General features: G+C 51.9%; 2 protein-coding genes across 2 annotated transcripts; both read left to right on the top strand.

Moving 5' to 3' along the window:
* The first annotated feature begins 2572 nt into the window (after positions 1 to 2572).
* On the top strand, positions 2573 to 33241 carry LOC120388838 (deleted in malignant brain tumors 1 protein-like). The gene is made up of 13 exons (XM_039510931.1): positions 2573 to 2814; positions 8058 to 8084; positions 10610 to 10939; positions 11730 to 12059; positions 13219 to 13542; positions 14318 to 14647; positions 15355 to 15684; positions 18280 to 18609; positions 23437 to 23766; positions 24571 to 24900; positions 31434 to 31763; positions 32380 to 32709; positions 33228 to 33241. The coding sequence occupies exons 1-13, from the start codon at positions 2694 to 2696 to the stop codon at positions 33239 to 33241; spliced, it is 3456 nt and encodes a 1151-aa protein (XP_039366865.1). The 5' UTR covers positions 2573 to 2693.
* Positions 33242 to 35143: 1902 nt separating this feature from the next.
* Positions 35144 to 49043, top strand: LOC120388837 (antigen WC1.1-like). The gene is made up of 5 exons (XM_039510930.1): positions 35144 to 35169; positions 40250 to 40254; positions 46291 to 46620; positions 47831 to 47944; positions 48913 to 49043. Exons 1-5 carry the CDS (start codon positions 35144 to 35146, stop codon positions 49041 to 49043), a joined length of 606 nt encoding a protein of 201 aa, XP_039366864.1.
* The last annotated feature ends 1772 nt before the right edge of the window (positions 49044 to 50815 follow it).

The raw sequence follows: 50815 nt of genomic DNA, 5'->3' as shown, positions 1-50815 counted from the left end.
GGATTTGATAGCTGCTTTCAACTACCTGAAAGGGGGTTCCAAAGACTAGATCTAGACTGTTCTCAGTGGTAGCAGATGACAGAACAAAGAGTAATGGTCTCTAGTTGCAGTGGGGGAGGTTTAGGTTGGATATTAGGAAAAACTTTTTCACTATGAGAGTGATGAAGCACTGGACTGGGTTACCTTGGGAGGTGGTGGAATCTCCTTCTTTAGAGGTTTTTAAGGTCAGGCTTGACAAAGCCCTGGCTGGGATGATTTAGTTGGTAACTGTTCCTGGTTTGAGCAGGGGGTTGGACTAGATGACCTCCTGAGATCCCCGCCAACCTGATATTCTATGATTCTATGAAATACGATGACCACCCTCTTTCCAAATGCTTTTTTTGCTCTGTGCATACTTCTAACACTTCCCGTAACACCTGTCAGTGGAAAATGCAGCTTCTCCAAGATGAAGTTAATAAAAACACATCTATGCTCCACAATGACACAGGAGAGGCTGGTCAGCCTTGCAACCATCTCACTGGAGCATGAGCTGGCCCAGACTGTGGATCTTCAGGAAGCAACTAAAATCTTTGCAACCGAAAAGGCATAGAAAGCACCACTTTGATTATTCAAACAGCTAAAAATGCCAGTGTTTACTATGCAGACAAGACAAGTCACATTTGCTGTTCAGGTGTTTGAAAGTTAAGTGTTACTTAACATTTTTGAACAAGGCACTTTAAGTTGTTAGTTCTCCTTTATTGGGGTAGGTAGCAGAGCAGTACCATGAGAAGAGTAGAACAGGAAGAAGGCAGAATTGAGACCTTTCAAAGTTTTAGCCCAAGCGAGGGGGAATGGCTCCCAGCCTGAGGTGCCAAAATTTTGTGGGCCAGCCCTGGTCCCACCCAACTCTGTGGGTCCCTTTGTCCCATCCCCCAGAACTGCCCCGTCACTATAGTAACCAGTCCCAGCTGTTCAGTCCTACCACAAAGGAGCTCCCTCCCCCAGCATTCTCCCCTGGCCCTGACCCCTCAGCTCTGGTGGACACTTTTGCAGATAGGAGTTCAGCACTGGGGCGGAGAGGGGGGCACTTTTCACCATCTCCAGGGGGCGCCCCTCGGCTCTATCCAAACATAGGGCAGATTCTCACAGGGGCCCAACCCGGCCCTTGTGCACCCAGCGCTGTGCCAGTGACCCTGCTACGCACTGAGCCCTGGTGTCCATCGAGCTGCTCATGGGCCTGTCCCTGTGCTGTGACAGTTCGTGCAGACTCAGGGGATGAGGGTGAGGGGTTCGCACGGCTCCCCCCAGCCTCAGGCCACCTGACCATTTACCAGCATCCTGGCTCACCACCATTGTGCTGCCCATCCCCCAGCCTGCTCCCATCCCTGGACTCCCTCGGTAGCTCTGTGTCATCTGCACCGGTCTCCCCCTCCCCTGCTCACCGTGCTCCCAGCGGGGGAATAAATGTGTGAAACACCCACCCCAAAGCAGGCCCAGCCCCGTATCTCCCTGCTGCCAGGAGGAGAGTCACCACTGGGGGCTCCTCTTTGGCCTTGTCCACACCAGGCCAGTAGCCTCGGTTGGAGGCTGGGCAGCTAAGACGTTAACTAGCCTGGCTGTAAACCCTCGTGCAGGCCAAGTGCAGACTTTTAAACGTGTGTGAGCTTGGGACAGGAGACCAATGAATTACGAAGCATGTTTACCAACGAAAAATGCTAGTCAGACTGTGATCACTTAGATGCCAAACACTTCCCTGTTCTGCTGAGATCACCAAGGATGGGCATAGACCAAACATCCACCCCGAGCCTTCAGGAGCTAGCCAGAGACTGAGCCGCGTAATCCTCGATCTGCAAGGAGGCAGCATCCTTTCGGGATTTGCGGAGATGATAACATGGGAACGTGGCTTGGGCATAATCTCAGGTGCGAATGGACCTGCTCTAGGTACACGGGGGTGTCCCCACAGGGTGAGGCCAGTGCAGTGATGCCCTTTCCCTGGGCAGACAAAAGCTGTGTCTACACCACAACTGCTGCAGTGTCACAGATCAGTGCTGCAGCTACGCCGCTGTGGTGTCGTGATGCAGATTCTACAGCAATGGAAGGGGCTTCGCCATTGCCGTAGTTAATCCATCCCTCCAAGCTGGGTGAACCTAAGCTTTCTGTGTCGACCAGACCAAGCCTCAGCCTCGTTCAACTGGAGTAAGGATGTCCACATGGCCCTCAGCTCACTTTAACTGCATGGGCTCATGCTCGCATGCTCAGTCCAACAAGTGCACCTGCCCCGTGTCCACCAGGCCTCCGTGGATCAGTTCTGCTGACTCCCTGTGAACCAGCTCCAGGAACAACTCCTCTGCCCCATGTGCCCCAGAACCAGCTATGCCAAGAGGGGTTTGTTTGCTCAGCGTGTTCCAGGAACACATATTTCACAATCCAATGATTTCAATAAAGCCACAGCGCAGGGCACAAGAGTCACTTCTCCTCTGTGGGCTCAGTCGCACACACCCACTGCGTCACTTCAGGGGGGGCACGGAGGGAGGGGTCTCTGCAGTGAGAGGCCTGTCACACATCCTGTCCCCTTGGGTCCCTGCCTCCTTGGTGCCTGCCCCATCTCTCCAGCCTCTCAGCCTGTGACCATCACACGGAGTTCAGCCTGCCACTCTCACAAGGACGATCGCCTGCCCTAACGCCTGGCCACACTGCCCCACAAGGACTGTGCTATGAACATGGGGTTTCCCGGGTGCCTCCTGCTCCCAGCTGGACACCCCCTTGGCAGGAGCTCGGCTGCCTGCACGGGAGCTAGGAACGCAAGGATCCCCATCCTCCTGGCCTGGTTTTGGGGTGAGTGGCCTTTTCCCTTTTCTCTGGCTTTGAATAGCCCTGGGGGCATCCTGTGATTCTCCAGTCCCACCCATCAGACACGGCATAGCTGTGTCCTGGGAGCCAGGACTCCTGGAGTCTAGTCTGTCTTGGGAAGTGGAATGGGGTCTAGTGGATAGAGCAGAGGGGCTGGGAGCCAGGACATGTGGGGTATATTCCTGCCTTGGGAAGGAGAATGGGGTCTAGTGGATAGAGTGGGGGGGGAGGGGGATGATACCAGGATCTATCTAGCCGGATGTATGATTTTACAATACAATTCGTTTAACTTTTGTTAAGTGTTAAAAGAGTAAAAAGAAACTGGCATGTCTCTGACTCCTGGAGGTATTTCCCAGCCACCCTGGGCTGGTCTCTTTAGGAACACGGGACACAGAGTGCGTCATATAATCCTAGTCACATACTTATCCAGCGCCATCTTCACATGAGTTAGCGGGTTCTCCCCTCACCCATTAGGAGGCTGTTCCCGAACCTTCTTCTCTCAGCCTAACATGACTCCTGGACAGTTTATTCCCACTTGTTCTTGTGCCAACAATTTCCTTTCACTTTATTTGGAATTAATCCTGCTTTGAATAGGGGTTGGACTAGATGATCTCCTGAGATATCTTCCAACCCTAATCTCCTATGATTCCATGAGTAGCTCTTCTCACTCCCTGGGGGTCCCATGATGGATTCATACAGAGCAACCAGATCCCTGCTCAGCCTCTGCTGTGCCAGCTAAACTGGCCAATCCCCTCTTGTCTGACCAGCCTCCATGCCCCGACCGTCCTAGCAGCCCTTCTCTGCACCTGGTCCCATCTGAATCCATCTGTCTTGCATGCAGGTGACCAGAACTGCACACAGGATTCCAAATAATCGCCCCAAATGACCTAACTCCTGTCCTGCTCTCACTGTGTTTGTTCAGAGTTTGACGCTTCATTTCTTAAACATTATTTATTATGCAAACACAAGAATTCATGTTACGGCAGCACTGTAGGCCGAGCTCAGGGCCCTGTGGTGCTGAGGTAATGACGGCCTCTGAATTTCCATAAATCTGCAGCTAGTCTCTGCAAGGTCTCTCTGGTAGAAATATTTGTACACTGTACAGTTCAGCAATGTCTCTTAAGTTGATTTGTATTGGATTTCCTTTCAAAAGCCTAAGAACATAAGAACATAAGAACAGCCATACTAGATCAGAGCAATGGTCCATCTAGCCCGGTATCTTGTCTTCCAACAGTGTCCAATGCCAGGTGCCCCTGAGGGAATGAACAGAACAGGTAGTCATCGAATGATCCATCCCCTGTCACCCATTCACAGCTTCTGGCAAAAAGAGGCTATGGATACCATCTCTGCCCATCCTGGCTAATAGTCTTTGGTGGACCTATCCTCCATGAACTTATCTAGTTCTCTTTTGATCCCTGTTATGGTTTGGTCCTTCACAACATCCTCTGGCAAAGACTTCTGCAGGTTGATTTTGTGTTATAGCATCAACTGTTCCAGTGAGTTCTTCCACCTTTCTCACTAGGCCCATCGTGGTTGACAAGCTGCTGCTGAGAAGGTTGATGGCCTGTGGTTCTTTGATCCCATGCACTCTGAATGCAAAGCTTTTGTCTTAGTAAGTTGTTTCTGTGGTGAACTGGCCCATGCATTTAAGAGTACCTCCAGGGCTAGGCACAGCCCTCAGGTGACTTCAGCTATGGGAGGATGTGACAGGGTGCACTCACCCTGAACTGGATGGGGAAGGGTTAATTCCTCACCGTGGGCGGAAGAGGCCACGCCCCCATGTCCCTACCTGGCATGTGCCAAGTGTAGCGCTTCTATAAAAGGGAGCAGCACAGCTCAGTCAGGGCAGACCGCTGGAGAGGAAGGACTCACTCCTCTCAAAGTCCCAGACTGCAGGACCCAGAGGTACCGAGATGCTTAGGTACTTGAGGACACCACTCGAAGGTAGGAGCCACTGGGAGCAGCACAGCCTAGGGAGACCAGAGACCCAGAGGATGTCTACAACAAGACTGCAGGAGTCACAGTAGGAAGTAGCCCAGGAAAGGACTAGCCATTGTTCCTACAGCAGTCAGCGCGTATCAAGTGGATCCCAAATGATGAAGTGGCGAGTCTATTCGCCACTACCATTGTCCTGGGCTGGGACCCAGTGGAGCAGGGAGAGCGAAGGTCCCCCTACAATGGCCGCCACTCACTTCTGGGAGGCAGACAAATCCCCACTCCAACCAATAAGCCTTCCTGCCCTGAGGATTAGGACAAGCCATTGGCTCTGGCCTCAAGGCCTTACTGCCCCATGGACCAGGGCAAACCTTATTGTCTCAGGCCACTAGACCTTTCTGTCCTGCAGCTCAGGGCAATCCTATGGGCTCAGGTCACTGGGCCTCACTATCCTACGGACAAGGGCAACCTTATTGACTTTATCCACTGGGCCACATTGTCTTGAGACAACAGACAGCTTGAAGACTGGGGTGCACTCACCCGCTCTAGATGGGAACACCCCACCCTGTCACAGAGAGGTTGAAGAGGATTCTAAGTCCCTTCTGAGATGCCTGAAACGTTAGCTCCTGAGTCGGTTTTACAGTCAAGTGTCTTGCCATGAACATTCAGTTTCACTCTCCAGACAGGCTCCATGTCAACACAAGCGATGGATCCCAGAAACAACGGCTCTGGATTGTCTGTAATCTGAAGTGGCTCCCTAACTGCTCTGGTGCTGCAAAGAGCTGCAAAATGTCCATATTTCATGCAAATATTACCCATGTGCCTCTGGCTAGACATGTATCAACTCTTGGGATAGGACCTTTTCCGCACCTGACGTATGTAGTCTGTCCCTCTTAGCCTGGGTATTCTCTCTCCCTGCCTCAGACCTTTTACGGTAATGACCTTTAATACTGAAGTATCTGTTTATAGCTTCTAAGAGCTACACCAGAGTTTACAGCAAGGTAAGGCAGCTGTGCCAAGCTCTCTAATGTAACCACTTGAGCTGACGGGAGAGCTCTCCACTTGGCTTAACTACTCCAGCCCCATAAGCGGCAGTAGCTACATCGGTGGGAAAGCTTCTTCTGCCCACATAGTGCTGTCCACACTGATGCTTAGGTCAGTGTAACTTACATCGCTCGGGGGGCGGGGGGTTTCACACCCCTAAGCGCCATAAGTTATACCACAGCAAGTGCTAGTGTAGACATAGCCTAAGCTAAGCCATAGCTAGTTTCCGGTTTATCAATTTGCTCCTGGCTTTTGTTCTGTTGTTTGACTAATTCAGACTGGTTTGTTATTTGAACAGCTGGAGCTAGAGTTAAATGTCTTTTCAGATGTAGCTGCTGTGAAATTTTTTTATCTGTTAGCCCGCACAGGCTGGTTATTGGGTTATTTCAACCTTTACATTCCTGAAATCACAGTTTTCACCCAATATATGTGGAGCTTTTATAAAACATTTGAAACTTTCCCCTGGTTTTTGAGTTCTCTGGTTGAAAGAAGCTTCTGCATAAGCCGCATTTCTCTGAAGTATGCATCAAACATAGCCAGATCCCTTTCATAGTCACCTTTGTGACTGTCTTCAGTAAAGTCAAAGGATTTAAAGATATGCTCTGCCTCCTTCCCATAGCCTACATAAAAGACGATACCTGCATGTCTCCAGTTTCCTTGTGCAGCTTGGCAGCAATGTGAAATCTTGTTTCCAGTCTGTCCATGGTGAAGTTTGTGAAAGCTGAAGTTCTCTGGGGCACTGAAGAGTGGCCTGGTGATGAGATCCTGCATACTGTGTAGCTTTTTTCCTTCTGTTTATGTTCTTAATTTACTCCACACGCCATGTTCTGTTCTTCTGTACCAGACATGGACTGGTCACAGAGCTTGCTTTTACACACCACGATCCTTTAATGCTCTGCCAGGCGTGGCTGATATCAGCTTAAAACAGGGGCAGGCAAACATTTTGGCCTGAAGGCCACATCGGGTGGCGGAAATTGTATGGCGGGCCGGTAAGCGGAGGCTGTGCCTCCTCAAACAGCCAGACATGGCCCAGCCCCTGCCCCTATCTGCCCCCCCACTTCTCGCACCCTGACGGCCCCCCTGTAACCTCTGCCCCATCCACACACACACCTGCTCCCTCTCGCCTGACTGCCCCCGGAACTCCCACCCCTGACTGCCCCCCGCTGTCACATCCAACCCCTCCTCACATTCCTGACTGCCCCCGGCACCCCTGCCCCATCCAACCACCCCTTCTCCCTGTCCCCTGACTGCCCCTGGAACCCCTGCCCCTGACTGCCCCCGCCACCTCATCCAACCCCACCGCTCCTTCCTGACTGCCCTCCGGGACTCCTGTCCACAAGCAACCCCGCTGTTCCCTGCTCTCTGACCGCACCGACCCCTATCCACACCCCTACCTTCTGCCCACCAACCTGAGCTCCCCTGCCCTCTATCCAACCCCCCCCCCGCTCCCTGCCCCCTTACCGTGCTGCCCGGAGCACTGGAGGCTGCTCACGCCACCGCGCAGCACAAAGCACCGGGTCAGGCTGGGCTCTGCAGCTGCGCTGCCCCAGGAGCTCGCAGCCCCGCCACCCAGAGCATTGTGCTGCCGGCGGGGTGAGCTGAGGCTGCGGGGAAGGGGGAACAGCAGGGGAGGGGCCGGGGCAGGAGCTCAGGGGCCGGCAGGAGGGTCCCATGGGCCGGATGTGGCCTGCAGGCCATAGTTTTCCCACCTCTGGCTTAACATAAGGTATTTTACACACATCACCACCTAGTGGCTGAGCAGCATAATGCACTTTTGCATCCCATGACAGGGCTTGTGGGGCTGTCACACTCCAGGGTGTGGGGAGACTAGCCCCAGCCAGGCCTGAGGGGAGCAGGGTGTGTGGGCCCTTCAGCGATGCAGGCAGTGTGAAAGCAGGTGGCTCGGTTTGGAAGGGCTGGTGCAGTGTCACTGGTTCTCACGTCACTCACCACGTCTTGTATTTTGCCGGCTACTTAGGGCTCATATGCACTGGAAACATTACAGTGTAGATGCTACCAATGCCGATGGGAGAGGTTCTCCCATTGGTGTAGGCAATCCAGCTCCCTGAGAGTCAATAACTAGGATCACTGAAATATGACCTGCAGCTGAGACCTTTTCTCCTAGTGCATCAACAGATGGCAGGGGAGAGCTCACTCTGGCCACTGCTTACGTCAGCCAGTGTTTGGAGATCCCTGAAGTGTCCAGTCATAGAGATAGAGACTTACCTCATGTCTTTGCTTTCTTTCAGCTTCCATGACAGGACTCCCCATGGCAGGTAAATATGAACATACGCAGAGGGTGCGGGCTGCATGTTGCAGGGTGCAGCTCTGTGTGCAGCTATCTCATAAATATGGGGTGGGAAAGAGCAGAGTTAAGTTTATTTAAACTAGTGGTTCAAATGTGGAGTTGGAGATCTGGGTTCAAATCCTGCCTCTGCCAGACTCACCCTGTGGACTCAGCCTCACTATGTGCCTCAGTTTTCCCCATCAGTGAATTGTTAGCAAGGCAGACTGTCACCACAGGAGGGTGCTCAGTTCAGCATGGGGCTGGCACTGTCTGTGTGTGGAATATAGAGGAGCCGAGTCAGCCCCAGTCAGGGCCAGTGGAGGCTTTGGGGGAGCAGAACTACAGCTCCTCGAGGCTGCTGCTGTTGGCTCTGGTCAGGCAGGGTCATTGGGGCACAAACGGGGAGGGAGCCCAGGCAGGGACATAGGGCAGTTCAATCTCCTCACCATTACGCCCTTTGCCCCTCGGCTGGGAGCAGCTCAGACTGAGGGCTGGCCTGGCTTGTGCACACTTGTCCTGTCATGGAGGGGAATTAACCCCAGCAGCTCATTTTACATTTTGGGCATCAGAGAGCTGCAGTGGCTGCGACTTCCACTCACTACCAGCTTGGACCCAGGGCCCCAGATGTGAAAGCCCAAGTGCCTGTTCCCCCAACGCCAGCCGCTGCCCCAGCCTGAGCTGGAGCCAAATGGGAACTTGTGCCCTCCAGGGGAAAAGCTCCAGGTCTCCTTCCCCCAGTGCACTGCATCAGCTCATCCCCCTCGCACAGACTGCACTGGCCAGTGTCCCCTCGGAGAAAAGAGCCTGTTTCCCATTCTCCATCCCACGAGTCAGCCATTCCCCTCTGCCTGGGGCTGGATCACAGCTGCTGACCTCTCGAGAGGAACCCCGCAGTGTCCCATTCCCATCCCCGCTGAGCCAGCCAATCTGCCACACTGAAACTGAAAGGGAGCCACAGTAAATGGTAGGAGAAAAATCCCATGTTCCTTTCCTCTAGCCCATCCCTGAGTGTTTATCGCCTTCGGGTGTTTGCAGACTCAGGCATCCCCGAACTAACTCAGCTCCAACTGGTGAATGGCCCGAGTCGCTGCGCTGGGAGGGTCGAGGTGCTTCACAGCAAGCAGTGGAGAAACGTGTGTGATGATGGCTGGGACTTAACTGATGCTGGAGTCGTGTGCAGGCAGCTGGGCTGTAGGACGGCGTTATTAGCCTCGGGGAGGGCTCATTTTGGAGAGGTTCTGACACCATCTGGATGGATGAGGTTAACTGCACAGGGACAGAAGCTGTCCTCGCCGATTGCAGGGCTCGGCCTTTGGGAGAGAATAACTGTCACCATGGAGAAGATGCCAGTGTTGTGTGCTCAGGTAACCCTTCTCAGTCACATCACTGGGACTGCTGCCTGGAACAGGCTGGGAAGCTTTCAGCACAGTCCCTGCTTTCCTGTCTGAGCCAGTGCTGACTCCAGTGTCCCAGGGAGGGGCTGGGGGGCTCTGCTGCAGGGAGCGGTGTATGTGTCCCTGTGAGAGACCTTCCCCCATCTCTGCTTGCTCCAGTCCCAGTGCCAAGCTATGGCACAGTCTGGCACTCTGTGGCCATTGGTGCCACCAGTCACATTCAGTGTCAGCTGGAGCCTGTAGCTGTTCACTGGGAACCGTGGTCACTTTACCAAGCATCAGGCTCCTGAACCCAGTGTCCCGGGAAATTGGCAACTTAGCTATATGTTACCCTTGGCGAGGAGATTGGACACTGTCAGGGCCAGTAACACAGTGGTGTGGCCTAGTTGTCAAAGACAAGGTGGCATCAGGATCACGGTTGGAAATCACAGAAAATATGAAAGACAGAAACAGAGTCTGAAGCCTTGTCCAAGGTCAAGCCACAGTCAGAGTTGGTCTCCAGAGTTAGGGTGAGGAAGCAGGAACAAGGGGCAGTAATGGGAGCAAGGAGCAGGCACAGGGCCAGGCAGCAGGAGCCAGGAACTAGGGGTGGTAATGGGAGCAAGGAGCAGGAACCGGGCGAGGAAACAGGAACCTGGTCCCTGGGGTCTGGCCAGCAGCAGCCTTAACAATGAATTGCTCAGACAAGGGGTAGGATGGGAATAGGAAGTTTTACACCTGGAGGTGTCCAATCACCAGTTTGCTTCTAGTCATCTGCAAATGGTGGGTGGGCCTCTGCTGGTGGGCCATTAGCTACTATTCCCTCATTTCACCATGATGTGACAGGTAAGGCAGTAGTTCGGCAACCTCTCATGGATCTGGGTTTGAGACCTGTAGTGCATGGGAGATGACTAATTCTTTCCCATTTCCTGCATAAACAGCTGGGCCAACTTTGCCTACCATGTCTCTCAGCTGTCCTGATTCACCCCAGAGGTGGCAGCATGTCAGTGGTGGGGAGTGAGCCCTTGATGGGTATCTGTTATGCGGACCTGTAAGTGGGAAGCGCTACATTCTCCAGTGTCACTAATGATCACATGCACAGGAACTTCCCTGAATGTTTATTCCCTTGGGGTGTTTGCAGACTCAGGCATTTCAGCAGTGGCTCAGCTCCAACTTGTGAATGGCCCAAGTCGCTGCGCTGGGAGAGTCGAGGTGCTTCACAACCAGCAATGGGGAACCGTGTGTGATGACAGCTGGGATTTAACTGAGGCCAGAGTCGTGTGCAGGCAGCTGGGCTGTGGGACGGCGTTATCAGCCCCACGTGGGTCTCAGTTTGGACAGGGAACTGACCGTATCTGGCTGCATAAGGTAAACTGCACAGGGACAGAAGCTGCCCTCTCCGAATGCAGGGCTAGGCCTTGGGGAGAGCATAACTGTAACCACGTAGAAGATGCTGGTGTTGTGTGCTCAGGTAAGCCTCATGTCTTCTGTCACGGTGGGTGCTGAAGGGAGTGGATTAGGAAGCTTTCAGCACAGTCCCTGGTTCCCCATCTGAGTTCCTGTGCCCCAGCATTGTGCCATGGGCCTGTACTGAAGGGAGCAGTTTGGGAACACAGTAGGGGATGCTCTCCCCTAGCAGTCTGGGCTCACCCCAGTCCTCTTGTTGTCTGATAAAAGGATTGTGCTGCAGGGTACAGGACTCTCTCCTCACAGTCAGAGACACTCACAATACCTCAGAGCTGAGCTAGGCACCTCGAGCTGCAGAGGGTGATGTGTGGGGCACAGTGAGAGGCCCTCTCCCTGCTCTGATAGCTCTGATCCACCACCCCTCCCTGGCACAGTGGGGTGCTGGTAAGCATGGATCCCAGCTGTGGGACTTGGTGTCAAACCGAGCTTGTAGCTGCTCCTGGGGACTACAAACCCAGGTCACTTTGTTGGGCTCCTAGCTCAACCATGCTGGATAATCTGCACCACAGATAATTACCCCTGAACCTGTGATGTCCCCCACAGCTCTAACCGGATGAACATTTCCCCCTACTTCCTGTCATGCACGGTCACCATATTTCTGAGCCATGACTTTCAGCTGTCCTGTCCCATCCCGAAGTGGCAGCATGTCAGTGGTGGGGAGTGAGCCCTTGGCATGCAGTGGCTGTGGTAGGAGGCCAACCCAGTCACACCCATCAGCAGTAGGTGATACAGTCATCAGCATCGCTTGTGATCAGATGCACAGGAATATTCTTGAGTTTTTATTGCATTTGCAGACTCCAACATTCCAGACCCAGGTCCTCTCCAACTGGTGAACGGCCCCAATCGCTGCGCTGGGAGAGTCGAGGTGCTTCATAACCACCAGTGGGGAACCGTGTGTGATGATGGCTGGGACTTAACTGATGCTGGAGTCGTGTGCAGGCAGCTGGGCTGTGGGTCAGCATTATTAGCCCCAGGGGAGGCTCACTTTGGGAGAGGTTCTGACACCATCTGGATGGATGAAGTTAACTGCACAGGGACAGAAGCTGTCCTCGCCGATTGCAGGGCTTGGCCTTTGGGAGAGAATAACTGTCACCATGGAGAAGATGCCAGTGTTGTGTGCTCAGGTAACCCTCCTCAGTCACATCACTGGGACTGCTGCCTGGAACAGGCTGGGAAGCTTTCAGCACAGTCCCTGCTTTCCTGTCTGAGCCAGTGCTGACTCCAGTGTCCCAGAGAAGGACTGGGGGGCTCTGCTGCAGGGAGAGGTGTATGTGTCCCTGTGAGAGACCTTCCCCCATCTCTGCTTGCTCCAGTCCCAGTGCCAAGCTATGGCACAATCTGACACTCTGTGGCCATTGGTGCCACCAGTCACATTCAGTCTCAGCTGGAGCCAGTAGCTGTTCACTGGGAACCGTGGTCACTTTACCAAGCATCAGGCTCCTGAACCCAGTGTCCCGGGAAATTGGCAACTTAGCTATATGTTACCCTTGGAGTAGATGGGATTGGACACTGTCAGGGCAAGTAACACGGTGGTGTGGCCTCGTTGTCAAAGACAAGGTGGCATCAGGATCACGGTTGGAAATCACAGAAAATATGAAAGACGGAAAAAGAGTCTGAAGCCTTGTCCAAGGTCAAGCCACAGTCAGAGTTGGTCTCTGGAGTTAGGGTGAGGAAGTAGGAACAAGGGGCAGTAATGGGAGCAAGGAGCAGGCACAGGGCCAGGCAGCAGGAGCCAGGAACTAGGGGTGGTAACGGGAGCAAGGAGCAGGAATCGGGCGAGGAAGCAGGAACCTGGTCCCTGGTGTCTGGCCAGCAGCAGCCTTAACAACAAGTTGCTCAGACAAGGGGTAGGATGGGAACAGGAAGCTTTACACCTGGAGGTGTCCAATCAGCAGTTTGCTTCTAGTCATCTGCACATGGTGGGTGGGTCTCTGCTGGTGGGTGATTAGCTACTATTCCCTCATTTCACCATGACGTGACAGGTAAGGCTGTAGTTCGGCAACCTCTCGTGGACCTGGGTTTGAGACCTGTAGTGCATGGGAGATGCCTAATTCTTTCCCATTTCCTGCATAAACAGCTGGGCCAACTTTGCCTACCATGTCTCTCAGCTGTCCTGATTCACCCCAGAGGTGGCAGCATGTCAGTGGTGGGGAGTGAGCCCTTGATGGGTATCTGTTATGCGGACCTGTAAGTGGGAAGCGCTACATTCTCCAGTGTCCCTAGTGATCACATGCACAGGAACCTCCCTGAATGTTTATTCCCTTGGGGTGTTTGCACACTCAGGCATTTCAGTAGTGACTCAACTCCGACTTGTGAATGGCCCAAGTCGCTGCGCTGGGAGAGTCGAGGTGCTTCACAACCAGCAATGGGGAACCGTGTGTGATGACAGCTGGGATTTAACTGAGGCCAGAGTCGTGTGCAGGCAGCTGGGCTGTGGAACGGCGTTATCAGCCCCACATGGGTCTCGGTTTGGACAGGGAACTGACCGTATCTGGCTGCATGAGGTACACTGCACAGGGACAGAAGCCGCCCTCTCCGTATGCAGAGCTAGGCCTTGGGGAGAGCATAACTGTAACCACGTAGAAGATGCTGGTGTTGTGTGCTCAGGTAAGCCTCATGTCTTCTGTCATGGTGGGTGCTGCAGGGAGTGGATTAGGAAGCTTTCAGCACAGTCCCTGGTTCCCCATCTGAGTTCCTGTGCCCCAGCATTTTGCCATGGGCCTGTACTGAAGGGAGCAGGTTGGGAACACAGTAGTAGGTGCAGTCTGGGCTCACCCCAGTCCTCCCACTGGCTGATAAAAGGTCTGTTCTGCAGGGTATGGGGCTCTCTCCTCACAGTCAGTGACTCTCACAATTCCCCAGAGCTGAGCTAGGGAGCACGCGCTGCAGAGGGTGATGTGTGGCGTACAGTTAGAGGCCCTCTCCCCACTCTGATCGCTCTGATCCCCCACCCCTCCCTGGCACAATGGGGCACTGGGTAAGCATGGATCCCAGCTGTGGGACTTGGTGTCAAACCGAACTTGTAGCTGCTCCTGGGGACTACAAACCCAGGTCACTTTGTTGGGCTCGTAGCTCAACCATGCTGGATAATCTGCACCGCAGATAATTACCCCTGAACCTGTGATGTCCCCCACAGCTCTGACTGGATGAGCATTTCCCCCTACTTCCTGTCATGCACAGTCACCATGTTTCTGTGCCCTGACTCTCAGCTGCAATGTCCGACCCCGAAGCGGCAGCATGTCAGTGGTGGGGACCTAGCCCTTGACATGCAGTGGCTGTGGGAGGAGGCCAGTCACTCCCATCAGCGGTAGGTGATACAGTAATCAGCATCGCTTGTGATCAGATGCACAGGAATCTTCTTGAGTTTTTATTGCATTTGCAGACTCCAACATTCCAGACCCAGGTCCTCTCCAGCTGGTGAACGGCCCCAATCGCTGCGCTGGGAGAGTCGAGGTGCTTCACAACCATCAGTGGGGAACCGTGTGTGATGATGGCTGGGACTTAACTGATGCTGGAGTCGTGTGCAGGCAGCTGGGCTGTGGGACGGCGTTATCAGCCCTAGCGGGGGCTCGATTTGAGAGAGGATCTGACACCATCTGGATGGATGAGGTTAACTGCACAGGGACAGAAGCTGCCCTCGCCGATTGCAGGGCTCGGCCTTGGGGAAACAATAACTGTCACCATGGAGAAGATGCCGGTGTTGTTTGCTCAGGTAACCTGCCTCTCTCATGTATCTGGGGGTGCTGCCTGGAACTGGCTGTGAAGCTTTCAGCACAGTCCCTTCTTTCCTGTTTGAGTCAGTGCTCACCCCAGTGTCCTAGTGAGGTGCTGGGGGGCTGTGCTGTTTCCCTGTGAGATATATAGCACTCTCTGGGCCAGGCAACAGGCGTCAGAAGCAAGGAACAGTAACTGGGCAAGGAAGCAGGAGTCAGGAACAAGAATGAGGAACTTGGGCAGGTCCGATGGGTCTGGCCAGCAGCTGGCCTAGCAACTGGTTGTTCAGATAAGGGGTAAGACAGGACCAGGAATCTTTATACCTGGAGGTGTCCAATCAACAGTCTGCTGCTAGTCACCTGACCATGATGAGTCAGCAAGTGTGGCCTCTGGTGGTGGAACATTGACGCTCTAGTTGGGCAATCTCGTAGGCCTAAGTTTCAGACCGGCAGTATCTGAGAGAGACATAATTCTTCCCCACTTCCTGCCTAAACTACTAGGCCATCTTTCCGTAACCTGTCTCTCGGCTGCACTGTTCTACCCCAGAGGTAGTAGCATGTCTGTGGTGAGGAGTGAGCCCTTGATGGTCAGTCACTGTGTGCTGAGGCTGTTTAGACCTGTCAGTGGGAGGCGTTGCATTTCCCAGCATTGCTAGTGATAAGATGCACAGGAATCTCTCTGTCTACTCCCTTGGGGAATTTGCAGACTCAGCCCTTCCACATCTGGCTCAGGTGCGATTGCTGAACAGCCCAAGTCGCTGCGCTGGGAGAGTCGAGGTGATTCGCAACCAGCAGTGGGGAACCGTGTGTGATGACGGCTGGGACTTACAGGATGCCGGAGTCGTGTGCAGGCAGCTGGGCTGTGGGACGGCATTATCAGCCCCAGGAGGGGCTCGATTTGGACAAGGATCTGGGCCAATTTTGCTGGATGAGGTTAACTGCACAGGGACCGAAGCTGCCCTCTCCGAATGCAGGGCTAAGCCTTGGGGGGATCATAATTGTCACCACAGAGAAGATGCCGGTGTTGTGTGCTCAGGTAACTCTCCTTCATCATGCCCATGTGAAAAGCAGTTCGGGGATTCATTGGGGCGCTCTCCCCTCACAGTGAGTCCTGACCCTACTACACAATCTGATGCAAAAACTGTGCTGCAGGGAGTGGGGCTGGGCTCAGCGGAGGCTGCTCTCCCTGCAGATTTATGCGTAACCACAAGGCCCCAGGTCACCTCTAAGGGCCTTGCTGCAGGGAGCAGTGTGGGGACCACAGGACGGGGCTGCCCTCTCTCAGAGTCAGTGCTGATCCCAAAGCCTCCGCGTGGTGCCAGGGCACCATGCTGCAGGCTGAGATGTATTCGCCACCTCTGCTCAATCTGATCCCCCCACCCAACTACAGCACTGTGGGCGCTCTGTGACCAGTGAGTTCTAGTCAGACTCGCTTGGTGTCTTATTCTGATGAGATGGGAGGGAATAGCCTTGATGTGAGTAGACAGCTGCCATTTTTGTATGCAGTGTAGTTGCAGCCATGTCGCTCCCAGGATACGAGAGAGACAAGGTGGGTGAGGAAATGTCTTTTATTGGACCAACTTCTGTTGGTGAGAGAGACAAGCTTTCCAACCATACCAAGCCCAGACCTGAAGAAGAGCTCTGTGTGAGCTCCAAAGCTTGTCAGGAGAGGGGGTTAGGGTAGAGATGGGGTGTGGGATGCAGCAGGGGGCTCAGCACAGGGGGTTGGGGTGCAGGATGCAGGAGGGGTTCGGAGTGTGGGCTCTGGCCCAGCACTGCTTACCTGGAGCGGCTTCGGAGTGCCAGCGGCCTGGCACCACTAAGGCAGGTTCCTTGCCTGCTCTGGGCCCACACCACTCCCGGGAACGGGGAACTGTGGCCAATGGGAGCTTTGGGTGTGGAACCCACAGGCAAGGGCTGCGCACGGAGCCCTCAGACCCCCTACCCTCACCTGTCCGCTTCGAGGAGCAGCACGGTACCCACGGCGCCACTGGGGTGGCAATCCCACAGGCCGGATCCAAAGCCCTGAGGGGCTGGATCCTGCCTGAGGTGATGGATCCTGCCTGTGGGCTGCAGTTTGCCCACTACTGCTGTAGATTCCTGTAAGGCATTCAACTTGGCACTGCACGAGAACAATGCAAAATTGACATTATACATGATAAATCAATTAAAAACTGGCCAACTTCCTGGTCTCAAAATGTAATTGTGAATGGGGAATCATCATCAGGCAAATGTCTTTGATTGGGGTCCTGCAGGATCACTTCTTGCCTCTACACTATTTAACAATTTTATCAAGGGACTGGAGGAAAACATAAAAACATCACTTAGAAAGTTTGCAGATGACACAAAATTTGAGAGACTGGTAAATAGTGAAGAGGACCGGTCACTGACACAGAGTGATCTCAATCACTGGGTGATCTGGGTGCAAGCAAACAAGATGCCTTTTAACATGACTGAATGTAAAATTATACATCTAAAAACACAGAATGCAGGCCGTACTTAAAGAGGGGGGACTCTTTCCTGGGAAGCAGTAACTCTGAGAAAGATTTGGGGATGGGGGGGTGGATAATCATCTAAACAGGAGCTCCCAGTGTGACTCTGTGACCAAAATGGCTAATGCAGTCCTGGGATGCACACACAGGGGAATCTCGAGTAGCTGTAGAGAGTTATTTTACCTCTGTAGTTGGTGCTGGTGCGAACGCTGCTGGAATCTTGTGTCCAGTTCTGGTGCCCACAATTCAAGAAAGATGTTGATAAATTTAAGAAGGTTCAGCAAAGAGCCATGAGAATGATCAGAGGATTAGAAAACCTGCCTTGTGGTGATAGACCCAAACAGCTCAGTCTGTTTAGTTTAACAAAGAGAAGGTGAAGGGGTCACTTGAGCACAGTCTGTAATTACCATCATGGGGAACAGAAATGTGATAATAAAGGACACTTCAATCTTACAGGCAAGTGATTAATAAGATCCAATGGCTGGAAGTTCAAGAGAGACAAATTTAAATGACAGATAAAGTGCAAATTTGTATCGATGAGGATTCATAGCTGTTGGAACATCTTATCAAGGGTTGTGGGGGATCCTCCCTCTCTGGCAATTTTTAAATCAAGATTGGACGTTTATGAAAGATCTGCCCTAGGAATTACCCTGGGGCAGGTCTCTGGCCCATGCTACACAGGAGGTCAGATGAGGTGGTCACAGTGGGCACTTTGGGCCTTGGGACTCTCTGAATCCTGCTGATCAGATTCAGTGTTAGATGGAGCCTGCAGCCATTCCCAAGGAGTAGGGACCTTGGGTCACTTTGTCAAGCATCAGGCTCCTAAACCCATTGCCCTGGCCAATTAGCATCTTAGCTGATGAGCCATGAACCTTTCACATTTGGCACCGTTCTGACTGGCTGCAGAATTCTTCCCCCCGTCCTGCCTAAATAACTGGGCCAGATTTCTCTTCCCTGTTTCTCAGCTGCACCCTAGTGGTGGCTGCATATCAGTGGTGGGGAGTGAGACCCTGAGAGGCGGTAGCTGTGTGAGGAGGCTGTTCAGACACATAAGTGGGAGGTGCTACTTTCCCCGGCATCACCACTGATTAGATGCACAGGAACCTCCCTGAGTGTTTATTCCCTTGGGGTGTTTGCAGGCACAGGCATCTCACAAGTGGCTCAGCTCCGACTGGTGAACGGCCCGAGTCGCTGTGCTGGGAGAGTCGAGGTGCTTCACAACCAGCAGTGGGGAACCGTGTGTGATGACAACTGGGACATAATTGATGCTGGAATCGTGTGCAGGCAACTGGGCTGTGGGACAGCGCTATCAGCCCCAGGAGCGGGTCGATTTGGGCAAGGATCTAACCGTATCTGGCTGGACGATGTTCAGTGCAAAGGGACAGAAATTGCCCTTTCCGAATGCAGGGCTCGGCCTTGGGGAGACAATAACTGTCACCACAGAGAAGATGCCAGTGTTGTGTGCTCAGGTAACCCTCATCCATCACTATGCTGTTGCAGGGAGCAGGGTGGGAAGCTCATTACAGGGCATTGTCTCCTCACACCCATTATTAACCCCAGCACGGTGCTTAGGGCCTGTGCTTCAGTGAGCAATATGGCGGTTCCAGTAGGGAGCGCTCTCCTCTCACAAGCCCTGGTGACCCTAATTCCCCTGTGCAGATCTATAGGCCTGTGCTGCAGGGAGCGGCATGGGGGCTCAGTAGGGGGCACTCTCCCCTTGAAGTCAATGCTGGCCCCTGCGCCCCAGTGTGGGGACGAGGGGCCTGCGGTGCAGGGAGGAGGGCTGGGTGTCAGTAGGGGGTGCTCTCCCCTTGCAGTTGTGCTAGTCCTAAGGCCCCAGTGCGGTGCCATGGGCCCCTAGTATGAGGAAGCCTTGTCTGTGCCCACTGGGGGGCAGTTCTCCAACTCCCTCAGCCACAGGCCACACAAGCCATTTCCTCTAGGCCTCGTGGGGTGGCCTCTCTCCAGGTTGGCAATAGGCACACTCCAGCCCCCTGCCCTCCGAGTGTCCCCCTATAGCTCCCAGCCCCTGCCCCACTGGGCATTCACAGCAGTCACAGATCTGCTGCTCCCAAAGGAACAGGGCCCTCAGCTGACCAGTTCCACCTCCCATCTCTGCCCCAATCGACACACATCCCTAGTTCACTTCATAGTCACACCAAGGACAAGTGATTTCACAGAGTGTAGAGATTCGAGGGGTAGCAAGGAGAAGGGTTGGAATGAAATGGTTCCATGGCCAATAAAATCATACCACGCTGACTAGAGCCTGGACTCATTGAACGAGATACTTTTCTGTCTGGTAGAGCAACGCTCACCCCACAGTCCTTCCAGGGTTTTACTCCAGGCTTGGCTGTGATCTCCTGTTCCTGAGACAAAGGCTGTCAGCTGCCTCCTGGGTGAAAGGGAGCTCTTGTCCCCTCTCCTCTTTCTTTCTACGTACAGACCATTGTCTCTTCCTAGAGGAGGTCTCTCTTCAGACACTTATTCTGGGGGCCTTTGTCCTTGTAAATTCTCAGGCCCCCACAGGGCCCAGACAGTGAATACAGCCTGTCTCCACACCTGTGCTTTGTTCTATGTGCTGATTGGCTCAGCTGAAGGGATTGCCATGGTGCAGGTGACAAGCTTCACTTCAGCACTTCTGGAGCCTCATATTCCACATTTTACATCTCTCTTCAACTAGGTCCCATCCAAACATCTTGCTCCCATTAGGTCGACCTCACATGCCACCTTTGGTGAGCTATTGTGCATATATCTCACCCAGGGGATCCCGGTATAACTCTAAGTATCCCTGTGCCCTCTGCCAGTTGGCATTTAGTTATCCCTGGGACAGACCCCTCTGCTGCACAAGGGGGGGGCTGGGTAACTATAACTTCCATTAGTTGGATTTGGTGTCAACGGAGCCTGCAGCCGCTCACTCAAACTAAAAATCCAGGGCCAATTTCTCAAGAGTCCGGTTCCCAATCACCGTGTTCCGGCGGATTTGCATCTCAGGAAATTAGCCCTGAACCTGTAACTTCCCCAACAGCTGGACATAGGACACTTCCTGTCCTACACAGCCTAAATATTTCCCTGTCCTGTTTCTCAACTGCCCTGTCCTAACCCAGAAGTGGCTTCATCTCAGTGGGGGGAGTCGTCTTCTTTTGCGTATTTCACAAGTTGATATCTAGGTAACCCTTCTGCCAGGTGGAGTCAGCAGCAACCAGGGCTGGCTTCAATATCTAGGATTCTAGGGGTCCTTTTCATCAATACCACAGAACCTGCTTGAGCACCCACCCAGTAACCTGAGACAATTACACACCACCCCCTGGGTGCTTCTATGAGGCAAAGCTTCCCTTCTTGGAAGCACAGAGTCTCAGGGCAGAAAAGAAACTTTTTAATAAAACCCAGCATTAGCTTGAGAAAACACCGGAAATAGATAAAACCATGAACAAAACACCTATCCCAGAGTACACTGGGCAGTATCTTGCCTCAGTTTCTAGAGTCCAGCAACTCAAAGTTCCTTTAAGGTGCCCCTCCCTTCTTTCTCCACCACATCCCACTTACAGAGGGGGGAGGGATAGTTCAGTGGTTTGAGCATTGGCTTGCTAAACCCAGGGTTGTGAGTTCAATCCTTGAGGGGGCCACTTAGGTATCTGGGGCAAAAATTGGTCTTGCTAGTGAAGGCAGGGGGCTGGACTCAATGACCTTTCAAGGTCCTTTCCAGTTCTAGGAGATTGGTATATCTCCAATTATTACCTATTACCACAGTGGTTGTCCTTGGTTTGTGAAGACCCAGAGTTTAGAGGTGCACCTGTGTGAGTTCAGCTCCCACCATGGGGGCAGGGAGGAGAGTGCCTGGCTCGCTCTGCTGTCTGGGTGCTTGCTCTGGTGGCAGCTGCCCTGCCAGCCGCTCACCCTCACCTTCTGCTGCCCCTGGCCTCTCCGCTGTGATCTCTGCAGGTCGCTCTCTTGAGGCTCCACCCAGCTCTCAGTGACTGTCAGCTGCTAGTGGGGAACCCTCAGTGCTGAAGCAGGCTGGGCAGAAACAGTGTCTGACAGCAGGTGATTTCAGCTCTAGTGATCACTGAAACCAAAAAACCTCCTAATGGAACTTTAATTAACTGGGCAGATTGAACCATGGCTAGACCTCATACACAGAGCCCACACCCCTCAGCAGGAACACCCATCTCCACCCACCCCACTCTTCATAGGAGTCTGGTGTCTGAACCCCCCTGGTTAGTGAGTTCAGTTCAGTTGTGGGTGACCCCCTCAGTCAGGGCAGGCTAAGCACAGTTCTGCTGCCCTTTACTCAGACAATCAGGACAACAACATTTCACTTCCCCTGTATTCAGTACTACAGTGATTTGTAACCCAGCACCAGCCAACACAGCTCTGTCTGCTGGATACCTGCTGGATACTAGGCAGAATGGGTGTGTTCATGTAAATAGTATCTGGTCCTGAAGCCTTTTCCCCTCCCCAGCTCATCACTCGCTGTCAGGGGAGAGCTCATTCCAACCGTACTCACCTCTAGTTCAGGGATCGGCAACCTTTGGCACACGGCCCATCAGTGAAATCTGCTGGCGGGCCGGGATGGTTTGTTTACCTGCAGCGTCCACAGGTTCGACCAATTGCAGCTCCCACTGGCCGCGGTTCGCCACTCCAGGCCAATGGGGGCTGTGGGAAGCAGTGGCCAGCACATCCCTCAGTCCGTGCCACTTCCTGCAGCCCCCATATCAAAAGCTTTGTTAAAGTCAAGGAATAACATGTTCACCGCTTTCCCTTCTTCCACACAGCCAGTTATCTTATCATAGAAGGCAATTAGGTTGGTCAGGCATGACTTGTCCTTGGTGAATCCATGCTGACTGTTCCTGACCACTTTCCTCTCCTCGAAGTGCTTCAAAATTGATTCTTTGAGGACCTGCTTCATGATTTTTCCAGGACTGAGGCGAGGCTGACTGGCCTGTAGTTCCCCAGATCCTCCTCCTTCACTTTTTTAAAGATGGGCACTACAGTAGCCTTTTTCCAGTCATCCGGGACCTCTCCCGATCGCCATGAGTTTTCGAAGATAATGGCCAATGGCTCTGCAATCACACCTGCCAATTCCTTTAGCACCCTGGGATGTAATGCATCCTGTCCCATGGACTTGTGCTCATCCAGCTTTTCTAAATAGTCCTGAAGCACTTCTTTCTCCATAGAGGGCTGGTCACTGCCTCCCCATGCTGTGTTGCCCAGTGCAGTAGTCTGGGAGCTGGCCTTGTTTGTGAAGACAGAGAGAAAAAAAGCATTGAGTACATTAGCTTTTTCCACATCCTCTTTCACTAGGTTCCTCCCCCATTCAGTAAGGGGCCCACTCTTTCCCTGACTACCTTTTTGTTGCTAACATACCTGTAGAAACCTTTCTTGTTACTCTTAACATCCCTTGCTAGCTTCAACTCCAAGTGTGATTTGGCCTTCCTGATTTCACTCCCGCATGCTTGAGCAATATTTAGTACCTCTTCAATCTTCCACTTCTTGTAAGCTTCTTTTTTGTGTTTAAGATCAGCAAGGATTTCACTGTTAAGCCAAGCTGGTCACCTGCCATATTTACTATTCTTACTACACATTGGAATGGTTTGTTCCTGGACTCTGGGTGACGTTTTCAGGGAGCTATGGAACAAATATATGTAAATTCAATGCTGATGTCAGGCTAAGGCAACCACTAATAACAGGGGTGACTGTGTTCAGCTGCCAATCACCAAGATGCTTATGCCAGCATCTGCCCCGCAGCACTGCACAGTATCACACTGAAGTGAATACCAGCGCCAGGAGTGAGGGTGTAAATCTCCTCCTCAGGAGGTTCCTGCCGGCTGCATGGGGATAATCTTTTTAAGTGCTCTAGTGGAAGTAGTAGGTCAAGGGGGAGGGATAGCTCAGTGGTTTGAGCATTGGCCTGCTAAACCCAGGGTTGTGAGTTCAATCCTTGAGGGGGCCACTTAGGGATCTGGGGCAAAAAATTGGTCCTGCTAGTGAAAGCAGGGGGCTGGACTACCTGACCTTTCAAGGTCCCTTCCAGTTCTAGAAGATTGGTATATCTCCAATTATTACCTTTTTTATTACCAATCTGCCTAACTAGGTGACAGCTGGCTGGGAGGGGAACGAACAGACTTCAACATTACCCAAGTGATTAGCCTGCTCAGTGGTGGGGAGCCCTTGAAAGGCAGTTGCTGTGTGCAGAGACCGGTCAGACCCATCAGCAGGAGATGCTCCATTCCCCAGTGAAACGAGAGATCAGAGGCCCAGGAACCTCCCTCAGTGCTTATTCCCTTGGGTGTTTGCAGACACCGGCATCTCCGAAGTGACTCAGCTGCGACTGGTGAATGGTTCGAGTCGCTGCGCTGGGAGAGTCGAGGTGTTTCATAACAAGAAGTGGGGAACTGTGTGTAATGACAGCTGGGACCTACAGGATGCTGGAGTCGTGTGCAGGCAGCTGGGCTGTGGGACGGCGTTATCAACCCCCACTGGAGCTCACTTTGGGCGAGGATCTGATCATATCTGGCTGGGTAATGTCAACTGCACGGGGACAGAAGCTGCCCTCTCCCAATGCAGGGCTAGGCCCTGGGGAGACAGTAACTGCACCCATGAAGAAGATGCCAGTGTTGTGTGCTCAGGTAACCCTCCTCCATCACTTCACTGTGGGTGGTGCAGGGATCGGGTGGGAAGCTTTCAGCACAGACCCAGCTCTCCTGTCTGAGTCAGCACCGACTCCAGTGCCCCAGCATGGGGCTAAGGGCCTGTACTGCAGGGAGCCCGTTGGGGGTCACAGAAAATGTTGCTCTTCCCATGGTGTCAGCACTGACCCCATTTTCCCACACAGTTCTATAGGCCTGTGCTGCAGGGAGTAGGATGGGGGCTCAGTAGGGGGCGCTCTCCTCTCACAGTCAGTGCTGAGCCCAGTGCCCCAGCACAGCACTTAGGGCCTGTGCTGCAGGGAGCAGTATGTGCGCCTCTGTGAGAGACCCTCCCCATCGCTGATCCCCCTGCCCCACAACAGCACAATGGGGCGCTAGGTAACCGTAGCTCCCATTTCTGGGGTTTGGGGTTGAATGGATCCTGCAGCAACTCAGGGATCCCTTTATGAAGTGTGGGGTTCCTATCCCCATCACTCCGGGTGATTTACATCTCCACTAATTTGCCTGAACCTGTAACATCCCCCCAGCTGTGTCTGGAGACAGGGTTCTTCCTCAATTCCTCTCCTACACAGCCCATGAATTTCTATGTCCTGTCTCTCAGCTGCCTTGTTCCACCCCAGAACTGACTGCATATCAGAGGTGTGGGGTATGTCCTTGACAGGCAGGCGCTCTGTTTAGAGGCTGTTCAGACCTGTCAGAGGGAGGTGCTAAGTTCCCCAGCATTAGTAGCAATCAGATGTACAGGAACCTACCTGAGAGTTTATTCCATTGGGATATTTGCAGACTCAGGCATTTCAGAGCAGACTTCGCTCCGTCTGGTGAACGGCCCGAGTCGCTGCGCTGGGAGGGTCGAGGTGCTTCACAACCAGCAGTGGGGAACCGTGTGTGATGACAGCTGGAACCTACAGGATGCCGATGTCGTGTGCAGACAGCTGGGCTGTGGGCTGGCGTCAACAGCCCCAGGGGCGGCTCACTTTGGGCGAGGAACTGACTCCATCTGGCTGGATGATGTTCACTGCACAGGGACAGAAGCTGCCCTCACTGATTGCAGGGCTCGGCCTTGGGGAGAGAATAACTGTCACCATGGAGAAGATGCCGGTGTTGTGTGCTCAGGTAACCCTCCTCCATCCCGGTGGATGCTGCAGGGAGTGGGGTAGAGATCAATAGGGGGCGGTCGGTTCAGAGCCCAATGTAACCGCACTGTGCTGGGGCCCATGCTGCAGGGAGAGCGTGCGGGCTCCTGAGGGACTGCTCTGCCCTTGCAGTCAGTGCTGACCCCCATGTGGGTGAAGGGACTGTGCTGTAGGGAGCAGTTTGGGGACCACACAAGGGGCCTTTCCCCCTGCAGTTAGTGCTGACCCCAGTGTTCCAGGGTGGTGATGGCTGTAGGAGGCAGGGTGGTGGTTTCAATAATAATGCCCTCCCCTTGCAGGCAGGGCTGGCCCCAGTACAGCACTTAGGGCCTGCGCTGCAGGGAGCAGTACGTGCACTTCTGTGAGAGACCCTCCCATCGCTGATAGCTCTGATCCCCCTGCCCCACTACAGCACAATGGGGCGCTGGGTAACCGTAGATCCCATTTCTGGGATTTGGGGTTGAATGGAGCCTGCAGCTGCTCAGGGGCAGTAGAAACCTGGGATCCCTTTATGAAGTGTGGGGCTTCTCCTTCCCACACTCTGGGTGATTTCCATGTGTGACGGAGCGATTCTGGCGGGACCCAACTGAGAGTGCCAAATCAGGACCAATTGCTTAAACAGGGCAGTTACAGCCCTAGGCTGGGGTTTTTCCACCTCTAAGGCAAACCAAACCAGCCAGACAAAAAGGACTTTGGTCTCACCCCACTGGCTAACCACAAGTCACACAAGCAATTTCCTTAGACACTCCAGTCTCCCAGTATCACCACCAGTGCACTTGTCCTGGGGATAAATGGTTATGAAAACCAACACCCCAATAAAAGAAAAAGGTTCCCTCGATCCCAAAGGACCAAGCCCCAGACCCAGGTCAATACACACATCAGATCTTACCCACAAATCACGCTGTTGCCAATCCTTTAGAATCTAAAATCTAAAGGTTTATTTACAAAGGGAAAAAGGTAGAGATGAGAGGTAGAATTGGTTAAATGCAATCAATTACATACAGTAATGGCAAAGTTCTTAGTTCAGGCTTGCAGCAGTGCTGGAGTAAACTGCAGGTTTAGATTAAGTCTCTGGAGAGCATCCCCCACTGGGATGGGTCCTTCAGTCCCTTGTGTAAAGCTTCAGTTTGTGGCAAAGTCCCTCCAGAGGTCAGAAGCAGGATTGAAGACAAGATGGAGACGAAGCATCAGCCTTATATAGACTTTTCCAGGTGTAAGAATCTCTTTGTCTTCACTGTGGAAATTTACAGCAAGATGTAGCCTGGAGTCACATGGGCCAGTCCCTGCATACTTTGCTGAGTCACAAGGCGTGTCTGCCTTCTCTCCATGGGTCCATTGTGTCCTTAATGGTCCTTAATGGGCCATCAAACAGGCTAGGCAGAGCTAACACCAGCTTGTCTGGGAGGCTTCCCCCAGAAGCACAGCACAAACTTGAAATATTGACAGCATAGAGCCAATATTCATAACTTCAACTAAAAATGATACAGACATACAGACAGCATAATTATAACCAGCAACCCGGAACCTGGTCTTAGACACCTTATATGACCCCCTTTACTTAGGATTTGGTGCCACTACAGGACCTTGGTTGCAACCCATGTTCTATATGGTCCCCATTTATATCAATAACGTCACACCCCCAACGCAAAATTGATGCAGGAAGGGATGACAAAACATCGCTGACTGCATCCCAAGAGCCCCCTTTCCTTGGGTCCGTCTCACTACAGCTAGTGTTGGGCTAGAGGCCGCACCAGTGTATAACCGAAATGGTTTATCAAAGTCATGTTCAATAACATGAATGGATCTCTTTACAAACTTAAGGTATAACTTGGTTAGCTTTTGCAGCATGGTTCCTGTATGTTTCATGTGATCTTGCCAAGAGCTAAAGAAAACAGCTACTTTATCCATACCAGCCTTGGCCAATGTTTTGAACCCAATTAACATTAAACCAATGTAGATATTGATGTTGTTCATAGTACAGGACTCTTGGCATTTAGCCATGAAAGCAATATGGTAGTGTGCCTCAGTTTCCCCTTTCATACAGCACATCAGGTCTGGAATGTATTTTGCCCTGTGAAAAGTTCCAACACTGTTTACATGCATCAACTGTGAAACATCCGTATAGCAAGGCCCTTTAACATAAAGTATGTTTTCATGTATTCCTTTCAACATGTTTAAGGGATTTTCCAAAAGATTAGGCACATTGTACATTGTTACAGTCCTTGGCAATAGCAACACATTAGTTACAAAAATTAGCATCAGCAATAACAACAAATTCATTGCAAGTGTCCATTTACAATCATATTTGTCATGCCATACCCTTGGCTCAATACCATTGGAGATTGGGCATTTTAGGGTTAACCTGTGGCTTCCCTTTGCAAAATTCAGTCTTCTCTTTCCTTCTTGTCCTGCAGGATTAAACCCTGATTTCTCTTGCTTAACAGAGATCACCGGCTGATGGGGTGGGCCCTCTGTGCTAACAGCTATTAGCAAGTCTTTCTTCTCCCTGACAGCCAAGTAATTCGCATCAACACAGACACTAGCTTTTAACTTCTTAGCTGCTATGGATTCCACAGCTGGACTTTGTCTTACAGAGATACCACACAAATCCAAAGAGTCTGAGGGTGAGAGCTGGCTTGCTCTCCCCTGCCTCCTCAAGCATTCAGCCATAAAACTGTTCTGCTTTGAAAAACCAGTAACTGAATCTGTCCTCAGACCCTGAAGCACAGACTGCTCACTTACCGATTCAGCATGGAGACATTCCTGTCCCAACAGCATTGTCTCCCCAACAAGCTGGCCACACACAGCCAGGTGGTTATAGGGCTGCTCAACTTCCTTAACAGCTTCTACTCCACCTGAGACCTTTTCAAAGCTGCCCACACTGGATCTCTCAAAAGGAAAGTCAGTGGATCCATTCACAACAGAAAATTTCTGGTTGTTAGGAACTGAAACTTTCTTGATTAAATCACTTTTACACCCTTCAGTTGCAGTAAACTGCTTGCACAGGCTACCATGAGGATTCCTTTCCCTAGGAGCTTCTCTAAGCAGCAATTCACCCCTCTCAGAAATTCTGCCCTTCCCCTCTCCACCTAGGGCTTGCTCTACAGGAACACTTCCCTGAGCAACCACAGCCACTTTCTGGGTCTCACTTACACTTAGACTCACTTCAGGCCCCACAGGCAGATTTCTACACAATCCCCTTTTAGGCACACCTACAGACTTTCTAGATAACAGGTCAGAAGTAGTCTCCTTCCCTTGGCCATGAACAAGTTCAGGAATCTTTTCCTTCTTGCTACAAGTTGTCAAACTGTCAGTCGGTAACACAATTAAATCACCTTTATGCTCTCCTTGTGCCCTGGCTGGGGTATCACCCTGATCAGACAGAGTTGCTGCACCCTTTTCCAACCACACATTAGCAACTGGCAAACTACAAGCACCAGAATTGTCTGGTCTCTGGGATTTTGCTATGACACTAACTGGATGCAACCTAGTCACAGTGCCATTCCCCCCAGCAGACACAAACTCAGGACCATTCCCTTCCTGGGCTTTAGCTGTATTTACAACCAACTTCGAGACAACTGAATCACCCTCAACCATTACAGGCTGACAGGCACCTTCTGTCTGCTCCACAGACACAGAAGAGCCGGAGACACATTCTCCTTTACCAGACACACAGCTTGGGATTTTACTTCCCTTGTCCCAGCACACAGGGCTGTTCACAGACAACTGCTTGGAGACTGGAGTAGCTTCCTTTATAGGCAAGTCAATACTCCTGACAGACACAGGCACATTCCCTCCACTGTCACATTTCTCCACACAGGAAACAGGTAAGGGATATGGACACTCATCTTCCACTATCCCTCCCTTCCCAAATTGCTGATTAGACAAAGCCATCAGCTCACAAGGCTGCCTTGTCTCCTGCAAACTTTCCCTACCAGGCACATTGCCTCTCCCAACAGACAAGCTGCTGCTCTTTTCACTACACTGAGCTACTTTTAGCAAATCACAGTTACCCATTTCAGGTTTACTTCTACAAGCTGCACTAGCCAACAATCCATTACCCATTACAAATTTACCCTCTCCTTCCTCAGTTAGGGCTTTAACCTGACCATCTACTTTAGTCTGCTCCTGAGAAACATTTTCCTCACCAATGAGATCTTTCTGCTCTTGATCTAACTCCAGATTAACTTCTGAGACATCAGACAGACATTCAGAAACTTCATTCCCAGACAAGCTGCTTTTTTGCACAGACAAACCTTTGGAGCAACCCACCTCAGGCAAATCCTTGCTCACAATAGACACAGGTTTAAGATTATTCCTCTCCTGTGACTGGCTACCTGGATTGAACAAAGCCTCAACATTTTCCCCAATTAAAAGATCTTTAGGCAATAACTTCCTGACGCCAGCTATCACTTCATGCTGAGCCCCATTCCACTCAAGGTGGATTCTGGCTAAAGGCACACGGACAGTAAACTCACAGAGGATCACAACATTCACACTCTGATTTGGTAAATAATCTTCCTCTTTGACCAGATCTGCTTTAACAAGAGTGATGTTAGAAGCCATAGTTTGCCCTAAACAGCTTTTACCATTGACTTTTACACTCTCATACATAGCACTGCCACAATTTATGGGGCCACCCCCTACTGAACCCACAGTAACAGCATTGACATAAAAGGTGGCATTGTTGGGGTACATTTGGTTACCCCCAGACAACTGCTCAGAGTTATACAACATACCAACATTGTTACAAACTGGACTTTCAAGAGGATACAGTCTCTGCTGTTCTTCCATTGCTTTTTTGACTTGGAGTTGGAGTCTAGCTGTCTCCTGTTGCATCTGTCGAGTTTTCTCCTCAGCAGCCAGCAGCTCCAGACGCCTCTTACGAGCTTTTTCTTCCCTCTTAGCAACTTCTTTCTTTCTCTCATCAGCCTCTTTCTCCATTCGAATTTCTGCCAGTTCTTGCTCATAATCAAACTGCAGGCTGTCTCTCAAGGCTTGCAGTTTCCTTGCTTTTCCTGATGCTCTCTGTCTCATTGTCACTGATCTTTAACCAACCAAACTCTCAATCCCAAAGGTAAAATTTGGATAGCGTGGGGTTCTGACCCAAAGCTTAATTGACCTGGTTCTGTGGATCCTAGCACGACTACGCCACTGTGACGGAGCGATTCTGGCGGGACCCAACTGAGAGTGCCAAATCAGGACCAATTGCTTAAACAGGGCAGTTACAGCCCTAGGCTGGGGTTTTTCCACCTCTAAGGCAAACCAAACCAGCCAGACAAAAGGACTTTGGTCTCACCCCACTGGCTAACCACAAGTCACACAAGCAATTTCCTTAGACACTCCAGTCTCCCAGTATCACCACCAGTGCACTCGTCCTGGGGATAAATGGTTATGAAAACCAACACCCCAATAAAAGAAAAAGGTTCCCTCGATCCCAAAGGACCAAGCCCCAGACCCAGGTCAATATACACATCAGATCTTACCCACAAATCACGCTGTTGCCAATCCTTTAGAATCTAAAATCTAAAGGTTTATTTACAAAGGGAAAAAGGTAGAGATGAGAGGTAGAATTGGTTAAATGCAATCAATTACATACAGTAATGGCAAAGTTCTTAGTTCAGGCTTGCAGCAGTGCTGGAGTAAACTGCAGGTTTAGATTAAGTCTCTGGAGAGCATCCCCCACTGGGATGGGTCCTTCAGTCCCTTGTGTAAAGCTTCAGTTTGTGGCAAAGTCCCTCCAGAGGTCAGAAGCAGGATTGAAGACAAGATGGAGACGAAGCATCAGCCTTATATAGACTTTTCCAGGTGTAAGAATCTCTTTGTCTTCACTGTGGAAATTTACAGCAAGATGTAGCCTGGAGTCACATGGGCCAGTCCCTGCATACTTTGCTGAGTCACAAGGCGTGTCTGCCTTCTCTCCATGGGTCCATTGTGTCCTTAATGGTCCTTAATGGGCCATCAAACAGGCTAGGCAGAGCTAACACCAGCTTGTCTGGGAGGCTTCCCCCAGAAGCACAGCACAAACTTGAAATATTGACAGCATAGAGCCAACATTCATAACTTCAACTAAAAATGATACAGACATACAGACAGCATAATTATAACCAGCAACCCGGAACCTGGTCTTAGACACCTTATATGACCCCCTTTACTTAGGATTTGGTGCCACTACAGGACCTTGGTTGCAACCCATGTTCTATATGGTCCCCATTTATATCAATAACGTCACACCATGTCAGCTAATTACCCTTGAACCTGTAATATCCCCAAAGCTGTGACTGTTGACAGGGTTCTTCCTCACTCCCTCTCCTGCACAGCCCATGAGTTTCTGGGCCTGGTCTCTCAGCTGCCCTGTCCTACTCCAGAGGTGGCTGAATGTCAGTGGTGGGGAGTGAACTCCTGACAGGCAGTTGCACAGGCTGTTCACACCCATTAATGGGAGGTACTACTTTCCCCAGGGTCACTAGTGATCAGATGCAGCGAGTGTTTATTTCCTTGGGGCATTTGCAGACTCAGGCATTTCAGAGCAGACTCAGCTCCGACTGGTGAATGGCCCAAGTCACTGCATTGGGAGAGTCGAGGTGCTTCACAACCTGCTCTGGGGAACCGTGTGTGATGACAGCTGGGACATAACAGATGCTGGAGTCGTGTGCAGGCAGCTGGGCTGTGGGACGGCATTATCAGCCCCAGGAGGGGCTCGATTTGGACGAGGATCAGACCCCATCTGGCTGGATAACATCAACTGCACAGGGACAGAAGCTGCCCTCTCCGATTGCAGGGTTCTGCCTTGGGGAATCCATAACTGTAACCACGGAGAAGATGCCGGTGTTGTGTGCTCAGGTAACCCTCCTCCATCACTGTGGGTGTTGTGGGGAGCAGGATGGGGGCTCAGTAGGGGGCGTTCTCCCCTCGCAGTCAGTGCTGAGCCCAGTGCCCCAGCACAGCACTTAGGGCCTGCACTGCAGGGAGCAGGACGTGCGCCTCAGTGAGAGACCCTCCCCATCACTGATCGCTCTGATCACCCTGCCTCACTACAGCACAATGGGGTGCAGGGTAACTGTAGATCCCCTTTGTGGGATTTGGGGTCAAATGGAGCCTGCAGCATCTCAGAGGCAATATAAACCATTGGTTCCTTTATGAAGTGTGGGGCTCTTACCCCATTATAGTGATTTTAACCTCAGCCAATTACCCCGAACCTGTAACATCCCCCACTGCTGTGATTGGAGACAGGGTTCTTCCTCACTTCCTCTCCTACACAGCCTGCGTGTTTTCATGGCCTGTCTCTCAGCTGCCCCTTCACGCCCCAGAGGCTGCTGTATATTAGTAGGGGGGGAATGAACCTGTGTCAGGCAATTGTAGAGACTGATCAGATCTGAGTTGCTATGTTCCCCAATGTCACTAGTGATCAGAGGCAAAGGAAGTTCCTTGAGTGTTTATTCCCTTGGCACATTTGCAGACTCATCCGTTCCAGAGAGGGCTTCAATCCGACTGGTTGATGGTTCGAGTCGCTGTGCTGGGAGAGTCGAGGTGTTTCACAACCAGCAATGGGGAACCGTGTGTGATGACAGCTGGGACATAACAGATGCTGGAGTTGTGTGCAGGGAGCTGGGCTGTGGGACGGCGTTATCAGCCCTAGCGGGGGCTCACTTTGGGCAAGGATCTGACCCCATCTGGCTGGATGATGTTCAGTGCACAGGGACAGAAGCTGCCCTCGCCGAATGCAGGGCTCTGCCTTGGGGAGACAATAACTGTCACCATGGAGAAGATGCCGGTGTTGTGTGCTCAGGTAACCCTCTTCCATCACGTCACTGTGGGTGGTGCTGGGAAGCTTTCAGCACAGACCCAGCTCTCCTGTCTGAGTCAGCGCTGACCCCAGTGCCCCAGCATGGTGCTAAGGGCCTGTACTGCAGGGATCCAGCTCGGGGTCACAGTAAGTGTCTCTCTTCCCGTGGTATCAGTGCTGATCCCATTTCCCTTGCCTGTGCTGCAGGGAGTAGGGTGGGGGCTCAGTAGGGGGCGTTCTCCCCTCGCAGTCATTGCTGAGCCCAGTGCCCCAGCACAGCACTCGGGGCCTGCGCTGCAGGGAGCAGTACGTGCGCCTCAGTGAGAGACCCTCCCCATCGCTGATCGCTCTGATCCCCCTGCCCCACTACAGCACAATGGGGCGCTGGGTAACCGTAGATCCCATTTGCAGGATTTGGGGTCGAATGGAGTCTGCAGCCACTCAGAGGCAGTAGAAACCTGGGATCCCTTTATGAAGTGTGGGGCTCCTCCCCCCGTCATTCCGGGTGATTTCCATCTCAGCTAATTACTCCTGAACCTGTAACATCCCCTAGAGCTGTGACTGGAGACACGGTTCTTCCTCACTCCCTCTCCTATGTAGCCCATGAGTTTCTGTGCCTATTCTCTCAGCTGCCTTGTTCCACCCCAGAGGTGGCTGCATGTCAGGGGTGGGGAGTGAGTCCTTGATAGGCAGGTGCTGTGTTTAGGGCTGTTCAGACCTGTCAGCGGGAGGCAGTAAGTTCCCCAGCGTCACTAGCAATCAGAGGCACAGGAATCTCTCTGAGTCATTATTCCCTTGGGGTGTTTGCAAGCTCAGTCAGTCTAGGTTTTGATCCACTCCAACTGGTGAATGGCCCAAATCCCTGTGCTGGGAGAGTTGAAGTGCTTTATAATCAGCAGGGGGGAACCGTATGTGATGATAACTGGCAGTTACCTGACACTGCCGTCCTGTGCAGGCAGCTGGGCTGTGGGACGGCGTTATCAGCCCTGGCAGAGCTTGATTTTGGTGAGTTTCTTATCCCATCTGACTGGATGATGTTCACTGCAGAGGATCAGAAGCTTCCCTCAGTGAATGCAGGGCTTAGCCTTGGGGAAAACATAACTTTCACCACAGAAAAGATGCCGGTGTTATGTGCTCAGGTAACCCACATCCATCACCATGGTGCAGGGAGCGGTAGGGGGACTCAGCAGGGGGCACTCTGCTCTCACAGTCAGTGCTGACCCCAACACTCCAGTGTGGTGCTAAGGGCCTGTGCTGCAGGGAGCAGCTCAGGGACTACCATGAGGGCTGGATGTCAGTGGTGGTGATTCAGCCCAGGACAGGCAATCGCTGTGTGTGGAGCCCATTCAGACTCCTCAGTGCTATGTTCCCCAGCGTCTCTAGCAATCAGAGGCACAGAAATCTCTCAGAGTGTTTATTCCCTTCGGTGTTTGAAGACTCAGGCATCTCAGAAGTGTCTTTGCTCCAGCTAGTGAATGGCCACACTCGTTGCACTGGGAGAGTTGAGGTGTTTCATAACCAGAAGTGAGGAACTGGGTGTGATTGCAACTGGGACTTACATGATGCTGGAGTTGTGTGCTGAGCAGTGAGACGCCATTATCAGTGCCACATGGGGCTTGGTTTGGACATGGATCTAACTGTCCCTGGCTGGATGATGTTAACTGCACAGGGACAGAAGCTGCCATCTCCAAATGCAGGGCTCGGCCTCTACTGCAGAGGGGTATGTGTGCTGTGTGGAGAGGCCTTCAGCCCCATTTGATTGTTCTAGTTAGGAAAGCAAAGGGACAGAATAAGAAATCTATGACCAGCAGAGTTATTTTTATTTTTAAAATATATTAAGAACCAAAAGAATCCTAACAATGATATCGGTCCATGCTTAGATGGAAATGGTAGAAATATCAATAACAATGCAGAAAGAGCAGAAGTGTTCAATACATATTTTTGTTCTGTATTTGGGAAAAAGAGATCATATAGTCTCACCATATGGTGATGGTAATGCTCTGTCCATTCCACTAATGTATCAGGAGGATGTTAAACAGAAGCCACGAAAGATAGATAGTTTACAATCAGCAGATCCAGATAATTTGCATCCAAGGGTTTTAAAACAGTATGGAGCATGCTGGACTGTTATTATTGATTTTCAGTAAGTCTTGGAGCGCTTGGAAAGCTCCAGCAGCCTGGAAGAAAGCTCATGTTGTGCCAATTTTTAAAAAGAGTAAAAGAGATAACTCGGGTAATTACAGGCCTGTCAGCCTAACGTCAATCCCAGGCAAGATAATGGAGTAGCTGATATGAGAGTCGAACAATAAAGAATTAAAGGAGGGTAATGCAATTAATGGAAATGAACATGGGTTTATGGGAAATAGATCTTGTCAAACTGACCTGATTTTTTTTTTGGATGAGATTACCAATTTGGTTGATAAAGGTAATAGTGTGGATGAAACAGACTGAGACTTCTGTAAGGTACCGCACAACATTTTGATTAAAAAAACTATAGCAGTATAAAATTAACATGGCACACGTGGCAGGGAGTGGTCCTTAGACCTATGATATTTAACATTTTTATCAATGACTTAAAATAAAATATAAAATCATAGGTGTTAAAATTTGCAGATGATACAAAAATTGGGGGAGTGGTAAATAATGAAGTGCACAGGTCACTGATTCAGCCTGATCTGCATTGCTTGGTAAACTAGGTGCAAGCAAACAATGTACATTTAAATGTAAATATCTACATCTAGGAACAAAGAATGCAGATCATGTTTACATGATGGGGGATTATATCCTGGGAAACAGTGACTCCGAAACAGATTTCCAGGTTGAGGTAGACAATCCAGCATGAGCTCCCACTGAGACTCTGTGGTCAAAATGGCTAATGCAATCCTGGGATGTATGAAGAGAGGAATCATGAGCAGGAGCAGAGAGGATATTTTACCTCTGTGTTTGACACTGCTGTGGCCATTGCAGGAATATTGTATTCAGTTCTGCTGCCCACAATCCAGGAATGATGTTGATAAATTGGAGAGGTTCATAGAAGAGCCACAAGAATGATTAAACGATAAGAAAACCTGCCTTACAGTGACAGGCTCAAAGAGCTCAATCTATTAACAAAGAGAAGGGTGAGAGGTGACTTGATCACAGTGTACAAGAATCTACCTGGGGAATAAATATTTAATAATGGGTTCTTCAATCTAGCAGAGGAAGGTAGAACAGCATCTAATTGTTGAAGGTTGAAGCTAGACATATTTAGAATGGTGAGGGTAATTAACCATGGCACAAATGACCATGGGTGGTGGTGGTTGAGTCAAGAATGGATATTTCTGTAAAAGCTCTGCTCTAGGATCAGACTAGGTGCTCAAAAAGGTACGTTCTAGCCTTGGAGTCGATGACTCTATGATCCCCTGCCCTGCTATGGCACAATGGGGCACTGTGTAATCACAGGCCCCACTGGTTTGGTATGGTGTTAAATTGAGCCCGTAGCCAATTACATGGACTAGAAATGAGAACATAAGAACATAAGAAAGGCCGTACCGGGTCAGACCAAAGGTCCATCTAGCCCAGTATATGTCTACCGACAGTGGCCAATGCCAGGTGCCCCAGAGGGAGTGAACCTAACAGGCAATGATCAAGTGATCTCTCTCCTGCCATCCATCTCCATCCTCTGACGAACAGAGGCTAGGGACACCATTCTTACCCATCCTGGCTAATAGCCATTTATGGATTTAGCCACCATGAATTTATCCAGTCCCCTTTTAAACATTGTTATAGTCCTAGCCTTCACAACCTCCTCAGGTAAGGAGTTCCACAAGTTGACTGTGCGCCATGTGAAGAAGAACGTCCTTTTATTTGTTTTAAACCTGCTGCCTATTAATTTCATTTGGTGACCCCTAGTTCTTGTATTATGGGAATAAGTAAATAACTTTTCCTTATCCACTTTCTCAACATCACTCATGATTTTATATACCTCTATCATGTCCCCCCTTAGTCTTCTCTTTTCCAAGCTGAAGAGTCCTAGCCTCTTTAATCTTTCCTCGTATGGGACCCTGTAAACGGGTCCACTCACCCCTGCAGCACCTCCTGCTGGTTGCTCTGCGAACTTCACTCAGTCTCGCCCTGGAGCACCCTCTGCAGGCGGGTGATCTACCGGTTCTTAGGCCCCCCCGGGGCCCTCCCTGGACCCAGGCCCTTCTACATGGGGCGCTGCCCCTAGCAGCAACCCCTGTTTCTTGGGTCTCCCTTTCTGTCTCAGGGAACCCCCCACCCTCTATCCCTACCTTGCCTCAGTAGTGGCTACTGACAGTCATTGTCTAGCCCCACACTCTGGGGCAGACTGCAGTGTCAGCCAACTCATCCCTGGCAAGGAGGGTTTGGACCTGCTGCTTGTCCTACCCCTGGGCTGCCCTCTGCAACCCCCAGTACCCTTTTGGGCCTATAACTAGGCTGCAGCCTGGGGCTTTCCTGGCTGGAGCTCCCCAGCCCCTCAGCTTTCCCCAGCCCTGCTTCACTCAGGTACCTTCTTCTAAGTCCCAGCAGCTAGGCCCATCTCCCTCTACATACAGAGGAAGACTGCCTGGGCTCCTGGCTTCCCTGCCTTTTATAAGGCCCAGCTGTGGCTTAGTTTGGGGCATGGCCCCCAGCTGCAGCCACTTCCTTGGTCAGCTCAGCCCTGTCAGGCCACTTTCTAACCCCCCTGGGCCCGGAGCAGGGGTCACCCTGCTACAGACCCTCTCTAAACCCCTAATCATTTTAGTTGCCCTTTTCTGAACCTTTTTTAGTGCTAGAATATCTTTTTTGAGGTGAGGAGACCACATCTGTACACAGTATTGGAGATGTGGGCATACCATGGATTTATAAAAGGGCAATAATATATTCTCAGTCTTATTCTCTATCCCCTTTTTAATGATTCCTAACATCCTGTTTGCTTTTTTGACCGCCTCTGCACACTGCGTGGACATCTTCAGAGAACTATCCACGATAACTCCAAGATCTTTTTCCTGACTCGTTGTAGCTAAATTAGCCCCTATCATGTTGTATGTATAGTTGGGATTATTTCTTCCAATGTGCATTACTTTACATTTATCCACATTAAATTTCATTTGCCATTTTGTTGCCCAATCACTTAGTTTTGTGAGATCTTTTTGAAGTTCTTCACAATCTGCTTTGGTCTTAACTATCTTGAGTAGTTTAGTATCATCTGCAAACTTTGCCACCTCACTGTTTACCCCTTTCTCCAGATTATTTATGAATAAATTGAATAGGATTGGTCCTAGGACTGACCCTTGGGGAACACCACTAGTTACCCCTCTCCATTCTGAGAATTTACCATTAATTCCTACCCTTTGTTCCCTGTCCTTTAACCAGTTCTCAATCCATGAAAGGACCTTCCCTTTTATCCCATGACAGCTTAATTTACGTAAGAGCCTTTGGTGAGGGACCTTGTCAAAGGCTTTCTGGAAATCTAAGTACACTATGTCCACCTGTCATAGGTCTCACCCCCACTTAGAGCTGTTGGGTTCCAAAATGGGGACCTGCCTTGGTTTCCCTCTAAACTAAAATCCTAGTTTAGATCTGGTAAAAGCTGCCACCACCCAATAAGGTACGTGTATTGGGACACAGTCCTTCCCCAAAATCCTTGGGGAACCCAAGAGCCCCAAATCCATGGAGTTCTTACACCCAGGAGAAATAAACCATTCCCCCCTGCTTCCTCCCCCCTCCCTTTTCCTAGGAGACATACCGGGATCCACTACAGAGGGATGCTTCCCTCCTCCCCTTTCCCTGAGAATCCACCCAAGGAAAGATCAACCAAGTCCTTTATAGAAAAGATTTATTAAAGAATAAAAAAGAAAGTCACTGTCTCTGTAACCAAGATGGAACAATACACAGGGTCTAAACTTATCAATCTCTGGAGAGAATTCCCCCTCCCCTTCTTTCTCAGTAAAAGCAATAACAGTACAGAATTAAAGAAATTATATAGCAAAACACAGAGTTGCAAATACAGAAATAAAAGTATAAGAATACTAGTTCCTTGCTAATACTCACTAGCTTGAATAGAAGAATTTATTGCAGAAACCTGGGAGGACTTGATTAAGATGTCTGGACTCCCTTAATTCCCAAGAGAGACTCTCTAAAAACACAAAGAACAGAAAAAAAACCTTCCCTCCACAGGGATTTGAAATTATCTTGTCCCTGATTGGTCCTCTGGTCAGGTGTCCGCAGGTACTGCTTGTTAACCCTTTACAGGTTGAAAACAAAACCTTAACCCTTAACTAACTGTTTATGACACCACCGGATCCCCCTTGTCCACATGTTTGTTGACCCCTTCAAAGAACTCTAATAGATTAGTAAGACACGATTTCCCTTTACAGAAACCATGTTGACTATTGCTCAAGAGTTTATGTTTTTCTATGTGTCTGACAATTTTATTCTTTACTATTGTTTCAACTAATTTGCCCGGTACCGACGTTATACTTACCGGTCTGTAATTGCCGGGATCACCCCTAGAGCTCTTTTTAAATATTGGCATTACATTAGCTAACTTCCAGTCATTGGGTACCGAAGCCGATTTAACGGACAGGTTACAAACCTTAGTTAATAGTTCCGCAACTTCACATTTGAGTTCTTTCAGAACTCTTGGGTGAATGCCATCTGGTCCTGGTGACTTGTTAATGTTGAGTTTATCAATTAATTCCAAAACCTCCTCTAGTGACACTTCAATCTGTGACAGTTCCTCAGATTTATCACCTACAAAAGCCAGCTCAGGTTTGAGGGTCACTTTGTCAAGAGACGTCTGGTATCCCCAGATCTTGCATCTTAGTTAATTAATCCTGAACCTGTAATGTTCTTTAGAAGCTATGATTAGACACAGGCTGCTTCCTCGCTTCCTGTTCTAAACAGCTGGGCCATATTTCCCTGTCCTGTTTCTCAGCTGCCTGGCCCACCCAATAGGTGGCTTCATTTCAATGGTGAGAAGAGATCCTGTTCTCCCATTCTCATGCAGTTTCTGTGTCTGGAGCCTGTTCAGACTAACAGAGGTTAAGGCTGGAAGGGAGTGTTTTGAGCATTGAATCAGGCCATTGGCAAAACTCGGCGAGAGAATCTCTCTTGTGCCAAGGCCACAACTTTTGTTTGAGTTATCACAGATTTTTAGGAAAAACTCCCAATCTTCTTCTTCCTGTATAGATTTAAAGTGCCAGAGGATCTCACGTGTCCCTAGATACATTGTTCCAGTAATTAATTAACCTCACTGGTATCAATGCCCTGATATTTCTGAATATATCTAGCTTCAGTCACTGGATCTCATTCTGTTTTTGCCTGCTGGATTCGAGAGTGTCCTCTGATAGGTACTGATAGAGTGTAATCAAGTCATCTCTTAACTTTCTCTAAATTAAACTAAATAGGATGAATGGACTAAAAGGTGGATGAAAGAAAGCTGTCTAGATCGACGGGCTCAATGGGTAGTGATCAACAGCTCAATGTCTAGTTGGCAGCTGGTATCAAGAGGACAACAAGGCATTGTTGACTAACAGATTTATTTGGGCATAAGGTTTTGTGGGTAAAAAACCCACTTCTTCAGATGCATGGAATGCAAATTACAGATTCAGGCATTATATACTGACACATGAAGAGAAGGGAGTTACCTCATAAGTGGAGAACCAGGGCCAATTCCATCAGGGTGGATGTAGTCCACTCCCAATAATTGATGAGGAGGTGTCAATTCCAGGAGCAGGAAAGCTGCTTTTGTAGTGAGCCAGCCACTCCCAGTCCCTATTCAAGCCCTAATTAACGGTGTTAAATTTGAAAATCAAGAAGAAGACATCAGGACATCAGGAATGGCAACATACAAAAGCCAGTAGGAGAACACTTCAGTCTTCTATAGACATTCTAGAACAGATTTAAAAGTAGCCATACTTGGACAAAAAAAACTTCAGAAACAGACTGCAGAACTAAAATTCATTTGCAAATTTTCAGTGGATTGTTTCTGTTCAAAGGAGAGATTGAAGATTCTATAGCTAAGCGGGCAAACATGATCCTGCAATGTATAAGTGGGGGAATATCAAGTAAGAGGAGAGAGACAGTTATGGACATTGCTGGATTTCTGCAACGCAGTCCTGGTTATTTACAAAGCACGTACAAAGTCCCATCTGGCTGAACACAGCAGAAATCAAACAAAAGGAGAGAGTTTCGTTGCTCACAGTTCAAAGTCTCTTTCAGCCATCCTGACCCCAAAGCGCTTAGCATTTTTCTGAAGGTCACATGATCAGCGATTCTCTGGCTGTGTCTGGGCTTCTTTGCTCCTTCTCTGAATCACTCTCTGTAGCTTAAGACTAAGATAAAGATTCAGCATCAGCCCCGTCTGTTGGTATTGGTGCTGTCTGCACTGATCACTAGAGCTTTCCCCTCCCCCCTGCCAGTTAAATGAGAATTCAAAATAATAACTTCCTAGGAACCCAGGTACTCTGCCATCCACACAGGTTTCCTTGTCAGTCTGCATGCTCGAGTCCTATATTCACTCATGGAGACATCAGTCATGGTTGGATCTAGGTTATCAGTGAGTTCAGGGCTCAGGCCCTGTCGGTGAGGCCTATCTGTTGTGGACAGGCTGTCTGTAGAAGATGGCAATGTGCCGAGGTAAGCTGCATGCACTTGCTTTTGGTATCAGCAAGGATAAGTTGTTCAGCTTTTAATGACCATGTAAAGTCCCCTCCAAAAAGGAGTAAGTTTGGGATTCTTTTTCAGGATGCTTTTTTCCAGTTGTGTAGCCGCTGCTGCAGCTTCTGTCCTTCCTGCGCAGGCATTCCATTCTCCTCTCTCCTGGCGTCTCGTGTCTGGCACGCTCCCTTCCGACTCATCCTTTCCTCCACCTGCTGGAATGCTGTCCTCAAGCACTCAGATACGGCCAGGGTTACGCTACACAATTACTTTGGTATAACCATGTTGCTCAGTGCTGTGAAAAATCCGCACCCCTGAGTGACGTAGTTATGCCGACCTCAACTCCCCATGTAGAAAGTGCTATGCTGGCAAGAGAGCATTTCCCGTGGACACAGCTACTGCCTCTCATGGAGATGGGGTTAATAAGCTGACCAGAGAGCTCTCCCCTCGGCTTAGAGCAGTGGTTTTCAATCTGTGGTCCGCGGGCCCCGGGGGTTTGCAGACTATGCCTAAGGGGTCAATAAAAGGTTGTCATTACCATAGAACCGTGGTTTTCAGTCTGTGGTTCCTGAACCCCTGGGGGTCCACAGACTATGTCTGAGATTTCCACCTCCATTCGAAACATTTCAAGGTCTGCAAATGAAAAAAGTTCGAAACCCCCTGGCTTAGACCATCTTCATCAGAAGAGCTACAGCAGCTGGCGCAAGTTTGCAGTGTCGGCCTGCTCTAAGGGTCCACTGTATCTCTGACCTGTATGGGTGCCAGGGACCTGGCCAGTTCTTGCTGCTGAACATCAAGTCACTGGGAGGCCTGGGTTTGCAGGGTCCACAAATTATCCCAGAAGCAGAGTAAGGGATAGTTGCTTGATGGCTGTGCTAAGATACCAAACAATACCTTCATTTCCCCGTCTTGTTGGTCTTCATCGACTCAGGCTGTAAGAATGGAACCAGTGGTGTGGTTTACAAGGCAACACTGGTACTTACCTTGGTTATCTGGAGTTCTCAGCAAACCTCGTGTAGTAACCGTGATACAAATTCGTTCTCCTCATAACTGCAGATGCAGCCTGGTGGGATGAATTGCAACCCTACCTGTCTCATCAATGCAGTCATAGCTGTTTCAGTCATTTTACTCTTCAGTCGCTGCAGCACCACATGCTTTGGGAAAGTGTACTCACCCCCTACTGGAAGGGGAAGAGTTAACTCCCTGCTGTGAGGTGAGGAAGTCACAACCCCACGTCCCTACTGGGCATGCTCCAGGTGCAGCACTAGTATAAGAGGGAGCAGCCAGGTTCAGTTTGGGCTGACCACCGAGGAGGAAAGATGTTCTTTGCTGGCTCCTTCGCAGGAGCAGCTGGAACCCCTGACTGTGGATGCCGGAGACACCGAGACCTAGAGATATGCCCAAGTGCATGCGGACGCACAAGAGGGATCAGAGTCACTGGGAACCACATGCACCAAGAAGCCTGGAGATCTCAACGGCAGCTCCAAGAGACATGGTAGGAAGTGGCCCGCAGGGAACTAGCTATAGTCCTGTGGGAAGTTGATGTGTTTCAGTTGAAGCCCCGCTGACTCTGTGGCGGAGAACTCCACCACTGAGAGGGCCCTGGGCTGGGACCCAGTGGAGCACATATGCACACCACAGATGGCGGCCCATTGGCACTGACTGCAAGGCCTTACTGCCCTGAAGATTATGGCGACTCTACTGCTCTGCGAGTGAGAGCAACTCTGCTGACTCTGGCCATTGGGCCACAGAGCCCTGAGACATGGGCAGTCCTATTGGCTCTGGCCTTTGGGCCATCCAGCCCTGAGGGAGAGGGCATCTGTATAGGCCCTTACCTTTAGGTTTTCTACCCCTGAGGACAAGGGCAGACTAATTGACTCTGACCACTAGGCCATACCATCCCAGAGGCAGAGGCAGTTATATCGACTGTAGCCATTTGGCCACACTGTGCTGAGGCTGAGGGCAGCTCAAAGTATGGGGTGCACTCACCCGGCACTGGTTGTGGTTCCCCCACCCCATCACACATGGTACAGAATGATAGGCTTACACTAGGAAACCTGACAGAGGGACGGGTTTTCCCCGTTTGTTGTAGTGATTTGCATTGGGAGAATATTAGAATGAGAAGTGGAGTCTGATAAAGTCTCGCAGTGGTTACTTGAGAGCCAGCAACAACAAGCACCTCAGCAACAGCAGCACCAGGTGGACCTGTTGCAACCGATCGCTCACTAGCAACAGCAATTGATGAGTGAACTATCCATGCAGCCACAGGCCCAGCAGGAAAGGCTGGTTCAGCAGATGGTGATGTTACTATGCCCTGGAGGGGCTTTGAGTGTCACCCCAACAGAGTCCAACCCAGGGTCCATCCATGCTGCCTGGCCTCCCACTGCAGCTTGCCAAGATGGGGCCTTCCATGGCCACTCAGTGACCTCCAGAACACTGGGCTACCCTTCTAGCCCCATACATGATGGGGCCAGCCCAGCTGGCTTACCGAAAATTGGATCACCAGGATGCCTTGGATTATGTCAAGGTGAAGGCGGCCATCCTTGACCAGACCGGTATTAGCCCAGAAACATACCAACAGTGGTCCCGTTGTGAGCGGTACCCTACCGGGGCTAGCCTGAGGGCAGTAGCCCAGTGCCTCAGAGCTTATGCCTGAAGGTGGCTGGAGCCCAACAAGGGGTCTGGAGCCCAGGTGGCAGAGGCTGTAACCCTCGAGCAGTTCACCCAAGTCCTCCTGGCCGGAGGGAAGGAATGGGTACAGTGATACCAGCCTGTGACACTTGTGGATGCCATTGTACTGCTGGAAGATGACTTAGCGGCCGAAAGTGTGGAGCAATCTCACATGAATGATGAGTTGGGGGGAAGAGAGAAGCCAGTCAGGGGAAGTACACACCAGACGGAACCTGGAGGGCTGTGACATTTGTCTGGGGGCTCAGGCATTACCTCAGACCTGACCCAGAGATTGATGGCCACTCGAGTCTCAACTCGGCAGGAGGAAGTGTGTGTGAGGGGGGGAAGGGACTTGCCCCCAGGGGTTCAAGTCAAGACTGGGGACATCTGATGTCTGGCCTGTAATTTTAAATATCATGTTGGCAACCCTCATCTTAGCTTCTGCATCCCTTACTCGCCCACCCTCACTCCCTGCTGCAGCCTGGACCCACCACAGCCCGTCTCTCTGGGCCCTCTGTGCATTTAGGCCTCTTCTCCGTCTGCTCGGCTGCTACCTCTGCAGCTTTTGGCTGTTCTGGCTGGGCTGGCCGGCCAGCTGGGCTGTTTTCCTTTCTCCCTTTCCCCTTCCTGAGGGGGTGCTCTGTGATCTGTTGGGCTCTTCTTCCATCCCACCCCTCACACCCTGTAGAGATGACACAGACCCAGGGCTGTCTTCAGTTCCTGGTTACACACAGAGACTCTTACCTCTTTGCTCTGTGCCCCTAGTGACCGCTCTGAACACTGCAACCCCCACCAGCCCCAGCATAACCATACTGAAGTGCACTGGCCATAGATTATATACACTTGGAACCCTTCTGCCTGTCTGAGTTGGCAGCAACAAGGGCTGGGTTCAGTATCCAGGGGTTCCTTTTCAATAACGCAATGCAAAAACGGCTCGAGCCCCCACCCAGTGACCTGGGACAATTACATACCACCCCCCAGGCGCCTCTAGAAGGCAATACTTCCCCTCTCGCAAGCACAGAGTCTGAGTGTAGCAAAATCCTTTCAATAAAGGAGGGAACCAATGCGGCATTATGTTGGGGAAACACCACAAACAAGATTCATAACACAAACCATGAGCAAAAGCCCCACCCCCAAGTAAGTCTGGCAGTGTCCTTTTCCCCTCGGGGTCTTAAGTCCAACAACCCAAAAATCTCTGTCCCTGGTCAGTGCAGCCCCAAAGTTCAAAAGTTTATCTGCAGAGTTTTACCTGCCCAGCCTGGGTGGAAATGGGGGCGGGGGGCACACGGGGTGTTAAGGGGCAGCTTACGTGGTCCGAGGGGGTTCTGCTGCTGCCTTCACCATGAGCCGCTCCACTCCACCAGCCGTCCCGTGAGCCGCTCCAGCCGTCCCACGAACTGCTCCGCTCTGCCCCGCTTCACTCCACTCACAATCCTGTGGGCTGCTCCAACCACCCTACAAACTGCTCTGCTTTGCCAGCCACTTAGCAATAGATCTTCAGGCCCTCCCCACTAGTTAACACGGCACTCGCTGATTCTGCCTGCAGCTGATTGTGGAAGACCCCTCGAGGCAACCCCTGGCGGTCTGAACTCAGTGCTCTTCTCTTCCAGCAGGGCAGCCTGTTAGGGCAGGGGGTGCTGAAGAGCTGGGGCATCCAGCAGTGGGCAGCAAACATCTGGTTCACCCCATCACTTCTGTCAGGGCAGTTTTGTGTTTGCACATAGCCAGTGTAATCAGGTCCAGATCACTTGCACCTCTGCACCTTCACATTTCTAATTCTGTGATAAATTCTCCTTTATCCATCAGTCTCCTGCAATCAGCCTCAATCTCCCAGAGGCTACTGAAACCAATCCAGGAGATTTTAGGCACTAAAAGTCCAGCAGCACAGCAGGGCTAAGGCAGGCAGCCTACCTGCTCTGGCTCTGCACGGCTCTGTGTATGTGTCTGCTTGTTTAGCAGCGTGTGTAAGGGGGTGCAGTATGTATGTGTGTTTGAGGCAATGTGTATATGTGTGCACAGGGCCATATAGCAGTTGTGCATGGGACTCTGTGTGTGTGTGTCTGCTTGTATAGCAGCATATCGTATAGGGGGATGCAGTGTGTGTGAGTGAGGGACCGCACGCACACATGCACACAGGTGGAGTGATATAGAAATGGCTCCTCTCTGCTCTGTGCAGACACTCACACCCCATGCACGAGCCGTGCCGGGTATCCGGGCGCCTGGCGGCAGGGAACAGCCTCTCACGGCCTGGGCTTTGTGTTTCAGATCAGGGCCAACTGAGTCTGCGGCTGACGAGTGGCCCAAGCCCCTGCTCCGGGCGAGTGGAGGTGCTGATTAACAACACCTGGAGTGCCGTGTGTGACGCCGGCTGGGGCCTGCCGGAGGCGGGGGTGGTGTGCAAGCAGCTGGGCTGCGGCCCGGCGCTGTCAGCCCCGGGGGCTGCTCAGTTTGGCCATGGGGCCGGCGACGTCTGGCTGGAGGGCGTGAGCTGCTCGGGTCAGGAGTCCCTCATCAGCGAGTGCCAGCTGAGCCGGCTGGGTCCCGGGCAGTGTGGCCATGGCTCCGAGGCCAGCGTGGTGTGTGCCGGGCAGGCCGGTGAGTGACCAGCGCCGTAGCCGTGCCCATGTTTCTGCAGACACGGGGTGGGCGGGAGTGACACCCTGGCCATGCCAGGGGGAGGCCAGTCTCCAGGGGGGTAGCAGCAGGGCTCCTGCCCACCACACCGAGGTTACTGGCTGTCCCAGAGATTCCCACAGCCCTGCTCAGCCTGGGGCACCACTCCTGGGTCTCTGAGCAGCCTCTTCCGCCATGGGGCTCCCGCTCCTGCCAGCCCTGGCTCCAGCGCTGGAGGCTGCTACCCCTGCAGGCAAACCCAGAGCACAGATCTGGGGGGCAGAGTCTGGGGGGCAGGGCCTGAGGAGGAGTATGAGGGACAGGGATTGTGGGAAAAGCTGGGAAGAGGCCTCTGGGAGCTAGTGCCCCCAACCCCCTCTAACAGGTCCCACTCCCCCGGACTTCATGGGCTGGGAATGGTCCCAGGGGGCAGCCCAGCCTTAGGCCTACTCCCATATCCCAACTCCCTGCCCCAGCCCCGAGCCCCCTCCTGCACCCAAACTCCCTCCCAGAGCCCGCAACCCCTCCTGAACCCCAACCCCCAGCCCCAAGCCCCCTCCTGCACCCAAACTCCCTCCCGGAGCCCACATCCCCTCCCACACCAACCCCCTGTCTCAGCCTGGTGAAAGTGAGTGAGGGTGGGGGAGAGCCAGCAAGGGGAGGGAGAGGGGATGGAGTGAGAAGGGGCATGGCCTTGAGGAAGGGGCAGGGGACAGGGGTGGGGCAAGGGTGCTTGGGTTAGTGTGATCAGACAGTTGGCAACCCTACCCCTTAGCCACCCCCCGGTGTAGGGCCCTGCACTGCCCCACACTCCGCCCTCCTCCCCGGGCCCTGTGGCAGAGGGGGTGGGGTTGGCCAGCCAAGGTTCTGAAGGCAAGAAACTCAATCCCGGGTGGGGCTGTGGGGTGGGGCAGGGAGGTCACCTCAGGATAGGGGCTGGGGAGCGGGGGACAGAGTCAGACCCATAGGGACTGTGGTGCAGGGGAGGGAGTCAGCCGTGGGGGGTCCTGTGGGGTGGGGACAGAGTTGGGCCATGTGGGGTTGTAGGGGAGGGGATGGAGTCAGCCTTGGCAGGAGGCTGTGGTGGGGGAGAGAGTCGGTCTCAGGGGCTGTGGGGCAGAGGCAGGGTCAGCCCCATGGTTGTGGCAGGTCTGTGCGGGGGGAACAACTCACTGCCTGGCTCTCTCCCCAGACTCTGGGCTGCTCTTGTCCCTGCTCCTCGGCCTGGGGGCTGTCGTGGTGCTGATCTTCGTGGCCCTGCTCTGCTGGAGGATGCGGCGGGACGGAGCCGCTGGGAACCCCCGGGGTAAGAGCCCTGGACCTCGAGCACAGCGCCGCAAGGAAGCGGGGCTGGGATGAGGGTTGCCGTCCTAACCCAGGAGTCCAGCCCCTGCTGGCACCCAGTGCCCCTGGGCTGCTTCCCTGCATGGGGACCTGCTGCTCTCACAGTTATTGGGATCCCTGCTCTGGCTGCCATGCACAGGCCCAGTGTCCGGCCTGCGGGTGCCCCATCCCTACAGCCCAGCCCTGGCAGTGGTGTAGGGTTGCCAGGCAGACAGTTTTTGACCAGAACCCCCGTTCAAAAAATGACCATGGCAGCTCCGGTCAATGGCACAGCAGGGGTCCGAGGCTATGGCAGGCTTCATGTGCTGCCTCCGCCCTGAGTGCTGGCTCCACAGCTCCCATTGACTGGGAACCATGACCAATGGGAGCTGTGAGGGAAGTGCCTGCAGATGAAAGGCAGCACACGGAGGCTCCCCGGGCACCCATGCACCTAGGATCCGCAAGGGCCTGGTGGCCGCTTCCTGGGAGCCATGGTAAGCGGCGCCGGGACCTTGAACTCCTAACCCCGTCCCAGACCCTCACCCTCTACTCCAACCTGCTCCCACACCCAAACTCCCTCCTGGAGCCTGTACCCCCAACACATCCCAACCCCCTGCCCCAGCCCCCTCCTGCACCCCAAACCCCTTAACCCCAGCCCCACCCCAGAGCCCAGATCCCAGCCGGATCCCACACCCCCTCCTGCAACCCACCCTCGTGGTCTAGACAGGTGAAAGTGTGGGAGGGTGTGGGAGAGCGAGCAATGGAGAAAGGGGTCATGGAGCGAGGGGGGGCGGAGCCTTAGAGGGGCAGGGGTGTTCAGCTTTGTGTGATTCAAAAGTTGGCAACCCTACGGTGGGGTCCCGTTCACAAGGTGCCCTGGCACCTGGGTGAGGTTGGGCCGGGGGCAAAGGTCAGTGGCCTGGGTGATTCACTCTGTCCTCTTGCTTGCAGGCCATGTGCACCTGAAGGAGCTGAGGGCTCCAGGGACCCCACCCCGGTCCCAGGGAGCGGCAAATCCAGAGCCCTCCCAGGAGCCCGACAGCCAGATGACCTGGCTGGTGAGGGAAGACATGGTGCTGTGAGAGCCGCGTGCCAGCCGGGCTGGGCTGGGCTCAGCCTGCAGTGAGAGACTGGGTGGGATCCTGCTCAGAGCAGCCCCAGAGCTGTCAGCTGCCTGGACTGTGGGGATGCTGATGGGGCTCATCTGGGGGCTGGGGATCTCCACTCCCACTGTGGGGCCCCTGGCATCATTGTCCCTGCAGCTGACTTGGAAAACTCCCCTGCTCCACCCCACCCCCAGCTTTCCCTGCTGTAGCTCCCAGCAGCTCCCATGCCCATCCCTGAGCAGCCTGTGCCCAGCCATGCAGACAGCATGTGGTGCGCCCTGCAGAACCATTGTCAGGTGCACAGGGACAGCCGGCTCCTTCCCCACCCAGCGACCATCCCAACATTTAAATGAGCTATGGGGAAAGACTGACTATGGGTGTCTGCCTGTGCCCGATGTGCCAGGCCCTGGTAAAGCCTGGTATTCTCATATGTATGTGCCCAGTACAGCCTGCTCTCGGGCTGCTGGGCTCTGTCTATCTGTACCCAATGCCCCCTGAACTGAGGGTGCCAGGCCCCGTCTGTCTGTCTGTGCCCAATGCACCCTGAGCTCAGGCCACCAGGCCCCATCTGTCTGTGCAGCAGCCAGCCCGAGCCCCCAGTAAATGATCATTACAGCTTCTAGTGTGTAGATAAGGTGCAGAACTACGTGCAGCTGCATGATGGTGCCTTGCTTAATGGAAAGGGATGGGCCGGGTTACAGATACAGATACAAAGAGTTTGTCTCTAACCTTCCCTCCCCCACCCCATCCTTGTGCTGTATAAATACCCTGTGGTAATATTACACAGCTAGATACGGAGACAGCAGCTGCGTCCAGACATGAGCCCTGTTGCACATTTCCCAGGGGAAGATGTTGTGGAACAACCACATTATTCCCCCTTTTCTTTGCATTAGTAGCATATTGGCAGCAGAAACCTTTCTGATTTCTTGTAATTCCCAAAAGCTTCCACAAGGTGTCAATGGCTCCTCACTCCTCAAAGTGCCCCACTCTCATCCCCTCTGTAGTAGGGGGACCATATGTCCTGTTTTGGCAGGGACAGTCCCTTTTTCAGCTCTGTTCAGGCCGTCCCTACTTTTTTCAGTAAAACTGGACATTTGCCCTGATTTGTGAAAGCGGCGCTGCCTTCAGAGCTGTCCCCCCGGGCAGCAGTCCCCGATCTCCGCTGCACACTACAGGCAGTTCTTATGTCTGGGTCAACCTAGGACAGCTGTTCACTGCTTGCATTACAGGATAGTGAGGAGATGTATAATCCCTTCCCGAGCAGCCTGGTGTTCTGGTAAAATGAGTGTGCTGCACACATTACAGCGGGGCATTCCTCCCTGAGCTCAGTGAGTGCAGTCGTGACTGGTAGGACACACAGAGAGTAGGGTGACAGAGTGGAGAGTAGAGAGATGTGGCTGCTGCCAGGGGGATCAGCTCTGAAGGCAGCAATGCCCGCCAGCAGCAGCAGAGAAAGTTGCTGCTGTCAGACAGTGCTAATTTCAGAACTGACCCCAAGGAAGCAGCCTCGCTTGCTGGCCGCAGGGCAGAGCAGAGAAGTAAGGGTGACATGGTATTGCCACCCTCACTTCTGCGCTGCCTCAGAGTCTGAGCTTCCCTTACTGTAAGGCTCAGAATAAAATGCTTTGAGCAACTTAACCGGAGGCTGCATAGAAGCACTAAATTAATGTTCCCGTCAGCTCAGTGCGAGGTCAGCAACGAGAAAGTAGAAACTGATGGGCACAGATCATAGCTAAATGGATTGTCAG

Source organism: Mauremys reevesii, linkage group 22, assembly GCF_016161935.1.
Source record: "Mauremys reevesii isolate NIE-2019 linkage group 22, ASM1616193v1, whole genome shotgun sequence".
NCBI classification, from domain to species: Eukaryota; Metazoa; Chordata; order Testudines; family Geoemydidae; genus Mauremys; species Mauremys reevesii.
This window is presented reverse-complemented; position numbering and strand designations above follow the sequence as displayed.

Bases quoted from the DNA above. Each gene is read 5' to 3' on its own strand.
- LOC120388838 (XM_039510931.1), top strand. From the start codon at position 2,694: ATGAACATGGGGTTTCCCGGGTGCCTCCTGCTCCCAGCTGGACACCCC. The intron at 8,085-10,609 runs GTAAATATGAAC...GGGTGTTTGCAG, and splicing joins GACAGGACTCCCCATGGCAG to ACTCAGGCATTTCAGCAGTG. The intron at 10,940-11,729 runs GTAAGCCTCATG...TTGCATTTGCAG, and splicing joins TGCTGGTGTTGTGTGCTCAG to ACTCCAACATTCCAGACCCA.
- LOC120388837 (XM_039510930.1), top strand. From the start codon at position 35,144: ATGAAACAGACTGAGACTTCTGTAAG. The intron at 46,621-47,830 runs GTGAGTGACCAG...CTCTCTCCCCAG, and splicing joins GGTGTGTGCCGGGCAGGCCG to ACTCTGGGCTGCTCTTGTCC. The intron at 47,945-48,912 runs GTAAGAGCCCTG...TCTTGCTTGCAG, and splicing joins AGCCGCTGGGAACCCCCGGG to GCCATGTGCACCTGAAGGAG.